A 72089-nucleotide genomic window follows, 5' to 3' on the forward strand; every position below is an offset into this window, starting at 1 on the left:
ATTGTCACCTACTCCATGACTGTACAAGCAATTATCAATTTCACTCCTTTTAAAGTTTAACTTTGTCAAATACTCATCCGGACATTCGTACCAAGCTCTTGGACTTTCACGTAGTCCATACAGTGCTTTAATCAGTTTACATATTATTTTTGAACCATCTTCATAACCTCTAGGTTGACGTACATATATCTCTGAGCTTACTAAGCCGTTAAGGAAAGCAGTAGTTTCATCTAATTGTCTAATTATTAATCCATATTGGCAACAAAAGGAAAATAGAATCTTCATAGTTTGAGCTTTCGCTACAGGTGCATATATATCGTCAATTACATTTGTTTGTTGACATCCTAATACAACCAATCTTGCTTTATACGAACCATTAGATTTCCTCGTATAAACCCATTTTACATCTAAAATTTTCATATTCTTTTTTTCATTTACCAGGACCCATGTTTCATTTTCATCTAGACTTTCTATCTCTCTGTTCATAGCTTCAACCCACGACTCCTTTTCTTTACTATTAATTGCCTCCTCAAATGTGTGAGGTATATCGACTCTACAAGAATTTACTTGAATGCTATGTGCACTATTTAAAGGATATCTTGCCGGAATCTTTCTTTCACGTGCAGGTCTAAGTGGAAGTTGTAATTCTAGCAAATTATCCTTTTCTGGGCTTTCAACTATAGTTTTATTCAACTCATTTTCATCCTTCAACATGTCATCATCTGAGTTCTCATCTTCATTAGTATCATACTTATTATTCAGATCATTATCATCATAGTCAATTCCTATACATTTTACATCCTTTTCAATTATATCGACATTTCTGGCAACTATTATTCTGTTATTGAGTAGGACTCTATAGCCAACATCACTATAACCTAATAATACACCCATTTCGGCCTTCTTATCAAATTTTGAATCCCTACATTGTTCAGGCCTTTTCACAAAAACTTTACTCTCGTATACCCTCAAGTTCTCTATATTTGGTTTTTTCTTAAAGAATATCTCACACGGTGTTTTTCTTTCGACTGTGTTTGTCAAGGTACGATTTTTTAAGTACGTTGCTGCCATAATGATCTCAGGCCAAAATCTTTTATGTACATTTGCTTCTGTTAACAGACAACGTACCATATTCATTATTGTCTTGTTAAATCTCTCAGCCGTACCATTTAGTTCATGCACGTACGGTGGGCAATTATTTAGTGTTATTGCTTTTTCTCTTACATAGCTATAAAATCTGTTATTTAGGTATTCTTTGCCATTATCGCATCTCAAAATTTTTACTCTCTTTTCCGTTATGTTCTCGACTTCATTAATGTATTGAACTAGACAATCAAACACTTCACGCTTGGTTTTAATGCAATACACTTTAGCTACTTTACTGTAGTCATCAATGAAGGAAACAAAATATTTTTCTCCGTTCAAACCCGCTGTTTTGAAGCTACCACAAACATCAGTGTGGATAATTTCTGATACGTCTTTAGCCTTAGTTCTATTGTTATTAAAAGGTAAACAGTACATTTTACTCTCAATACAGGTTTTGCATTTCATGTATTCGGATTCCAACTCACAAGAGATACCTGCTACCAATTGCTCTTTACTTAATGTGTTCAGATACCTAAAATTAACATGGCCAAACCTCCTGTGCCATTTCTCTTTTAAACTCATTTTATATGTATTATTCCATTCGATATTGTTAACATTACCCATTTTATTTTTGAATGTACTTTTTAGTTTTAGAACTTTATTCTCTTTGAACCCTACTGCAATTGCTTTATTATTACCATCAATAATCTCCGACGTATTACCCTTTGAGACAATTAAGTTTTTTTCTATTATTTTTCCATAGCTAATTAAATTTCCATGCATTTTTTCCGCGAAAAATACATTTTTCATATTTACTTCATTTTTTGTTCCATACGCATTAAAATAACTCACTACGTTCCCCATCTTCGTTGCTTTTATTGATCTATTATCTCCCAACAGGATATCAATCGGTTCCTTTAGTTTTATACTCTTTTCAAAATATTTCTCATCGTTGACAATGTGATCGCTACATCCGCTATCTAGTAGCCACAAAATTTCATTGTTACTTAACTTTTCACCCTGCGCCGCATGCGCCGTCGCTACCCATGCGCTTGCGCCCGAATCGTTGCTGTGTTGTTGTTGTTGACCTATGTTGGCTCCCTGCCGATGAGAGTTTCCGCGCCCTCTGCCATAGCTTCCTCTTCCTGCTCTGCCTCAGGTCCGACCACGTAGCGAGCCTCTCCAACTGCCGTTGCTCCGTCCAGAGCTGACACCATCTTGTCCCGCATAGCAATCGCGTGCGAAATGCCCAAATTTTCCGCACTTGAAACAGCCTTCCCTTTTTTCCTTTTTGGCGGCAAATACATTCGATTTTCTTTCTCCTAGATCATTTTTATTCTTCATTTCTGCTATTTGAATTGTATTCTTCACGTAAGCTGCTGTCTAATCTTCTTCTTTCAGTGCATCGATCAAGTCACCAATGTAACTGTACTGACTTGGTAGCGTATTCAACATGTAATTCAATTTTTCCCTTTCATTTACGTTTGCGCCCGCACTTTTCAATTCGTTCACGCATTTTTCAAATTCACTAAAAAATGTCGCCGAGTCTTCATATTGCTCAAGCTTCATTTTTTCTAGTTTATTTCTATAAGCAATTTCATCGAACTCTTTTATTATTCCGTGAGCCAACGTCTCGTCGCACACGAACTCCAACTGCTTGTTTGAAATCGCACTGTAGATATAGTTGATCGCTTTTAGATCGTTTTCGTTCCATTCTGCTTCATCTGTACTTGTTTTTTTTCTTTTTATCACCTCATCACACTTTTTCATTCTTAGGAACACCATTACTCTTTTCTTCCACATGTTATAGTCTTCCCCGTCAAACACTGGTATGGTGGTCCGTTTTTCCTCCATCTTGGATCTTCTCCAACGTTCTCGAATGTTCCTTCGTGTTCGAATTTTCTGCGTTTCACATACGCGCACTTTCTCGTTTCACTTTACTTCAAGCCAAGAAGGAACCACGGTTTGCTACCATGTTAGAATGGTTGGGAGAAATGAGGCTCCAATAATTCTGTTGCTACATTTATTGTATAGAAATACATTAAGAGTTAATAATTGATTATTTAGGACAATACCAGACATTCGTGGCGCTTTGCCTGCGATCTTGTTTTCGACTGAACTCGACTCTGTACAGAAAAACACTCTTGGTTCTCACACACTCACTCGGTATTAGGATACATACGTGTAGGTTGAATTCTGTTTCGTCAATGTCAGTATACAATACACAGTATAGATATATGTGTGTAAAATATAAATGTATAGTACATACATCAACATGAATGTAAGTATATTTTGGGCTAATTGTAAACTAAGGGTATAAGATCGTGATTACAATCATTTTAATGCGATAGTGTACACAAGCATATATTTTACTTATGTCTGTGTGGTAGCGCAACAGCATATCTTGGTAGGAATATGGTAGTTGCCTATTTGTAATGAGGTTTTCGTAAGGTTTTAAGTACTGGTGGGTTTGAAGGAAGTGGAGGAATTGCAATTGAGGATAAATTTGTGGTTTCATTGTGGTAGGTTTTTTCTACACTGGCCCTGTAATAATAGACATATTCTACTGAGTTTGCTATTGAAGAGGTAAGTGTGGGATTTTACAATGTATGTGCCATTTTCAGTTGATTGAGATGGACTATTTTAGTTTTGTTTAGCGTGAGGTATATTTCGGCGTTAACGTCATCTATTATGCGTTTGATTACATACTGGCCTTTCTGATGATCTCGGAATTTTCACCTTGTTTCGTTCAATAGGTAGACAGTTTGTCCTACTTCAAACCGTTGTGGGTTAATCGTTGTGTCGTAGTGTTCTTTACTTGTCTGTTTAGCTTATTTCAGGTTCAACGCGGCGCATTTACGAACGTCTGTGAGATTTGCTATTAGATCGAGGAAAAACGTATCGTATGTATGCGTGGATGTGTTGCCTAGTATCGTATCTGTCGGTAGTTAAGCTTCCGAGCCGTAGATTAACTGGTGAGGTGAATAATGCGTACTGTCGTGTTTCGCTGTATAATAGCAGAAAATGGTGAAACGTATGAATTTATCCCAATCTTTACCTGCGTTGGTATAATGTTTGATGTATTCGGTAATTACAAGGTGACTTCTTTTTAATGAGCCGTATGATTGCGGTCTATCGGCGGTTGTTCGTAGTTGTTTAATTTTGAAGAACCTGCATATTTTTTGATCCTGACTAGTTTTTTCCTCTGGCAACTGCCGCGAGATCTCATGATATTTTGAATTTGCTTTTTCATATTTGGATAAAAATATTTTTCTCTTATTTTATTGAAAATTTTTGTAACGCCTTGGTGTCCTACAATCAGTGACTCGTGGTACTCTTTGATCATATCTTTGCGTAATCGTTCGTCTGGTATAATTGTAGTATTTCTACAAAGTGTTACTCGAATGTCTGAATCCGCAAAAATGTCATGAATAAGTTGTTTGAAGATAGATCATAGAATATCATCTACACCTGGTCCTGACATGGGGAAAGAAATGGATGGAATGTCTAGTCCGGACAAGATAATCCTCAAGTTAACTAACGTGTAGAAAATGTCGGCAAGTCTGCCCGGGTCTGATTGGCGTGGTTTCACTACGAGGGTAAATATGTATTTGTTGTTTTTCAACCGAGTTTTAATTACGTCGGATATTTCTGGATTCTGGTTTTGAAAGGATTCCATGCTTATCAGATTTCCGTCTATTAACTGTTTTTATAGTCCTTCTGTCTAACGACAATTAGCTGATACGAAATGAGAGTAATGTCGCACAAGATGAAAAGTCCGTCATTAGTTTCGGTTACGTTAGGTGTTGGTAATATGTCATTTTGATTTTGTATGAAGTAATCTAAGCAACAAAAGTTATCATTGTCAATATGGGGGCGGTCCGGATTTCGCTCTTCGGGATTGTCGCGACGTTGTGAGCATGAGGGTGGTAGCGTTGCCATAGGTACAATGGAGGCATCGCTTTCCGTGTCTTCAACAGCTAACTCCGGATCATGTGTCACAGAGTCACTCTCCGAGATATCAGTTAGGTAGCGCGAGGGAGCAGAAACCGAAGCATGTCTTGGAGCTGACCTAGTGCCGGTCCGACGCGTAGGCCGACGATTTAGAGGGAAAGGAGGGATTCTGGGTATTGATGCTTCTGCTTCAGATTCAGAAGATGTCGAGTCATAACTCGGGTTTTGACAATCACAAATGGTGATCGTTATGTCGGAGTCTTTAAATATGTGATGAATCATTCGATTAACAAGGTTCCAGTTCAACTTATCTAAGCCGCAGCCTAGTCTTGGAATCGAGAGCGATTCGTCTTTGTTTTGTTCTAAGCGATTCTTTAGGTTTACTAGGGCCTTGAACAGTATTCATTCATTTGTTTTTTGGTAGTGGAGTACTAAAGAGAAGTATTTTGGTTACTAGATTGTAAATGAGGCGGTTGCCATGTGGCAGTGTCAATACGTTCGTTACTTCAGGGTCTAGCTGTTGTAGTTGATCTCGGGAGATTATTTTCCTATTGACTAGTCGTCCCGCGACTCCTCGTGATCTCTTGCAGTCTGCCAAGATCCAGTGAGCTAAGTTATTTCATCTGTCGAGGAGATTAGCACGTATTTCTTGAATAAATTTACCATGCGTTTATAGTAGATGGTTAAGGTCTGTTACGAATTCCGTCGAATTGAGGGGCGTAATTCCGTCTTTTGCTGGTAGTGGCTTCGGATCTCGGCTGATTCAGTGTGTCGGAATATTTTTCACATGTTTAAATACTACGACCGTGGGGCTTACAGGAGCTTTGGTTTGATCTAGATGAGGTGAGTGGTTGAACTCGTTCAGTAGTTTGCTTGATTGTTTTATCGCTCACCATCGATGACTCCGTTGCGCTGCTATTGTCAGTCATATTGGCACTTGAGTCAGAGGTAACGGCACAAGCCGAGGTGTCTAATGATGCTTTGGTTCGTCGTCTTGGGGAAGGGCTGGTGGATTTGTGTGCAGATCCACGCGCTCGTATTGGGTGCTGGTCCAAATGTTTCATTCGCTTGTGAACGCCGGTAGATGATGATAGCGTATCCGGTTCGCGAGCACGTGTTGGGTGTTGGTAAGCTATTTTCGTGCGCTTGTGAGCACTGGCAGACGAAGGTAGCGTATCTGTTTCGCGAGCACGTGTTGAATGTTGGTGAGCTACTTTGGCGCGTTTGTGGGCATCAGGACATGAGCATTCTGTATCAGGTCGTGGCCGTTTTGAGGTAATAGGTAGAATTCGGAAAGAGTCGACAGGTGGATTTCTGGAAAGTGCGTCTGCGTTGGAGTTCGCTATCCCTTTTCTATGTTTTGTGACGTACGAATATTCTAGAATTCACCCTTACATCACTCGGTTCTGTTGAATCGTGGTTTGCGCCAGCAGTGCACGACTCGCCGTGTAGAAGAGTGTTATGAAATTTTGGGCAAAGCTTGGAATGCGATGAGTTGCACCTGCCACCATGTAAACGCAAACAGTTTTTGCACAAGTTCGAGTTTTTTACAAAATTCCATCGCTGCTGTACCGTCATTTTTCGAAACTCACGACACTGATTCATGAAATGTTTTTCTCCTTTGCATACCAAGCAATTCGAGGAGGCACCAGTCATTAGCGTACGCGCGCCGCTTTTACTCCTTCGCGTTTTTGAGCCGCCTTGCTCCTTACCGAAAAACGGTCGCTTGTCAGTAACCTCTTGCTTCGAATGCGACGTATCTTGTTCGATCGTAAAAAACCGGAACGATGTTTCTGAAATAAATTTGTATATTTGTTCTAGCATCAGCAAGATGTCCAAACTGAGGGTTTCCTTTTATTTAGTCCGAATGTTGCTGGCTAACGCGCGTTCCATAATTCGAACTAACAAATGCTCGTCCGGTTTCACGTTGATGTATGCGACCATGTTGATGTGTTGACGCATACCGTCGACGAGCCTCGACAACCCCTAGTGCGTGGCCTTTGTTTGAACCGGTGGTTCAAGAATCGTGTCAAGATGTTTAACCATCAAAATAAGAATCTTATCATACGATTCCAGGAGTAACTTCCAGGCCGTCTCGTAATTCTCTTCACTTACGTTATAAATACAGGTTTTATTTAATGCATCGCCTCCAAGGCAATTTTTCAAGTATATAAACTTCTGCATATTCGTCACGTCTTCGCGAGAGTCGATCATAGTCAAAAACGTGGTTTTAAAGGACAACTTCTCCGAGATCACCATCGAATTTCGGGAGGTCAACGACGGGTGATTTGAGATTACGCGTGCCGCCAATCAGTGGACAGGTCGTGTTTAATCCACTGACAGGTCCAGGCGTTACTGGAGGAAAGATTGTTTCAATCTTCGTTACAATTTTGTAGAATCGATCTTGTAATGTGTCGAATACGCCTAGCTGCTCGTTATCGGGTTCAACCAACAACACGAGTTCGTCGTGAAATTCTTCATACAAGCGAAATTGTTCTTTTAGGCCATCCAGACGCATTTTCACATTGGCGGGTTCTAAATTCGCATCTTCCGCAGTTTTTTCGATCTTGGTTAACTGCGCCTTCAACGTTATGCGCTTCTGATTTATATTTTTGACGCGATCGTTCATTCTTACTGAGTTCTGATCTAGCGGGTTTCGTGAAATCTTCTAATGAAGCAAGATTGTACTTCATATAATATAATGGCACTTTCGAACTATAACCGGCTGCGTGAACACGAAGCGTCAGAACGAAACTAAAACTTGGTTGATTTAGCTCTCGACACCTACGGTGTGTGACGTAAACTGCTCCCTTTAAGGGAGCTTTCCAGTGTGAAATTTTCAAAAAATCGATTTTTTTTTTTTTGCTTTATCGAATAGTATACACTCTTCCGAATATTCCCTGAAATTTTCATGCCGAAATTCAGATTATTTTGGTTACTGTACAGCATTTTTTGGAAGAAGGCAACGGAGCGCTACAGCTGCCCGTGCGACCGTTATTTCTATTGTCTCGTTCCTACCTGCACGTACATGAACTTGGCTCACCAATTGTCGAAAATGTGAATTCGGACTATTGCATAATTTGCCGTTAATTAGCCGTAAATTAGTCGCGCGACTTATTTTTTTGTCGCACTCAATTTTCAAAAAAAAAGCGGATGGCGTGCTAAATTCTTGAAAATCAATCAATCACTGTGTGTGGCAACTAGCCCCAAAGCACGTATTCTGCGGCAAGCAGATAGTAGAAATCGCTACGCAGTGTGCTGTGTGCAACTTCAATGAAGGTTACGACCCAATTTTAAAAATTTTGGAGACGATGGGATGCACTATAGGGCCAAGCGCCGCAGATTTCGCCGCTAAGTACAAGAATGCGCGCATCACCCAAGCAAACCGCCGGGCGTCCCTGTATAGCAAAGAGGCGAGGACAGCTCGTCGGACTGAACAATCCATTGAGCACGATCTTTTCGAAGAAGCAGAAGGGATATTGTATGGACCTGGTATCGCTGATTGACCGTAAGTAAACGATTTACCTCAAATTTCCTCACTTGAAACTTTGAACGCGTTTTTCTCGAAACAGCATTTTTCAAAACGGTGTCCAACTTGGAGGGCAGAGTTTTAAAGCTATCGAGTTGAATTTTTTACACAATATTCTTAACGTCATTGTTTATCGTGCTATGGAAGCTTTTTTTTTTTTTTGACATCTTCCTATTTTTTTGTAAAAAAAACTGCAAAAAAAAATGCGAAAATCGATACTTTTTGTTCAAACCGGCGCCATTTTTGCAAAAAAAAAAAAAAAGAAAAAAGCCTCCATAGCACGAAAGCCAATTATATACCGATCAATAATCTTTTTGTGTTTTTTGTTTCAGATCAAAATTGTGACCCCCAACGTGGACACCACATCCAAGTGCATTTTCTGCAACAATTGTTTCATCATTTTTATAGATATTAATTAATAAATAAATCGATCTTTAAGAAATTGTTTTGTATTCTTCAATATCCAATTAATATACAAAAAAAAAACCAGACCGATTAGATTATTTTTTCTTAAAAAAAAAAAATCGCGAAAAACAGCGATTTTTCGGGCTGTCACACTGGAAAGCTCCCTTAAACGCTCGCACAGCGAGACAGCGTATGATCTGTGTGTGTGACTGTGTGTGTTTGTTCGTATGTCACACTAGGTGCACAAGGCGGACGTTGACCCGAAAATTGGATGGAGTAAGTCGGGCGAATGTTATAAACAATCAAACAGCTTATATCGGCAGGATGTAGAAACTATCTCATAAGCCGGCTGAGCCCCCAGAATTGGATCCCACTTCTGACACCATTTTGTATGGTCAAAGCATCTTCAATTCAAAGTTACTTCGGATTTTCGTATTGGTTTCAATGATCTGGGATTGGAGTTCTAGGTCTATTATGATTTTGAACAATAACTCACAATGATTGAGCTGTCGAATCGTAATATCATCTATTAGCTCATGTGGGAAAAGCCTGAGGCATAGAAACCCATGACGTTGTAACGATCTTATTTCATATGTATTATCGTTACGTGTACATCCTATCATTACATGATATCAGATCAGCTTAATGAAACGTACGTCGCCCGTTTGACTCACACCATCGCAACCTCGCATATAGGTTACGTTGGGTTTTGCATTATTTCCGTGTATTTGTACCGGGCGATCTTGAGTCGTTGCCGTCCCCTTGGTCAGAAGTTCATTGTCAAAGGATCGGAAAATCTTGAGCTGTTGCCGTTCTCTCGATCTCTATGACAAGAAATGTTTTCGTCAACCTCGTTAGGTTGGATTTGTAATGGCCTTAGGCCTTATCGTGAATGTGTTTTCCGAAGCGAGTCGTTCTGACGACTGATACAAATTCGCGCGCGCGTCTGCTCACTTATCAGCGAAAATCAGACACCAGTGCTGCAACGAGTCGATAAAGCGCGGCGATCTCGAGAAACTATGATGGCGCAATATCCAACGACCTTCAGTCACCAAACAACACTCACAACAGTATAACACACCAAATCCTTCAGAATCGAATTTCAGGGTTGATTAGGTAACACTAGATTACTTGAACGATAATTGCGATTCAGCCGTCCACCTGGAAGTTTCATTCGAAGCAGAGCAACATCGCGAATATTCAGGCAACGCGAGCCATTTAAACGAGTTCAAGGACGGCCCAACGGACGCATCGACCTCCTCCAAACCGGAGCAGCGTCTAAACCAAACGTCAGCTCCGTACAACTCCGCGAACTAATAGAATCTGGACCTTCACAGATTTGAACACAATGCCCGCAGTCTTTGAATGGGTACGTGACACTAATGATAGATACTAGTGCTAATATTGATTTGTTAAAAATCCATAAAACCGACCCAAGAGTCCATGTCACAAAGACAGACGTTCGGCAGATTTAAGGGATAACGGAAGAATCCATCAGAACAATAGGAAGTCTTTACGTCGAGTTAGCTAATACACGCCACGAATTCTATCTTATCGATAACTCCTTCCCTATCATCGAAGACGGCATACTGAGTTCAGACTCTTCACGTTCGGAAAAGGCGACTATCTTTTTCAAAAACAACTACCTTATCTCTCGCGAAACAGGCGTTATTCCCTTTACAGGCATAAAACCAACACAAAAACACCACCGCGTATCCTCACAACATCTGTCACACGAACACCGAAGGTTCGAATAACCACCGATGAACTCACACGACAACCCAGCACATTTATAGTCGACACCAGTGGTGATGTAAACATAATTAAACTCGGAGCAATACATCCGCATGTTCCGTGTAAATTACTCGAAGATCAGATGCACGTTACCAGTGCTATACACGAGCCAATAACAGTATAAGGAACAACTAGCATTCGAATCGGTGACACCTTCATATATTCCATATAGTCGACGATCTGTTCTCGATACAAGAAGACGAAATCTCAGGATAAATGTTTTTGCGGAACGAAAATGCAACGATATCTTTCGATAGAGGAAAAATGATACCGAACAATACCATCAAACCTTTCAAACCCCCAGACGAAGACGACATATTGTTACCACCGCGAACGGCTCAGGTGATTGCTCTAGAAATTTCTAATCCCTCGGTAAAAACGGGATTCATAGAACAGTTGGAAGTAGGTGCTGATATATTTCTGGTACAGGCCCTGGCTACCAGCCAACAAGGGTTTGCTTACCTTTATGCAATAAATTCCAACGAATCAGCTGTCGAAATGAGAAGACCAGCCGTAACACTAGAAGAAGTCGATGAACTTGCGAGCACCGCCACTCTCAGCGCATAAACACACCTAACGCATAGGGGCCATTCATAAATTACCTAAGACATTTTCATCCAATTTTCGACCCCTCCCCTCCCCCCTGTAAGGAATCGTAAGATTTTTCACAACCCCTCCCCTCCCGTCTATATTACGTAATTTTTATTAAGAAGAAAATATCGCACGTTTTTCGATTGTTATTTATATGTTTATTCAAATATAAATATAAATAAAAAATACAACATAATATTAATCAATCAGTTGACCATGGATTTTTTAGCCATTCTTCCATTGATTCAATTACTGGCATAAATGAATCTGTTTTGCAAGTATCATTTCGGCGATCAACGAAATTTTGCACGTCCTCTATTCCAATCTCACTTTCTGAACACCAATCAGAATGCTTGCAACCTGTATTTTCTTCTTGAAATACGCACGAAATTTCTTCTTGACGTTGCACTTCAATGGAAACAAGTTTTCTCGTTTTTTTTTCTTTGGCACTTAATTTGTGCTTTAAAGCTTTCATGTGAGACAATGCTGCTTTCTTTGTTGCAAAATATGAACGATTGTAAGGTTAAAACTATGGGGTTTATTTTATTTGTGAGTTGATAGGGTGGGTTTGAAATAATAGATTTATTGTCAGAGATGATCGATACTTTATTAGGCGAGGTTTACAGCACGGGGCCTGTCGTCGAACTCCCTCGTCATTTCGCTCGCATTCGTCAAATTCCCTCTCTCTTGTCGTCAGTCGGAGCTAAGGCTCCGACTCATCATCATTATTCTTCCCAATAATATTTGATGCTCATAGTTTGGCCTTTCCTGACAAAAGTCCGTCTCGGACGTTTCGCTTCGATATACATGTATGTATAAAATTTTTCTTTTTGCCTATTTTACAGGTACGTCACAATTTTTACAAAGAACAATTCCATTTTTATTTGGCCTACATCCGCTCCTTAATTACATGGTCGGTTTTATACATGTATATATAAAAATTTTCTTTTAATGTGTCAAACGCTTTTAATTCATTCTCACCAAACCGAAAGGTTGCATCTTTCTTACAGAGTTCGTATAACGGCTTTGCTATCGCCGAAAATCCTTCGACAAATTTTCGAAAGTATGAGGCCATACCAAGGAAGCGTCTAACGGCCCGGACGTCGTGAGGGACAGGATAATTTCGTATTGCCGCGATTCCGTCGTTAGTTGGGCTTATTCCTTCTTGAGAAACTCGGTAGCCCAGATAAGTAATGTTAGTAAATAGGAATTTACATTTATCCACTCGAAGCTCTAATTTATTCGCAACTAGTGTGGATAGAACGGCTGACAGTACGCTCAGATTTTCTTCGATAGTTTCGGTCGCGATCATAAAGTCGTCGAGATATGCGATAACATCTCCTCGATTAATGAATTCATTCAAAACCTGATTTATCCATCTCTGGAAACTTGTCGGAGCGCCTTTCAGGCCAAACGGCATCTTTACATACTCGTATTGTCCGAAAGGTGTGACAAATGCTGTATATTTTATTGAATCTTCAGCCATAGTTATGTGATGAAATCCGTCTTTCAGATCGGGCATGGTAAAATATAGTTTGCCCTGTAATATGTCGAGCTGGTCCTCGATCAATGGGAGGGGATAATTGTCTCGAGCGGTCATTTTGTTCAGTGTGCGATAATCCACGCACATACGTATTTCGCCGTTCTTCTTTTTCACTAATACTATGGGTGACGCGAACTCCGACTCGCTCGGTCTAATTATTCCCTTTTCGAGTAGTCTGTTTACGATTTCTTAAACGTGTTCCTTTTCAACGTACGAGAGCCTTCGAGGAGCGAAGCGGAACTGTTGTGTCCCAGTTAAAGTTAGTTTGAATTCCGCTTTTACGTTTGGTTCTCCTGGACGTTCAGGGATTAAATATTTTTCCCGAAATAATTGTCTAACTTCTTTTTGCACTTCGATTGGTATAGTCGGATTAATTTCCAACAGATCCGCTTCGTCCTCTACTGGCTAAGAAATGTCAATGTTAGCTATATTCATAATCTCCATGTCGTATTCGTTTTCCAATTCTTTTAGTCCAAGACCGAATCGTTTTATCATACCTCGACCCAAAATTACGCAGGATACCATTGTATAATCTGGGACAACCAGCAGTTTCAAAGATTTTTCTACTCTTCTATTCTATGATAATCGTTGAATGTTTCTCCGTTTTTCCACTGTCTGTTTTCAAACTGACGACGGAGTGTAACTTTGTTTGGACGGTGGTCAAACATGATTCGCATTTCTTGGAGGAATTGATCGAGGCTCATCTCTATGTGCTCAGGTTTCGAATGAAACCAATCGAGAGCTTTTCCTTTGAGTTTCGATCCAGCCAATATCCGACATAGATCGTCGTCTAAATTGTATGACGATTTTATTAAATGCAATTGTTTTTCCCAGTTTGTGAAAGTATCTTGGTTTCCATTGAAATCGCTTAATAGTTCGGTTAAAGCTCTTATGTTGCCCTTGGGCTGCACCTCGACGTTCGATGGAGAAGCGCTCGCACGCGCTACCTCTAGTTCTCTCTGTGCTAAGGCTAGTTCGCGGTGCATGAGATCTCGTTCGCGTCTTAACAGGTCTAGTTCTCTCTGCATCTCATTTTCCGCGGGGGTGGTCCGGGAGGAACCGCTCTGCGTCAATTCAACGATGTCTGATTCTTTTCTCCAGTCGCCGTTCGGATCTGCTTCGTCTAATCGTGCAATCAGTTCGCTTTTTGAACCTGCTGTCGGTAAATCCCGCTCAAGCAGTTTTGTTTTTAATTGGGTGACTGTGAATTGCTGTGGTTCTCGCATCATTGCCCTAGGGTCTCTCACTTTTCTCTTCTGTATTAACTCGAGACACTTTTGTACGTGAATATATATACGTAAACACTCCACGAATAATTTAACGTTCAAACAATACGTATCATGGAAATATCTTATAGTCAACACATAAAAACAAGTTCGACGCACGCCTGAGTGATCATATACACGGTCAACACTCTTTTCACAGTTCGCGAGGTCATCACCGATATTTCTGTTTATTCTACCTCAATATTTCTCGTTCGGAGTAATATTCTGAAATATTTGGACCTTTTCGAAATACGTTAACAGCACCACTATGGCGTCACCTAACCACGCCACAGATCACGTGATTTTGAATTCATCCGTTCTCAATACCCGATCTGGTATTATTCAAACTTTCATCCCCTTTTTTCTTACAGAGCACTCAACCGTCGACTCCGATTTTCGAAAGCTAAATCTTTCTAATTTTCACTTTCACCAGGCCACTTTACCGTCGACCCTGGACTTGCATTATACCCTGTTTTGTATCTTCCAAAAATTTCTTTACTTTTTCCGGGCCACTTTACCGTCGACCCTGAATTTTCCCGACACTCGATTGCCCGAAAATTAAAAGGTAACGTTTTCATAATTACGATAGTTCGCTCCGAAATCATATACGATCATACGACACCGTTGGGCTTGTATCGTTATGATATTCGCGAACACGCGCACACTCAACAGTAACGTAATTCTAAACGACTTTTTCAAAATTTTCGACGCCACGAGTCTAACGAGTTTCCTCCAGAATCCCGGCTGTTTTAGTGTATTTTTTCGTTGTAGGCCACTTTGGATACTATATCCCACTTCTGAGATTGTAAGGTTAAGACTATGGGGTTTATTTTATTTGTGAGTTGATAGGGTGGGCTTGAAATAATAGATTTCTTGACAGAGATGATCGATACTTTATTAGGCGAGGTTTACAGCACGGGGCCTGTCATCGAACTCCCTCGTCATTTCGCTCGCATTCGTCAAATTGCCTCTCTCTCGTCGTCAGTCGGAGCTAAGGCTCCGACTCATTATCATTATTCTTCCCAATAATATTTGATGCTCACACCACACGTTGAACAAATTCTGTTATGAAGCTGAGATTGAACAGTAGGACAAAAAAAGTCGTGGGGCATTTCTGCGAAACCTTCAAACTGAGGATTATTGGACGTTTTAAATGCCAATCGTTGAAATAATGGTAAAAATTTCGCATCTTCAGTCTTCTCTTGTGCAGCAACTAGGAAACCCGTTTCTTCATCTTGTTTCACTAAATATGGAGGTGGAAAAAAGCCTGTCGGTAGAATAGAGCGCAATTCGCTTCTGTGCTGCCCGCAACAGTCAATGTTAGTACACTTGGAAATCTGTAAGATAAATAAAAAATCTGCTTACAGAAATTTTTTTTTATGTACGAAAGAATATTAAAAACTCTGTGCAAATAATAACCTGTAAAAAATATTGCGATTCGCGCACACGAATGGAATACCACTGTTCATCAACATCTAATGTTAAATTGGCGAGTTTACTTGTAGGCTGCCTGAATTCAGCAAATACTGGATAACCATCAATTACCACCTTATTCCAAATATTAGCTAGTGCCTCTCCTGCGCCAGCAAAGTTTTTCCGCTCAAGTTCATCGTCGATTGTCTTGCCGTTAGAATCGAGATGAGTACCAGAAGTATCGTGGCGTAAAATTAAGCCCGATAGATGTTTACTTAGAGGTGCCATTCTTCTCTTAACTCTGTTAAATGTACTTCGCCCAGGTGCGTTTGTTGCAATAAATATAGCATCTAAATCGTATTCCTTAAAATGTTTTATCGCAGATGCGATTACTTTTTGATATCTAAAACAGAATCATGCAACATATTTTATATCCGGATTATGTTTACACAATAAATTAATGTATTGAAATTTATTTTATTTTTATTAATTATTTGCCTAGCTGAAATAACTTTAAATTATAATGATAGGATCATATCAGAAAAAATACTAATTTTCAATTATTGCAGAAATTATAAATTTTATTTTATATTTTAGAAAAGCAATACGCACCTGGGATTTTCATCCGGTCCACCATCAGCGCTTATAATAATTATAGGTTTAATCTGATTTCCAGTTTAAACGAAAGCTTCAAAATTTTCTAGTTCTAACAAACGTCTAAAACCATCCGCATGTGTTTCAGCTGTTGAAGAATCATGTTTTCCGCTTCTTATTGATATATAAGTAGGGCCTGAGTATGTGACCGCTTCAGGAGCTCCTAAACTCATTGGCTTGATAACTATACCGGCATATACGGAAGATATTAACTTGTGTCGCTCTGCTATAACCCAATCCTGATCAGGTAAAGTCACTTTATATTCAACGTGCATGAGCATTGGTGACTAGTAGTATAGGAAGGGGGGTTCTACACGCAGATTCCTGTTACTGACACTTACCGACCAAGCCGACCAGTCCGCCTATACATTCTCCCCAGACTCAAACCCTTTTCCGCTCCGCGCAGCCCAGACTCAAACCCTTTTTCGCGATGACGTCACAGTCTGCCGTACCGAAGGTCAAAACCGTGCAACCTTACCGACAGTTGTATCGATCGAGGGTCAAAATCGTGCTGTTTTACCGACAATCTTACCGACCGAAGGTCTGTAGTGCTCGCCTGCCAACGGTAGAGGGCGCAGCGGGGGCGAGAACTTTTTTACCGTCCCGAATTCCTTTCCCACGGTAGGACTGCTGATGTGTAACATCAACCACCCCCACATTCTTTTCCCACGTTATCAACCATGTGACATTCCAAAATTAATGGTTCCGAGAATTGTTTGGCTCAAATTCAACGTCGCACCAACACGGTAGGACTGCTGATGTGTAACATCAACCACCTCACATTCCTTTCCCACCTTATCAACCACGCGACATTCCAAAATTAATAGTTCGAAGAATTGTTTTTTATCCACTCGGATATCGCTGATGTGTAACATCAACCACCTCACATTCCTTTCCCACGTTATTAACCACGTGACATTCCAAAATTAATGGTTCCGAGAATTGTTTTTCACTTACTCGGATGTCGGTTTGATATCCAAGGTCGACCGATAGTCGCGGTACATTCAAAGCCATGGATCTGCGGTGTTGGGTTACTATCGCTCTTGGAATGCCAAAAGGTTCGCGCGCATACATAAAGATACGTATTTGATATCAGCCCCGTGACATTCCTTACCCTCCACCAAATTGTGTGGTGGGGGAACGTTATATAAGCGAAAAGTGAAAACTTCATCGCCAGTCTGAAGCTGTTCTTCTTGCAAATGAGAAGTGCTCTGGTACAACGTGAATTGAAGAAACGACTAGAACTGCACCTCAAGAATATTGGAGAAGTAAAACATCTGCTGAAAATCAGATCCGACCTCAATCAACTCACAAGAGATTTCGAGCACCTACAACTGGACAGTAACGACCATGGACTTTTCAAAATTGAACGAAGTCGCTCGCCTGGAGACATTTCTGCCCTTGAAAAAGCTTTCGGACCTCGAAGTCTACTTCGAATACCGGGTCAGTGGCATTCGTCGGGTTAAAACGAAATTTGGAGACAAAATCGTTCTGGACTTGGATGACTCTTTCACGATTTTTCTGCCCAACCGACTGACCAAGGCCCTCCACGAAAATCAAGATTTGTTCCAGAAGGTGACGACAGCCAGTAAGGAGATACGGTTGCATCGACGCTATCTTGGCGGACCGTACGGTCAACTTGAATTTGTATACGTATAATCTGAGTATCGCATTCGAATATCCAATGTTCTGTGTAAGTCTTACGTTCAATAAACAAAAAAAAGATTTAAATTATGAATATTTTTTCATTTATCCATCTTGTATACCTTTGATCCTACGTACGTTTTGTACCTTGTAATTGTATCTAGAATTAAGTCTCAAAATCTAAGAAAATGCTACTCCGAACACCACTAAGCAACAATGGAGGGTTTCGAGCTGCGTCATGTAATGTGAACTCTACGATGAGTATTTGGACGGGTTCAGACCAGAGTGCAAGGTCGGCCGATAGCTGCGGTACAGAGCCAAGGATCTGTGGTGTTAGGTTACTATCGCTCTAGGAATGCAAAACATAACTCGGTTTGAGTACAGCTCGGTCAAGGATGGAGAGCAAGGTCGAATCTTACATAAGCTTCGTATTGAAAAAAATTCTCACTTAAGAGCTAAGGTGAAGGTATAAAATTATTTCATGAATATTCTTTAAAAAACAGTTCTATTGATTGTAATTTTTAGAGTACGGTTGACAATTACTTCACAAAAATAGTACAATAATTCTATTCAACAGTATCATGACCAGGGTGATATATTCGCCAGGAATGCGGGACCGTTATTGTAGACGCTTCTGCGCAGTAACACAAATCGTACAGCCTCGCCATCCGGACAGTACGATGATTTTGTAGCCAATTCTGAAGTATGTAAACGTTTCGTGCTGCACAGATTGCGTTGGGAATTGTGTGAACGTCGCATCTCAGAGACACAGCTGAAGTTTTCTGCAGGGTTTCAAGCGACGGGCAGTCAAAGTCCAGCATATCGATGATTTGAACTTTCGGAACGATTTTGAGCAACCAATCTCGTTTTTCTTCTCCTTTTACGTACACGGTTTAAGCTTTGCACAGCCTGTCTTCGATGGTCCGCTCAACTTCCTCAAAAGGTATGGTTCCACAGCTCCAAGGTAAACCGTGAAAATCGCGTTCTAACCAAGAATTTTGGCTTTTGTATTTGACGTCCAGTAAATTCCATTTGTAAGGTGGCTTGAAGAAAAACACTGATGGAGATGCTTCCGAGTAGATTGAAATTATAGCCAATTCTTTTAATGTGAAGGTATTGTTGAAAGGTCTACGAAAGCCTTGTATGTCAACGATAAGCTCCATCTTTGAACTGTGCGAGATGGTGGGAACGGGTCAGCTTTTATACCAACTTTTTCACCCCTCCACTGAGCGGGTTGTATTCGACAATACGATCGTGAACGATCAAGCAGTACGCCGATGTTTCAGCGGGAAAGTTGGCTTTAGCTTCAAATTCAAGACGGATGTCGACAGGTCCGTACTTCAAAGATTCGTTTTGTTTTGAACAGTCGATAACGAATAAGGGGACGTCTCGAAGGAATTCACTCTTTGTCAGCAACGGCTCGGGGTTCTTGTCGTAGTAGGTAGCTTGGAAGTTTGCGTACATCTCGTACAAGAGCGCGTACAGATTACGACTCATGTTGAGGTTCAGGTTACCGTACGGATAAGATTGAGAGTTTAAAAATAGCTTGACGTCCGTGATATTGCAATGATCGAAATGACTTGCGTTCTTGCCGGTCTTGTTCTTTCTACTTGTTTGGAAACTTAAAATGACGTACCGAGGTTTTTCAAGCTGAGTGAAAGTTTTCACAGTCCAAACGTGTTTCGATGTTGTGGGAAATAAGGGATATTCGTACAATTCCCAACTGCGGAAGCTCATCGAAATAGGCGGATCTCTCTGAATGAAATTTAGTAGGTCAACTTTTTTCTGATCCGCGAGTTTCAAATACGGTATTAGCCATTCCACTGCATTGATCGTGAGTTTGAATTCCTCCCCCTGAGTCTGCATGATTGCGTTGACGTCAGTTTTTGATCTCGTCAAAATTAACTCATGTTTAGCGTTGACAACGATCTTGCGGTAGTCTTCGGCGAAACCCAATATCATGCTGAGCGGTATCAGTACGTCAAAGTTACCATCGGCATCGGTTAATTTTTTCTTCTCTTCTACATCGAGCCATCCAGCGTTCTCCATAAGCCAAGTCTGACCAGGGTGCAGGGAAGCGTAACCCTTCATGAGACTTGTCAAGCCAACGTTCTTGCTTCTATCAAACTCAACTGCGTTAATTTCGTAGCGAATTTCTTCAAACGGATGACAGATGGCGTTGTTTACGAGCTGTGTGTTCACAGTAGCTGTACCATCAGGTTTGAGGAGTCGTCCGTGGATATTTACCGAACTTTTGCTGGGTAATATGCATAAATCCTGATGCTGAACGGTGATTCGAATTTCATCGCTGTTGTTGAAAGTTGACGAGGCGTAAGGTTTGTGAGCGTGAATCTCGTAATGCGCAACGGATTCGTCAAAGACGACTGGTGTTTGAATGCTCAAGATTTCCTCCTCCATGGTACGTAGCAGATGATAAAAAAGCAAAATCGGATTTTTATTTGTCGGAAATTCCTCTTCCAAAAGGTGTCAGTTTCAGACCCAGAGTTATCAGGAACTCCACGATTCGAGGTGTCAGCGGTTCGGGAATCGATCGACGACTGACTTGATCGGGGCATGTCGACTTACTGATATACCTACTCTTGAACAGTCTGTTATATACAATTCCCATCGTTTATTGCGATTTGATGTGTAGTCTCACAGTAATAACTTCTCCACGAAAATTAACCAGGTCTCCGTCTTGATCCACTAACCGGAGCTGAACGTGATCTATGGTCTTGACGGTGATCGGAAGGTAAATGACGTGCGACGGTACTTCCACGATCTTATATCCTGGTGGGACGGTCGGGAAAAACTCGTGAATAGTGTGTACTTTGTGTCCATTGACGTAGGCGCCCGTTGTAATGCTACACTCGACTCGCAACGCGTTGACCTTGAGTATAGTTACAGGCACGTCTGATTCGTGAGTTTTATCAACCTCCAATACACGTGGTGTAAATCCCAAAAGTTGAGCAATGGAATCATTCGGCTCAAAGTTAATCGTGTGGTTGCATGTGATTTTGCTCCGTAATGTATTACTGCTGGGTCTGATGACGAGCCTGATATCTGTATTTCTTAGCACGTTTTGAAGATACTTTTCTATGTCCTGGATCTCGTAGCTGCCGGTAGGTATGGTGATCACTTTGTCAGCTACGTAAATTTTATTGTGACCGACATCAACGTTGGGAATCGAATTAAAGGTTAACAATTCTACCAAGCCAACAGCATAACTTTTATCACGAGCAAGTTCGATCGGTGGGAAATATTGTGCCTCGAGTATCGAAGAGGTTCCCGAAATCGTTAACGTTAACGAATCATCTATGACTGCGAGTGGTAGACTGACTTTGACGAATCACGCACCATGTTTATATAGCTTACCACTTCGAAATTTCGGACACAAGTGTCCGCATTCAAATGTATCATAATCCTGGTACCTTTCATGATTGTATTTGACGCTACCAACGCCGAGGTATTTTATGAGGTCAGAGGGTGGTTGAAGGTTGCCGAAACTGTCAAAGTAATCGATATTATTGTCGCGTGTCTTGTACGCAACCCAGTGTGTTCCCGGACCGTCTTTGTCGTCAAGGTTGATTATAGCTGACTCGTTTTTTCGTGGACCGTTTTCGGGCATTTCGTTTCGCATGAAAATACCGCGGAAATGCGGAACCTTAAAGATTTTTGCATATTTCAACAAGTCCTAATCAGTCAACGCTCGACGTGGTAGCATCGCATCTAGTTTTTTGAAAGATGGAGACCAAGACCCGTTTTGCACGGTTTCATATGAAGCCCTTTGCCCAACGCGATAGCTTCCATAGTTTTGTTGTGTCGTTTGCTTTCCTCCAATTCTCGTTTGGCCGCGCTCGCATCGTTCACAGCTTTTGCTATACCTGCCGCACCACCGGCTAACGCACCCGTAGCGCTGAGACCGGCAAAAATAGGTATCAGAAACGGTAGAAAACCACCGACTTTCGAAGGTACCGGTAGGACGCGGGGTGTTCGCACTTTACATTTACCACCCGCTTTTTTAACGGCGTTCTCAGCTCCCTTCAGCGCAGACTCGATAGCTACTTTTGCATCGTTGCTTGGAACCATAGAACGTTTTGCAGCATTTATAATTTTTCTCAAGGTCACATTTTTTGACTTTCGAATTTCCATTCCGAGTTTTGATTTTACTTTCATTGTGTTAGCTATTGCTCACGCGGCTGCCTTCTCACCCAAATTTGCGTCCTTTGCGAGAACCCGTTTCCAAGCTTTCTCAGCCAACACCCTATCAGCCTCGTTTCTAACCTCAAGGTTCTCACGATTTTTCGAATAAGCTATATCGTGTTCCTTACACGCTGCATCGAGAGGATTGATACCGGAATCGCCTCCCGCGAGTCTTTTCGTCAACTTGGTGCCAGGACCGCAGTACTGGTAACCGGGAACATGCAACTCGATCGGAAGTTTGTTGATGATTCTATTCACCAGACCCTTGCCACGATGTTGCCGCCTGCTGCTGCTTCGTTTACCGCTGTACGCGATCATGTTCGTGCGTTGACTGAAGAAAAGTGCTTTAAAACGGGGTATTTATAGCAAATCCGATCAGTCATGTCCGAGATGCGGTTTGAGAAACAACCTACCAAGCTTCCCGTGATGAATTTTGACAAACTTTCGGAGCAAAATGTCAAAAGGCACAAACGGCACGGTGAATTACTCCCGAACAGTGTACGTGCGATATTCTGTGGACCGTCGAATTGTGGTAAAACTAATGCGTTGCTCACACTTATAACCCATCCCAACGGACTCAGATTTGAAAATATCTACATCTACTCGAAATCTCTCAACCAACCTAAATACCAATTGTTGAAGCAATTGCTGGACCATGTTGAGAATACGGAGTATTTTGCGTTTACCGAGCGTGAGCAAGTGATTACACCGGAAGAAGCACGGCCCAACTCAATAATCATATTTGACGATGTAGCGTGCGAGAAGCAGGACAATATTAGAGCCTACTTTCGCATGGGTAGACATCACGACGTTGACTGTTTCTATCTCTGTCAAACGTACGCGCGTATTTCCAAACATCTCGTGCGTGACAACTTAAACTAACTCACGTTATTCAAAAACGACGATATGAACCTGAGACACGTATACAACGATCATGTTGACACCGATATGTCTCACACAGAGTTTAAAAGTGTGTGCTCTGCGTGCTGGAACGGTGAGAAGTACGGGTTTCTGGTGATAGACAAAGACAGTGAGCTCAACGAAGGACGATACAGGAGGGGATTCGATTCTTTTGTTAGCCTGAAAAAGAAATGAAAACCAACGTTTTTGAGCGAGAGACGCAGTAGCGTTGCAGAATCAGTTGCGTCAACATGCCGAGCTCTGAAATTTCCAAGCAAAAAGATGTCCTACATCAGATCGCTCAAGCAAGTGCTGCGACCCGTCGAAAACACAGACTGCTCAAGTCGGGCAAGGAATCTACGACTTAGAAATTGAGTGACGTTTTCAAACCAGTAGTGGCTCCGTTGCAAGAACTGGTTAATGTTACAAAAGATACTGAACCTGTAAAACAAGAGGTGGAAGAAATTAAAGAAGAAATAAAGCAGATGAAAAATGAAACGAAAAATGAAACTGTGTCGGAAATGGACGATTCCTTTCCTTCGGCAGGAGATGAAACAATCGTAAAAACACCGGTCGAGAAAATCGAAGACGAGTATTATGCACTGATGAGAGACGCGAAGACAAAAGGTGAATTGGACAACGTGTACGGTGTACGCAACCTCTCAAACGGACTAATGATTGGTGATTCAATGATATCTTCTGAGAGTGACTACATTCGTATTGGCGATACGCGTTACCCGAAAACGAAGTGTTTGCTGGAACTTTCGTTCAAAAGAAGCCTGACGGTTCTTCTGTGAGCGCTGGAAATCGGGAAAATTTTAAAAACATAATCCTCACAACGAACGCGCATAATAAGTATTACTCATCCGATGGGGCTGTTCGAAACGATAACAGTTACAAATTCAGAAATGTCATTGCCGAATTGATGGATTATTCCTCATCACCTCGCCGAAAGGGTGAAGGTCTACTTCCGCAAGCTATGATCACTCGACAAGGTGTTGAAACGGAATACGTTTTCTGGGATGATCCAAACGAGTTAGTGGAGCGTCTTCGTTGACTCCTGGCATCTTAGGCAGCGGGAAATCCGAGTCACAATAACGAAATAATCTCCATCATCGAAGAGCTATGCGAAGCAGGAATCATTTATTAAGCAGCTCCCGTCGTTTTTGCATTCATTACCGAGATGAGCGTCGACGTTTTTGGACGGCATCCGGATAAAAACACAGCCGCGAGCACTCGCGGTCCTCCGGAGCTCGGATTTCAAATAACAGCGGATGGGCATTACGATATACGGAACAAGAGACTGTCCAAAGTCGCAGATCCCGCAGAGCCGAACAATGCTGTAACTTTAAAAATCTCGAGACGAAAATTCAACGTGCTGCAAAAACAAATCGACAACCTTGCTCAAATGATCAAAGCTCAAGAGTTCACCACGGAGAAAGCCTTGGATACCTCTTACACAGACTTTAAAACAGGCAGAGACCTGTCGATTCGAAACGCTGATAACATTTCTCAATTGGACACCCGACTAAAAGCGTTGGAATACGAACGAGGAAAAGCAAGCACTGGTGACGGAATTGCATAAGCCTGCACGCCGGAATTACCCGCGTCGACGTGTAAACGTACGCAGCATCGAAGAGACCTGGCAGGCGGATCTTGTTGATATGACGTCATACGCTCGACAAAACAAAGGCTACAAGTACATGCTCACAGTCATTGATAGTTTTTCAAAGTATGCGTGGGCCGTACCAATAAAGAGCAAGTCTAGAGATGATGTTACGAAGGCAATGGAATCTGTGCTTGTTTAAGGACGGGTGCCGAAAAATTTACACGTCGACAGAGGAACGGAATTTTACAACTCGGAATTTGAATCGCTCATGACACGTTACGGAATCAAACTTTACTTCACGTCCAGTAATTTGAAGGCTTCGATCCGTGAACGTTTCAATCGTACGCTGAAAGGTAAAATGTGGAAACGGTTCAGCATGCAAGGAAGCTACAAGTGGCTCGATATCTGATCTGATATGGTTTTGGCTTACAACAACCTCAAACACCGAACCATAAGAATGAAACCGGCGGATGTCACCGTTGCAAACGAGAGGCTGTCATTACGTCAGGCGTACGGAGAGCTTCGAGCGATACCTGCTGTATCGGTGAAATTCAAATCCCTTTTTTTTGTCGTTTATTAGAGAACTATAATCTGTTACATAAAGTGACAATGAATAGTTGTGATGTTCAAAGGTATATTGTGGACAATGGTTTTGTCGTTAGCGGTTGCATCCAGTGATGCACACTGCACTAGTTTTGCTTGTTCGATTTATTTTCTTCTCGCTTATTTATCGCTTGTCGCTTGCGTTTATTCAGCCCGAAATCTTTTTCGCAGGTCTAGTGGTTTGTGTTTCCTGAGTCTTCGCGAGATCGTTCTCCGGTCAAGGAGATTTGATGCAAGCAGGTTTGGGTGGTTGGCGAGTCGAGTTCCGTAGCGTGTGCATTGTTCGTTTGCCACTTTTCTTATGGTGTCTATACCAAGTTCCTTGTGCAGCCTGGCGTTGGTGACGTACCACGGGGTATTAGTGATGGCGCGAAGAGCCTTAGCTTGGAATCGTTGTAGTATTTCAATGTTTGAATTACTTGCAGTTCCCCAAAGTTGTATCCCGTAGGTCCATATAGGTTTGAGTATCGTTTTGTAGATTAGTAGTTTGTTGTGGAGAGATAATTTCGATCTCTTGCCTATTAGCCAATACATGTTCCGTAGGTGGAGGTCGAGCTGTCTTCTTTTGTTTTTTATGTGGCTGGTCCAGGTTAGCCTTCGGTCGAGGTGCATGCCCAGGTATTTCACTTCGTTGACAACTGGGAGAGGTTGGCCATTCAGAAGTACTGTTGGACAGTCCTTTATCCTCATCGTGAATGTTATGTGGACGGATTTTGTTTCGCTGGCCTTGATCCTCCATCTCTCCAGCCATCCTTGTACTTCGTTTAGTCCTCTTTGGAGTATTTCTGATGCTGTATTGGGGTCCTCGTGGTTGGATAGAATGGCTGTGTCGTCGGCGAATGTTGCGATGGTGGTGTTGTTGTACACGGGAAGGTCAGCTGTGAAGATAGTGTAGAGGACAGGGCCTAGGACACTTCCTTGTGGAACTCCTGATCTTATTGGGAAGAATCGAGATTGTTCTGATCCGTGCTTGACCTGGAATTTCCGGTTGCTCAGATATGATTTCAACAGCAAGTAATATTGTGGTATGAGTGCTTTGATTTTGTATAGCAGGCCGGGGTGCCAAACTTTGTCGAAGGCTTGCTTTATATCCAGGAATACTGCAGAGCAGTATTTTTTTTCTTCGAGAGCGTTGGCTATGGTGTTGGAGACTCTGTTGACTAGTTCTACCGTTGAGTGGTTCGTTCTGAACCCGAATTGGTGTCCAGGGATGATCCTACCCTCGTTAATTGGTTCTTTTATTCGTACGAGAAGGAGTTTTTCGAATAGCTTGCACATTATCGGGAGTAGGCTTATGGGTCTATAGGAAGTGACGGAGTTTGGGGGTTTGCCAGGTTTTGGGATCATGATAATTTGGGCAACTTTCCATTGGCTTGGTATGCAGGTTGTGCGAATGATCCCGTTAAAGAGGTTGGTCAAGTAAACAATTCCTTTTTTTCGTAGTTTTTTAAGGATTGTGCCAGTGACTAGGTCGTAGCCGGGTGATTTTTTTGGGTTCAGTTGATTGCGGATTGCGTGCCCAACTTCTTCTGGTGAGAAGTGCCTGATCGGCAATTCCATCGGCAGTGGGGATTCAAGGAATTCGTGTATGTTCTCGTCGTTTTGTTGCGTTTCGAAGGGAGTGAATACTTGCGCGAGATGTTCGGGAAGACTTCTGATTTTTCCTTGTCACTTTGGGCCCAGTCTCCATTGGTTTTCCTGATAGGTGCGTTGTAGTTTTGTGCCCGGTTGATCCTTTTGGTTGCCTTCCATATTGAGTAATCGGTGTTGGCCCTATTGCTCAGGTTTGATATCTATTGCTCAAAGTTGTGGTTATTGTGTTCGGAAATAAGTTTTTTAAGCTGTCGGGTCGCTTTGTTTAATTCGGTCTTGTCTAGTGGGCTCCTACTCAGCTGCCATCGTCTCCCGATACGTCTTTTTACGGCGATTTGTTGTTTTATTTGGTCGGGGTAGCTGTTCGTGGGTTGCCTAGCTGTTATTTCTGGTGTGGCCTCCCATCCTACATCCTGAATTAATTGAGTAAAATATTCCGTGGCGTCGTCTATATTCATCTCGTTTTTCAGGGGAACACTTGGATTTATCTTTTCCTTGATTATATCTTGAAATACTGTCCAGTTCGTGTGTCTGTTATGGATTGACGGTCGTTTGTTTATTTCGAAAATTACGCTGCTGTACGTTATCGTTACCGGTGTGTGATCGGAGGACAAATCAAGGCTGGTTTTTATGTTCGTGTAGCGTTTTGTTATACCTTTTGTCACGTAGAAGTCCAGTACATCTGGGACTTTGTTCCTGTCTGTTGGCCAGTAGGTTGGTTGCCCTGCTGAGAGTTGGTCATAGTTTAGAGAGGTTATCGTTTTCCATAGCCCGCGTCCTCTGGTTGTTGTTAGTCTTGAGCCCCAGATTGGGTGTTTGGCGTTGTAATCACCGCCGGCGAAGAATCGATGTCTCAGTATTTGGAAGAAGTCCGTGAATTTGTCCTTTTTTATGGTGTGTCTAGGGGGGCAATACACTGCGGCAACCACGATGGGCCCAGATGTCACGTCTTCGACTACTATACTCGTTGCTTGTAGGTAGTCTTTGTCAAAAGGTCTTAATACGTAGTGTTTTATCGATGTTTTTACGAAGATTGCCGTTCCTCCATGTGCAGTACCATCGGGGTATTCGGTGCTGAAGAAGTTATAGCCAGGGATTTTAATGTGGTTTTTGTCAGTGAAATGCGTTTCAGCGATTATCATGATGTCGATTTTGTTCGTGTTCAAGAAGGCAGTTAATTCCTGGCGGTGTTGAGCCAGGCCGTTGGCGTTCCATAGTGTTATTCGATAGGAATTAACTATTTTTCTGTGAACTTTGTCAATACCGCTGTTAGGAGTTTTAGCATTGTGTTCAAGAGCTCGTTCTATTGTGTGAGTGCTATCTTGAGTTCGTTGAATGATTTCTCGATAATATTGGATATTTCTTGATTTTCGTAGTGCGTATTTTGGTGGGTATTTGTGTTTGCTCCAGCCATTTGGGCGTAGGTCTGTTTTTGTGTCCGTGTTTCAGTGGGATTGTTGTAGTTATTGTTATGCCATGGCTGAATATTTCGTTCTTCTCTGGCGTTGTTTTCTTCTCGTAGGCCCGATCTGTGCCAGTGGGGTCTTTGGACTGTAGAATTTCTCTTCTCTAAGATTTCCTGGTATATACGACAGCCTCTGTAGTTTGCTGGGTGGTTTCCTTCGCAGTGTACACATTTTGCAGGCATTTCTCTCGTTTTTTGACACGACGATGTGCTGTGGTCGCAGCCGCATTTCACACACCTGAACTGCCGGCGGCAGTAGGTCTTAGTATGGCCAAATCTTTGGCACCGAGTGCACTGCACTATTGTTGAGTTTTTTTGTGGAGGCTCCACCGTGATTTTTGCGTTTTGCAAGAGGTCAATTTTGTAGATGTCCTTGTTGTTCGGGCCGGGTTCCAAGTCCACGAAGAAAAGAGGCAGTGGTTCTTTGGTTCTGTTACTTCGCATGTTTATTACGTTACGTACCTGGTGTCCTAGTTCTTCAATGGCACTTTTTATATCCTCTGGAAGGGTTGAAGGGTGTAGTGACCTTAAGACGACCCTGTATGTACGCTGTTGCTTCAGCTGATACGTATGGAACGATGCATTTTCTGCTTCGAGAACATGTACAATTTTCCGAAATGCTTCAGCATTTTGGGCCATTATTTTTATTTGTCCGTCTATGTTGAGGGTTTTGTGTGTGTACTCGTTAGTATTGGCAGCTGTTTCAAGGCACTTCACTAGGTCAGTCATGGATTTAACGTTTGGCACGAATATCGGCGGCGGTTTCGGGATTCTTACGTTTGCTTCAGAATTGTTGTTATTGCCTTGGCTTATGTTTTGATCGATACGCTCTGGCTGGTTTTCGTTGCTGAGAGCGGTGTATCTGTTTTCGCACTGTATGTGTGAAGTCTCTCCACCAGCGTTTTCCGTGCTCGAGCGCCTACGTCTTTTCCTCGGGATCACTTGCCATTTTGGCGATGCATTGCCTCCGGTAGGTGCATCTGAGTTTCTGGATAGAACTATTCTTGGGTCGTGGTGGTTGCTTGCTCCCAGCGTTGCGCCGGGAGGATTGTGTATTTCATTCAGGAGGGGATCGGTTCCAAGAGATCGACTCATTCGTGGGTTATGCGTTGGGTTATTTAATAATCCATTCCCTGGAGGATTGTCATCGAGATCGAATTCCATTTCGCTTTCGCTGTCTCCGTCACTCATATCGTTTCCGCTCATGCGGTTACGTGGAGGTTGGAATCACTTCACTTGAGGTTGAGCTTTCCTGCTACTGGTACACTACACTAGATACTTGTATAAGAATTCTCCGATTAAATGTAAAAACTGTAGGCTTGCTCACGAATGCGTCCGTCATCGACGGTGGCTCAAGCCGAAAAAACTCAAATCCGGCGACAAAGTTCGAATCAGCAAATTCAAAAATGTCTCTGAAAAAAGATTACACTCCCAATTGGACGACTGAAATATCCACGATAAGTCGAGTGGAAAATACTCATCCTGTGACGTACAAGCTCAAAGACTACCGAGATCAACCCATCGCTGGTGGTTTCTACGAACAAGCGCTTCTCAAGGTTAAACATGCGGATATGTATCTGGTGGAGAAGGTGCTCAAAAAGCGTGGAAAAAAAATATGCGTTAAATGGTCAGGTTTTGACAATACACACAACAGTTGGATGAACGAATCGGACATGTAACATTTGAATAAATGAATTTTTTGTAAAAACGTACGTGCCTCTTTATTTTTGAGACAATCGACAGACATATGCATCTCTGTACAATTTTTCATATTTCGGAGCGTTTTTATTCACTATCCTACATAATAATATTTTATACATCATGGTACATTTATAAATTACAAAGCTGAGGTGTAGGGTTGTAGCCCCACGGAAGCGTGTCGGTTGTGTTTTGAAACACGATCCGCTTGTAGTCATTTCAGCTCACTGCCACTTTCTGCTGTTCTACGGTGTATACCTCGTGCTTTCGACTTAATATCAAATACTAATTTGTAGACAAATTTTCACGGTTCAAAACACATTCCAAATAATCGTTGAAAGTTATTTTTCTCAACGCTGATCCCTTGACACTTTTGGCACGTTTATTGTCTTTCTCATCTCCCAAGACTCAGAATGCGTACAATTGAGCTCTTGATCCTACAAATTCCAGCATTATTTTTCCTTTATTTTCATCTTTCATCGAGCCGAGAACTTTTTTGTTCGCTACAGGCATTTCATAAACGTTGTCAAGCGGATAATCAGACGTATCGAATTTGTGCAAGTCCTCCTTCATATGTTCGTATATGTCGGGGACGGTAAAATTGTAAATCAAACTGTCGGTATCCGTAAACATTAATTTTGGTCGATTGCCGAATTTCTGCTTAATATAATTATGATGAAAATCGTAGATATATGTTTTAGCCAGATCCATGATGGAGAAACCTGCACACAATGGTTTATTCAATTTGACTTCCGTCTTACTAATTTCACCGATAATTATATCATTGTCGGAAACGGTGCAGTTGTGAAAATTGGGTTTGGCTATAGTAGCCCTAGCACCGTATCTTCCATCCCATCTCGTGATCAGCCTGACATCTCTATACTTCCTAACATTTTCCATTATTTTGCCAAAAACTGCGTTGTTCATCAGTTTGTAAAAATTTTTCTCGAATTCGTTGTGAGATTTCTTGCGCAAATCGGTAATCAAATCCATGTCTTTTTTGAGCCACGGGGTTTGTCTGAATTTGAGAACTCTGTGAATTTTGAGTAATTTTAAGCCTAATTGTAAGCATTGTTTCAAAACGCTATAGTGAACAATGTAGTTTTTCTTGGAAAGTAGCGTGGCCGTCAATTTTGGTTGCTTACTATTCAAGATCGGAGGTATATAGTGCTCTGGACACAGTGGTAAATCCTTATGAATTTCATGCAGTTCCTCAGGATATTCCAAATCCACCTCTAGTATGTAACCAAACTCCGCATCGTCCGAGATGGTAAGAACGTCGCATTGTCCGAAGTCTGATAACCATTCAAAGGAACTATATGGCAGAGCAAAGCCCATAGCAGCACCGTGCAAATTATCAATGGCAAAGTACATGAGATAAGATTCTTCGACCTCAGGATCGAATTCCTCTCCCATGTACCTGTTGTTAGCCTTTGCGTATCTGTTCGAGCACTGTGACACACCACCACGAATACCCTTTTCGATAAACATAACCATGTCTATGTCGGTGAGAAGCTCGAGTTCGATGCCTGTACATTTTAACATTGCATCAAACGACAGACCGGGCGCTGTGTAGTAATGTAACGGGTCCAGTTTGTACGTCGTCCAACAGCTCTGTCGAAAGTTTTGAAAAACGTCGACCAGTAAAAACACGTCCGTCTGTAAATACAAGTCCGAATACTCTCCCAAAGTTTGAACGTTAAAAGTTTGCCAAACTTTACATGCATGTGCATAGTCGTCGTCTGATATATCCCGATCATTTAATTTTGAGTAAAATTGTTGTTTGGATGGCAACCGTGTGTTCTCGAGCTTCTCCCAACTGTCTATGTATTCGTACGGGAACACTCCTTTTCTGGTCAATAACTGAAATTTATCTGAGCTACGATAAAATTTTCGTGTGATTGATTTCTGATCATCACCGAGATACGTTGCTAATTTCTCGAGACTACTGGGCATGAAGCGGTACGAATCTACGAATCTAAACTTTATATCTGTCCCCTCGACATATTTTGTAAATGAAATGTACTTTTCTTCGTTTACGGGTAGAAGCTCAGTTGTGCCCTCGAACGATGTAGCCAGTGCTTTGATCAGAAAATGTGAATCGTAACCCGACAGATTGTGGAATATCACTGGGATAATGTGCGAATTTTGGTAATTTAGATTGCAACCTCGGTGAGCAGCACCACGGTACTTTCCCGTGAAATGGCAGTGATCACGATGTTTCACGTCTGCGAGTGTAAACGGTTTTTCACAAATGTGACACACTGTCGTTGAGTGAAATTCGTTGATTTGATTGAAATTTAGTGGTTCCATCGGTACAACAGTCTTGTAGTATCCCTCTAACGAATGTGCCAATTCCGCTAACTCGTTCACAAACCATTGAACGCAAGTCTCTCCACGATTAATTTTGAATTTTGAAAGCGAATCGTCAAACGCGCAATGCAGATAGTAAGCTTTACTATACGGAAGATGCTTCTGATAAATTGTTCTTGTACCCATCTTTTTGAGCGTAGGTTCCAGTAAACATTCGAGATCCGCGTAAATGCAGTATGGAACGGTTTCTTTGTGCTTGAAATTTTTGAATTTGAGTATTTTTTGCTCATCTGTAGGTAGAATAACTTTGGTTTTGTTTAAATTCATGCAATCAGCTCGGTGCTTCAACAAACATCTTTCGAAATTAAAATGAGACAGACACCTATCGCACAACCAAGTACGACATTTATGCTTGGAAATTTGGGAACTCGTTAATCGAGACAGATTTCGAATCCATGCAAAATGAAAGATTCTAGTCTTCTCATAATTTTCCATATCTACATCGTCATTGTCGTTTTCAGACTCTATTACTAAAAGATGGATTGTAGGTTTATCAGACTTGTTTCGGCTTAAATAAATGGGTACAATTTCACTGCGCTTTTTTTCTTCCGCACTATCTATACGATAAACGTTAATTGAAAGGCCGTTAAGCTTCTCAAATTTTGAAATGGTGTTTTTGTCTAGAGACATAGGAAACTTTATACCATCATACCGTAGCACTGAGCTGAAATGTGGGTACGAGCTGGTCGCGTTAGGATGGTTGTTGTCGGCTGGGAACAGAGCTGCGGTGACCGACCAGAGGAAGCAATACGAGTCGCTGTTACGGATGTTGACGACAGCCTTCTTATCACTGATATGCTTAGGTAACGGGGTGTATGTGAAGACACCACCTCGTAGTGGTACGTACTTGTTGATATTCACAGTCAAATTGATTATTTCAGTCAGCGACCAGCCTGAATCCTTTTCCTGGAAATCTTTCACCTTTTTCAACAAACGCTCCGTCGCGTTTTCGATGAACCATTCGTTGATATCCGTTGTCTGGAGGATGATTTCATTTCTCGTATTAAAAAATTTGATCTCTTCCACCGTGCGATCAACTTTTCTAAGTTCAAATTTACAAGCCAGGATAACGTTGGCTTTCAAGCTCCTGTCTTTCTTCAGAGCGTTTTTCAGCTTCGTCACAGCTAGTACCTTTGCGTCTTCTAGAAATCTCTCCACATCTTTATGCTTCAAATTGACGATGGATCCAGTTCGAATTCTACTCTCGAAAGCTGATTCCAAATTTTCCCACCGTACTCGATCGCTTCTTCGTCGGCTTCGTAATCCGTCACCCACTTTCTGCAATTGTTGAAATTTGACTGTCAACGATTTCAGAATTCCAATTGTAGTCAAAATTCTTGTCTTCTCCCCGATCGTTGAGGCGTTGTTGCGTAAGATTCTATTCAAAAGCCTGATATTTTGGGTTCCGAGTCGAATCCATTTTGCAATCTCTGCCGGTGACGATTTTTCCGATAAAATCTTGAACGCCGATTCCATAACATCGATCAATCTCAAACACTTCGCGGATTCCATCTTGAGCTTTTTCCTCACGTATACTTGACAGCTTGTGACGTAATGATCGTTTGCTGTGATGAGCGTCCTTTTTATAGGGCAGCTGTACGGATGCGCGCGCACCTTTTGGCATTCCAAGAGCGATAGTAACCCAACACCGCAGATCCATGGTTTTGAATGTACCGCGACTATCGGTCGACCTTGGATATCAAACCGACATCCGAGTAAGTGAAAAACAATTCTCGGAACCATTAATTTTGGAATGTCACGTGGTTGATAACGTGGGAAAGGAATGTGAGGTGGTTGATGTTACACATCAGCGATATCCGAGTGGATAAAAAACAATTCTCGGCACTATTAATTTCGGAATGTCACGTGGTTGATAACGTGGGAAAGGAATGTGGGGGTGGTTGATGTTACACATCAACAGTCCTACCGTGCGAAAGGAATTTGGAGTGGTTAATGTTACACATCAGCAGTCCCATCGTGGGAAACGAATGCGGGACGGTAAAAAAGTTCTCGCCCCCGCTGCGCCCTCTACCGTTGGCAGGCGAGCACTACAGACCTTCGGTCGGTAAGATTGTCGGTAAAACAGCACGATTTTGACCCTCGATCGATACAACTGTCGGTAAGGTTGCACGGTTTTGACCTTCGGTACGGCAGACTGTGACGTCATCGCGAAAAAGGGTTTGAGTCTGGGCTGCGCGGAGCGGAAAAGGGTTTGAGTCTGGGGAGAATGTATAGGCGGACTGGTCGGCTTGGTCGGTAAGTGTCGGTAACAGGAATCTGCGTGTAGAACCCCCCTTCCTATACTACTGTGACTGCTTTTGCGCTGCTTTCAATCCAATAGGAACTCGAGCTTCATCATCTTGAAATAAAAAACACACCTGTTTTGGACCTAATAATGATGCCAAGGATTCTAAATAACGGATTGAAGCTGTACAAAAGCGACCATCTGCATGATCTTTATGGCTATCATTTTGAGCTATACACAGTCTCACTGGTACGGTAGACACGTGTCGTTTTCCTTCTGATGAAATAGAATTTTTAGGTATAAGACGTAAATACGTGGCACTTCTCGAAATTTCGAATCCCATTTCTAGAAGTCTGTTGTGAAGATCGTCAAGAGTTTTACAAGAACGAATTTCTTCTGTGCCACGGCGATCATGCGCAGCTCCTCCAAAAGTCGCGATGTCGACTATAGCTTTACAAAGCTCCGATTGATCTTCTATACGCGGTCTACCAACCGTTTTGCGGACTCGTAAAATTGACGCGGCACCTTCATTCGCTGAGCAGATGGATTTAATTTTTCTCTTATGAGATGCTCGAAACTTTTTTTGGTATTCGGCGTTGGACTCTTTCGATTTAAGTAAACGTTTCGTAGTATCTAACTCCTTTTTTGTTTTGTCTACATCTTTCTTAGATATGGTACCCAAATTACAATTTCTTAAAAGGAGCTGAGTATTGAATTGACTTTCCAAAGCTTGAATTTTATTTTTTACTGCTTGTTGAGCTGGCGTAGGAGAAGGACGTTTCAAAGATTGCGAAGCTGTCGCTGTAGTAAACGAATTCTGGCTACTAGTTGAAGCGTCTGATTTTTCAGTTTGTGAAAGATTAACAGATATGGAAGTGCCGCTACTTGATGTTTCATCAGAGTCATCTTCAAGTATATTTGTGTTATTGTCGGAATTACTTGTAACCTAATCAATAAATTGTTATCAAATTAGATTATTCATTGAGTAAAAATAGGCTGGACACTAAATAAAACTGATGAAATCTTACTAGAGTCATACTTACTTTGTTAGCATTTGCAAAGTAACTCATCAAAGTTACTTCCTTCTTTGCAGTTTTGAGATTATAAACATTGATTCGTTGTTGTATTTAATTATCAAACTCTTTTTTATCTTCAAAACGAGACTTCGATTCTTTCTATTCTGCATTAGCGTTTTTTTGTAGCACTTGCGCGCTAATACTTGGAAACGCATTTTTGTACGATTTGTAAAACCGCTGATACAAATCGATATTGTCACTCATCACAATTTTTAATCATAGAACAGAAAGGTAAAATAAATGCAGAGCAAGTATTTCAATACGCGGACAAACGATCTGCACTTGACGAAACTCAGCGAAGTACTAACCACTCCACAACGATTTTTAAAAACAAAAACTGAATGTTTACATCAAGTTCAACTTACCTCCGCGATCCCCCTGAAAATCATTTTCTTAGAAATGTATGCCAATATAAAACATGCTGGGCTATATCAGTGCACTTGTTTTATACATTGTATACATACTTCTTTATACTTCAGACGCTATATCTTATATTGACAAAATAATTCTCTTTTTTCTTTTCATCTCACCGACGGTGAATATAACTAAATTTTTATTTCATTATCGCGTCAATACAAATGTTTGATTTCTAGAACATGAAATATGAGAAAAAAAACCTTACGTCATACAACATTTGACCACCCCCTCCCCCTTAATAAGAATGTGTAAGAAAACATCAAACCCCTCCCCCCCCCCCCTAAGATGTCTTACGTAATTTATGGATGACCCCATACAAGTACTGCAAGCAGCGGACAGATCTTACTAGCACGGGTCTTACATAAAAAAAAAGGATCAAAAATCGCGTTTTTCCCACATCCCTGAATTACGATTCGAGACGCCTTGACATTTTGGAAGGAAAATTGCGAATGGACCATTTGAATGACGAAGGAAAACAATTAATAGTTAATCTTGCTTTCGAATTCAATCATTCATTTTTTGTCCCAGGTGACACCCTGAGACATACAAACTCAGTTAGCCATACGATCCCTACTACTAATGACGCACCGATGCATACCAAACAATACAGACACCCAAGAATACACAAAGGCGAAATACAAAAACAAGTGACAAAACTCCTCGATTAAAACATTATCACACATTCTTTATCTCCTTACAATTTTCCGGTCTGGATCATCCCGAAGAAATCAGACGCTCGCGGCGAAAAGAAGTGGCGAATGTTCATTGACTTCCGGGAACTGAACGAAAAAACCATTGGCGATGCTTACCCGCTACCAAATATCGTCGATATCCTAGACCAGCTAGGCTCCGCAAAATATTTCTCAACGTTCGACCTGACTTCCGGGTTCCACCAAATTCCAATGCATCCGTATCACAGCGCAAAGACCGCTTTTTCGACTCCTCACGGCCATTTCGATTATACTAAAATGCGATTTGGCTTAAAAAATGCCCTAAGCACCTTTTAACGTCTAATAAATCAGGTTCTATCGCGATTACAGGGTACTGATATATTTGTCGATTTGGATGACATAGTCATTCACTCCCGATCCGTGGAGAAGTACGATACCGAATTTCGGAAACTCATGAAGAGATTGTCTGATGCGGGACTTACCCTTCAGCCAGATAAGTGTGAATTTCTGCGTAAAGAAGTAGCGCACCTAGGTCATATCATCACTCAAAATAGATCGAAACCTCATCCAGAGAAGATATCAGCAATAAAAAACTACCCAGTTCCGAAGAATCCTAAACAGATTGAACAATTTTTAGGCTTGATAGGCTACTACCGAAGATTCATTCCTAACCTTTTAGAAATTGCTGGACCTACTAATAATTTGCTAAAGAAGAATAGCCCTTTCATCTGGACAGCAGAACATCAATTTGCATTTGAAACTCTACGCGATAGTCTGTGTCGGGAACCTATACTGCAGTATTCCGACTCCGGAAAAACTTTCGTCCTAACTACCGACGCTTCAAAATATGCAATAGGAGCAATACTTGGTCAATACAAAGGTGGCGAAGATTTACCAATCGCGTATGCATCGAGGGTGTGACAAATGGCTGAAATCAATTACTCGGTGTCCGAAAAAGGATTCTTAGCGGTCGTTTATGCCGTCAAACATTTTCGCTCCTACATTGACGGTAGAACCTTCACCAAGGTTACAGACTACGAACCATTACAGTGGATCAAAAACGTACAAGACCCGACTTCTCGTTCAATGCACAGGCGACTGAAGTTGGAAGAAGACTAGATGAAGCTGCACATGGCTTTACGTCGCGAGCTTTGCAATCGCAGCTAATGCTCAGTGCTCAGATACGCATCAAGGATTCGAACGGTCAATTTGAAAAATGTCGCGCTCTGTTAGATACCTGTGCAACAGGACATTTTATTACGGAGGATTTTGTCAAAGAATTGAAATTACCGGTACACGCGTGTTCGTTCTCTGTAGGAGTGATCGACAATAAAAGTACGATATCGAAGGGTGCAATCGATTGTATGTTCTATTCGATCGACAACAACTTCAACAAGACTCTAACTTTTTTGATCATCCCGAAGATCGCTGATAACGTATCGAACGAGATATTCCCTCGCGAGCTGATCAACATACTGAGCAATCTAAAATTAGCCGATCCACGATTTCATTTGCCCCAAAAAATTGATGTTCTCCTCGGTTCAGGGGCCACACTATCATTGTTATCGATCGTACAGTGCGATCTATCTCGCAATGGTTACGACCTGTTCCTTCAAAAGACTCAGCTCAGATGTAAAGGTCAAAAGTCGAGTATCGTGTCCGCTGGTCGAATTGAGATAACAAATCGCAAAATTTTGGTTGCTGGACGATGCAAACGCGAATCAAATCAAGCTATCGGAAAATACTGATTGCGAGACTCATTTTAATCGAAACGTTATTCGCGAACCTTCGGGGCGCATCACCGTTCGGCTGCCATTTCGCAGTACTAATTGAGATCTCGGCGATTCACGATCGGGAGCTTCACGACGATTCATGGGACTTCAAAAAAGATTGAACGCGGATCCGACCCTTAAACGGGAATATTACCACGTTATGAACGAATATTTCGATCTAGCTCATATGTCGCTGGTTACCGACGAATCGCAACCCGGGTATTATCTTCCACATCACGCGGTTGTAAAATCAACGAGCATGACGACTAAAACGCGAGTAGTCTTCGACGCATCAGCCAAAACGAGCAAGGAAATATCGTTAAATGATACCTTGATGGTCGGCCCGACCATTCAACTGAAATTGTTTGAACACCTTCTTCGATTCCGTAGTTACAAATACGTGTTTACTGCCGACATAGCGAAAATGTACCGACAGGTTTGGATTCATGCCGATGATCGTCGCTATCAACGGGTGTTTTGGCTTCATAACGACAAAATCCAAATGTTTGAACTAAACGCAGTGACGTTTGGCATGTCATCGGCCCCATTTCGCGCTATACGAACCGTGCAGAGACTCGCGAGCAACGGAAGCGCGCATTTATCAGTCGGTGCTCAGGCCTTGATGCGCGATTCATACAGACACCGTCGAAAAAATCGTACAAATTCGGGACGAGGTAATTGGAATATTGAAACGCAGCGGATTCGAAATACGCCTATGGGCGTCAAATCACCCGTGAGCTCTGAATGATCTGGCCGAGATGACCGAAGATGTAGAATTTATTACGGACGAGAATCCTGTGCACAGAACATTGGGCATTTCATGGGACCCGCGACAAGACAATTTGCTGTATGACGTTAAGCCCATTCAGCCTTCCAAAAGAGTTACCAAGCGATACATTTTATCAGAAATCGCCAAAATTTTCGATCTCCTTGGTTCACTCAGTCCGGTCATTCTCACATCAAAGGTGCTTATTCAAAAATGTTGGAAGGCAAAAACCACTTGGGACTAATCTGTGCCTAGCGCATTATATTCCGCATGGCAATCGTTCGCGGAACAAATTTTGTTAATTGATGATTCGAAGATCGACCGATACGTATTGATAAATTACCCAGTCAATATCCAAACACACGGATTCTGCGACGCGAGCAAAACTGATTATGAAGCTTGTTCACACGTTCGCTCTTGTAATAAAGAGGGCAAAATTTGTGTTAAACTGTTTTGTTAAAAGGGGTGTGTCGCTCCACTAAAGGAACAAACCATTCCGCGACTTGAACTTTGCGGTGCGTTGATACTCGCGCGTCTGTATCACGAGGTTTTCAAGGTAGTGACCTTTCGTGTTTGCAAGACCGTTTTTTGGTCTGACTTAACAATAGTTTTACAGTGGTTGAGGACACATCCGAGCGTGTTGAAGGTATTCAAAGCGAATCGCGTCCCGGAGATACAAGCGGCCAGTAAAGACGTAGAGTGGAGGCACGTTCGATCTGACCAAAGCCCAGCCGACGGGTTGTCGAGAGGTCAGCTTCCTCAAGAATTTTTGAACAATGAATCGTGGTTTCGAGGCCCATCATGGTTGGCCCGGCCGGAATCTGCTTGGCCTCAGTTTGCCGAGACAACGCAGGACCATTTGCCTGGTATCAAGAAAGTATTTTGTATTGCTTTGCTGTCACGACCAGAGGGAATTTTTAAAAGGTTTTCGTCGTACACGAGATTAATTCGCGTCATCGCGTATTGTTTACGCTTTTCGAACGCAAAGAAGGTCAAGGGCGCTTTGACCATAAAGGAAATCGACGAAGCTGAACAGCGTATTGTTCGCCTGATACAACAATCGCATTTTCAACACAAAATCGATCGGCTTTTGACCAGGGGAAAGGTGAAATGCGCGAAACTCGGGTCTCTGAATCCACTGATTGACGATAGAGGTTTGCTTCGCGTCGGGGGTCGAATAAATAAAGCCGACGTACCATCCGATCCGAAAAACCCAATACTGCTTCCTTCTCGTCATCACGTGATGGACCTTCTGATTCGATACATACACAAAAGATTTTATTATACCGGGATTCAATCGACTTTGTACAACATCCGACAGCGATTTTGGATATTGGACTGCAGAAACCAAGTGCGAAAAATCACACGACGCTGTGTGAAATGCATACGTTGTCGACCTGTGCTAGCGGCGTATAAAATGGCTGACCTACCTAAATCAAGAGTTGATAAAGCGGCAATATTTTATCATACGGGCTACGATTATTTCGGTCCTATGCTCGTTAAAGAAAGAAAACACTGGAATCGGAGTAGCCTCAAGGTTTACGGTTGCGTATTCATCTGCATGTCGACTAAGGCCATCCGTATTGAAATCATGAGCGACCTATCCACGGATGCGTTTCTAGCGGCGTTACGACGGTTCGTAAGTCCTCGAGGCATTCCGGCTCATGTCTACTCTGACAACGGGACCAATTTTGTTGGAGCAAACAGTCGCCTCCGCGAATTTTACGTGTTAAGGGAATCTAGCGAGTTTCAGGCGCGTTTATACGAATTTACTTCCAGCAAAAAAATCGAGTGGCATTTTAACCCGCCTCTATCGCCTCATTTCGGTGGTCGTTGGGAAGTGGCTCTGAAGTCGTGCAAACATCATCTTAAATGCGTCATGCAAGATCTTTTATTCACGTACGAGGAGTTGAGTACATTAGCCATCGAGATTGAGGCAATCCTGAATTCTCGCCCGATGTGTCCTATTACCACAGATCCGAACGATACAATCGCCTTAACACCTGCGCATTTTCTCACCGGCAGGCCCCTCATTATGCTGCGTGACGAGGATTTTTCTCATGTGCCAGATAATCGCCTGAATGCGTGGCAATTAATAACCAAAACGCGTCAAGAATTTTGGCATAGATGTCAACTCGAGTATTTGAGCGAGTTGCAAAAACGGCAGAAATAGATCGAGCCCACCGCCAATATTCAACAAGACGCCGTCGCGGCGTCATCCTATTGATCGATAGAAACCAACCTTGCATGCAGTGGCGTATTGGACAAGTAGTCGACTTATATCCTGGCGACGATGGCGTGGTCAGAGAAGTCACCGTAAAAACACCGCAAGGATTATATAGAAGAAACACAAAATCGATCTGCCTATTGCCTACAAATATTTAAAAAATGTCTGTTAATCAATTCTTAGGCGCTACAAACTCGTGGAATTCGGTTCGATCCGATTATAATTACTGTATTTTTTTTTTTTTTTTATTATCAATTTGAGTGTTACATAATAACCGTTCATTTCAATTATATAAAGGGAATTCAAAAACGATCTGCCTGTTGGCTGCAAATATTTAGAATGTCTATCATTCAATTATCAAGCGCTATAAGCTCGGGGAATTTGGTTCGATCCAACTACAACTATTGTGTTTTATTGATCAATTAATTTGATATATTACATAACGAACATTTATTTCATTTGAATTTGCAACTACACATAAAACCGACTGATCTGGTGCAATAGTGGGTCGCGACAATTTCGAAGGAAGGATGTCGAGGCGGCAGAGGAGGAGTTAACGGAGATCCCTGCGGCGCGGGAATCCAAAGCGAATGCAATTCCCACTGGTGATCGGCAAGCCGCAGCCTCTCATCTGTTTTCCCGTCAACAGCCGACTACCGAATTTGCGAAGGATCGACCATATCAAACTATATAATACATTCAGTGATGTATACCGCTGTTTCGGATCACTTTGCTCGTGAACACTCCCAACGGGGGGAGAATGTTTGGTGACTGAAGGTCGTTGGATATCGTGTCATCATAGTTTCTCGAGATCGCCGCGCTCTATCGACTCGTGGCAGCACTGGTGTCTGATTTTCGCTGATAAGTGAGCAGACGCGCGCGCGAATTTGTATCAGTCGTCAGAACGACTCGCTTCGGAAAACACATTCACGATAAGGCCTAAGGCCAATACAAATCCAACCTAACGAGGTTGACGAAAACAGTTTTTGTCATTGAGATCGAGAGAACGGCAACAGCTCAAGATTCTCCGATCCTTTGACAATGAAAATCTGACCGAGGGGACGACAACGGCTCAAGATCCCCCGCTACAAATACACGGAAATAACGCAAAACCCAACGTAACCTACACGCGAGATTGCGATGGTGTGAATCAAACGGGCGACGTACGTTTCATTAAGCCGATCTCATATCATGTGATGATAGGATGTACACGTAACGATAATACATGTGAAATAAGATCGTTACAACGTCATGGGTTTCTATGCCTCAGACTTCTCCCATATGAGCTAATAAATGATATTACGATTTGACAGCTCAATCATTGTGAGTTATCATTCAAAGTCATAAAAGACCTAGAACTCCCATACCAGATCATTGAAACCAATACGAAAATCCGATGTAACTTCGAATTGAAGAAGCTTCGACCATACAAGCGTTGACTGTCATTTCGCGTCTGGTCTAAAAGTTGGTTTGTCAGGTCTCTTGCTCGATATTGGGTGTTGGGATTGTTCTGTTGTTGACGATTAATGTTATTTTGGAAAATTCTTGAATCTTGGCAGATATCCGAATTCTGGGGATATCGGGACCGATTTGAGCGGCACTGATCCCTTGAGTGGACATTGCGACCACACTGCATGCAAGTTGTGTTGGTACGCTGCCTTGTTCTGCACTCTTCTGTACTATGACCTGCCTTCTTGCAGTATCTACGTACTACTAACACGGAGGGTCGTTCAGGACAATATTCATAGATGTGATCGGTTAATTTACATGTACTACATTTTATATGGTTTTGTGCTTCGTAGTTAGTATCACGGTACGAGGTGAGTGCAAGTCTTTCCGATAATAGATTTTCAGTCTCGGTGGCCGTGTCCATAGTCATGTGTAGGGTTTGTGGATTCTCACGAGCCACTCTTATTTCTAATCCGTCTAGTAAACCTTCCATTAATCTAAGTCTTGCGGTTTCATTGATATTTTCTTCTAGCACTGGAGCATCACTGATAAATTCTGGGGCATCTATTGATTCGCACGCTAGTCTCAACAGATGTTTTATTCTAGCACCGTAATCTAATCCACTCTCATTTAGCCTCTGTGCTGATTGTGCGAGGTGTAGCTGGATACATGGGAAGTGTTGTTTAGATGCGTAGGTCTGTCTTAGGCAGTCTAGCAAATCTCCAAGAGAATCCGGGTTATCTGACTCAACATTTTCACTCGCGTCGCCTTCGATTTTAGTGCGGATGAGCGTGAAAAATAAATTCAGTTCTTTGGCTGAGACAGCTTGTCTTGCGCATTCTACTTTAATTATGAATTCGGATGCGAGCATATTAGTGCGATCAAACGTGGGAATCAGAGCCAATGCATCTTTAAGTGGCAGATGCGGAAAAGTACAAAGAAGATGAAGAGAAGGAATGGAAGAAAATGTTGCATTCTTCCTTGAGGATGTCGGTATAGCGATTTCGTGTCTGTAGGCGGTGATGACGTCAGTGTGCGTTGTGTTGTACTAGAAGTCGTAAAGAATGAAGATGTCCTCGTAGTTGCAGCCGAAAATAGTTTTGCAGCAATATCGATTTGGAGATTCGGATTTGTTTGTGACGTTCGTGTGAATCAGAGATCGTTGATTAAGTTAAATGAAGAATATGACTTTCAGAGTGTCTTCAACACTATCACACAGTGGTATTACTTTTGTGTTAACATCACCGAGCTTGTACACTTTGGAATCGGTCTGTCAGATAGCACTTCATGCGTAGCACACACGTAAAATTGTATCACTGAATTTCCGGAAAGCGAAGGTCACCGCTGCCACCAATGTTACATCCGTAAATCGAGTTTACTCATGAGCGGTAGGAGTAAACTGGTTGGCTTCGCTTTCACGTACTAGGTCAACCGGAAATCAGGATGAGGATTGAATAACGTAGGTTCTGTTAGAGATATTACTTATAAATTTATTTCAAAGAAGCTGAGATCGCGGTAAAGACGAAGTGTACTGTTTGAAACTATGTAAGAAGTCTAGATGTGACGTTGTTGAGAGTTAGAATAGTAGTGTCGCTAGAGACTGAAATGTTCGGGATGCAGAAAAAGTGTGAAGATGCCGAAGGAAGGGAATGGAATTAGACGAGTAAGCGCGATAGTGAATAGCGCGAGACTACGTGGAGATAAGAGGACAGGACAGAGATCATGAGATTCATATAAGAACCGTGGGAAAGTTAGCGAGTAGGAAAAATTAGAAAGAAGTGGTATGCTGGACGTAACACCTTGAACAAAACTCTAGGCAGGATATGCAACTTCTACTTTTGGCCGCGTTGCCCAACTGACGTTGAAGATTGGTGTCGACGATGTCGAATCTGCATGGCAATGAAAGGGCTTTGAGCTAAATGACATAGCTCTCTTCAAATTCACAACGTGGGAGCTCCTTTCGGGAGAATAGTAATGGACATCCTCGGACCTCTCCCTACAGACTATTCTGGAAATAAATATGCTTTGGTCATTGCCAATTATTTTACCAAGTGGCCCGAAGTGGTCCCACTAGCTAATCAAGAAGCCTCTCCTGTAGCTAAAGCGTTCGTTGGAGACTTTATCTGTAGTTACGGAGTTCCTCTAGAATTTCATACCGATCAGGGCCGAAATTTTGAGTCAACCTCAATGAAAGAGGTCACTCAGATTTTAGGGGTTAACAAGACCCGTACGACTCCTTCGCATACTCAATCTGACGGCATGATAGAGCGTCTGAATTGAACCTCACTCCAATACTTGTCGTCCTTTGTAGAACAGAATCAAAGAGACTGGGTCTCCTAGATACATTTCTTCCTCTTATCCTACAAGTCTGCGATTCATGAGACGACAAAACAGATGCCAGCCATCATGCTTACAGGAAGAAATCTCTGACTTCCGTCAGATTCAGAAGAAGGTCCGGTTCCTGTGCAAAAACAGCAGCAAATAGATTATGCCTCTCTTTCACAACGACGATTAGAAGCAATTCATCGTTTGGCTAGAAATAGAATTTATATGATTTTGGATAAATTAAAAACTCGTCATGATATTTAAGCCAGGGTTTTAAAGTTCAATCCCGGAGATTCTGTATTGCTCTTTCAACCTCGAAGACAGAAAGGATCATGTCCGAAATTACAAAGAAACTGGGAAGGCTCTTAGTTAGTAATCAACCAGATAAATGATGTTGTTTACAGAATCCGAAGATCTCCTTATTTACGACAAAAAGTCGTACATCTGGACCGACTGGCTCCATTTGAAGCTTAAGAAGAGAATGGAATTTAGCACATCGTTTTAGGTCAGGTTGTTTAGTGAGACTCCGTGTATACACGTTAAAACTTTTTGAACAAAACTGAAACATCATCGGAATTAACCTCTTTCGTTGAAATATTTTGGTTATGTGTCACGGGCATTCCCAACCTATTTTTTTGCCTGTCAAAGAAATGAAGACGTCGATGATTAGCTTTTGTTTCTGTCGATATCTGTTTTCTTCTTAGTTTCCTTATAGCAGTTTTCTTCTTCTGAATTGGATTTTGTGTCGGATAGGCTTTGGCTTCTTTTATGATGTGAATAAAGCCACGATGATTTTTCGAGCTCGACGAGCACTCACATTTATCCTCCCAAACTCTAGGGTGTGCTGATTCTGGAAGAACTCTTGGATCCAATCACCCATTCTTTTTCCTGTTTCCTGATGCCAATTCCCAGAAGATATCAGCCTTTCCCTTCTGGTTTACCTTGTATAGTCCCAGAGTTTTCCCGATTACGGTTTCCCGCTTCGTCGTACTCGTCCGTGTCTGTTTTGACCGGTCTATCTTCCCTAAAGAGGATTGGATTTCTAAACGGCGTCAATCCAGATGGTCTTTGATTTATTCAAATTCATGAAGATACATAACACAAACAACACTTACCTTTATAAAACAAGGCACATAAAATTTTTTAAATTCAATTTGATGCTTAACTGTCTGCTCAAGGTTTTCTGTAGTTCACCTTGCGACAGTGGGCAAATGCCAGATAGCAAAAAGAGAGTATTTAAATTTTTAGAGTCACAGCTCCAACTCACCTTCGAGCATCGACTGCTAGATCACTTCCACAATTGTTTTATCTTTCCCGAGTCGGGACCACTCTTTTCCTCCGGAGAGAATAGTTTTACAAAGGGTGAAATCCCCCGTCTTACCCGCTTTTAATCATCTAGTAGTCATTATAGATAAAAGAAGTTTATAAACCTCTTATGTCTTCAAAAGAATGAGGTTGCTGCGTCAACCAACATTATTGTAAAAACAGTCTTGTTTTAGACTTTGAACTAGAAAGACGTTCTCTTATACTGAAGCTTTTCCATAACATTTTATTTGCGCCTTTAATTGACCTACTAAATGAGCTCGCGAATCTATATTTATTTCGCAACGTTTTAAAACGTTACAATATAGTACAAAAAGATTTGACCACCTCAACATTGTTATCAAACATTCTTAAACTTGATAAAAATTTGAAAATAGTATTCGATAATTGTAATAATTTCACTTTCGATATGAATAATAATAATAATAAATAAAATTGAAAAATGATTGCGTCCGTACATATAGATTTTGATCATTATTATAACGCTTATACTTGATTTTTTTAAATTATTGATAGTGTTACGCCCAGCATACCACTTCTCTCGATTTTTCCTACTCGCTAACTCTCCCACAGTTCTTACACGAATCTCATGGTCTCTGTCCTGTCCTCTTATCTCTACGTAGTCTCACGCTGTTCACTATCGCGCTTACTCATCAAATTCTATTCCCTACCTTTAGCATCTTCACACCTTTTCTGCACCCATACGTTTCAAGTCTCTAGCGACATTGCTATTCTAACTCTCGACAACTCCACACCTGGACTTCTCATATATCTTTCGCACAGCACAATTCATTCCTACCGGTATCTCAACTTCTACGCAATAAACATATAATCGATTTATCAAACATACTCCAGTTTATTCAATCCTCATCCTGACTTCCGGTTGACCTAGAACTTAAAAGCGAAGCCAACCAGTTTACTCCTACCGCTCATGAGTAAACTCGATTTACGGACGTAACATTCGTGGCAGCGGTGACCTTCGCTTTCCGGAAATTCAGTGATACAATTTTACGTGTGTGCTACGCATGAAGTGCTATCTGATAGACCGGTTCCAAGGTATGCAAGCTCAGTAATTTTGATACAAACGTAATACCACTATGTGATAGTGTTGAAGACACTCTGAAAGTCATATTCTACGTTGAACGCAATCATTGATCTCTGATTCACACGAATGTCACAAACAAATCCGTATCTCCAAATCGATATTGCTGCAAAACTATTTTCTGCTGCTACTACGAGGACATCTTCATTAGACTGGGCCAAAAAAATTGACTATTTTTTTTTCGAAAAATATATAGAGAATATCATTCAGTAATTAAGCTTAATAACTTGATATAATTTCTAAATGATATTCTGAATATATTTTTCAAAAAAAAAAATAGTCAATTTTTTTGGCCCAGTCTAATCTTCATTCTTTACAACTTCTAGCACAACACAACGCATACCGACGTCATCGCCGCCTACAGACACGAAATCGCTATACCATCATCCTCACGGAAGAATGCAACATTTTCGTCCATTCCTTCTCTTCATCTTCACTTTGTACGTCGACAGATCCTAGATTGCAATTCACAACATGGCTACCGAAAGCACTTTTCCGCACCTGCCTCTTGAAGATGCATTGGCTTTGATTCCTACGTTTAATGGCACTAATATGCCCGTATCCGAATTCATAACTAAAGTAGAATGCGCGAAACAAGCTGTCTTAGCCAGAGAACTGAATTTATCCTCCACACTAATTCGCACGAAAATCGAAGGCGACGCAAGTAAATATGTAGAGTCAGATAACCCGGATTGTGTCCGAGATTTGCTAGACTGCCTAAGACAGGCCTACGCATCTAAACAACATCTCCCAGACATCCAGCTAGACCTCCTCCAATCGGCACAGAGGCAAGACGAGAGTGTCCTAGATTATGGTGCTAGAATAAAACATCTGTTAAGACAAGCGTGCAAATCAATAAATGCCTTAGAATCTATTAGTGATGCTCAAGTGCTAAAGAAAAATATCAAAGAGACCGCAAGACTAAGATTCATGAATGGTTTACTAGACAAATTAGAAATAAAAGTGGCTCGTGAGAATCCACAAACCCTACAAACGGCTATAGACACAGCCACCAAAATTGAAAAACTATCATCGGATAGACTTAAACTAACCTCGTACCGTGATACTAACTACGAAACACAAAACCATATGAAATTTAGTATATGTAAAATAACTAATCACATCGATAAATATTGACCGGAACGACCTTCCGTATCAGTAGTATGTAGATACTGCAAGAAGGCAGGTCATAGTATAGAAGAGTGCAGAACAAGGCAGCGCAACAACACAACTTGCACGCAATGTGGTCACAATACCACTTAAGCGATAAGTGCCGCTCAAATCAGTCCCAATATCCCCAGAATCCGAATATCCACCAAGATTTAAGAGTTTTCCAAAATAATACTAATCGTCAACAACAGTAAAACACACCAAATCCTTCAGAATCGAATCTTAGGGTTAATTATGTAACACAAGATTACTTGAACGATAATTGTAATGCAGGCGTCCACCCGGAAGTTTCATTCGAAGCAGTGCAACACCGCGAATATTCAGGCAACGCGAGCCATTTGAACGAGTTCGGGGAAGGCCGCGCGGACGCATCGACCTCCCGCAAACCGGAGCAGCGTCCAAACCAAACGTCAGCTTCGTACAACTCCGCGAACTAATAGAATCTGGTCCTCCACAGATTCGAACACAATGCCTGCAGTCTTTGAATGGGTACGTAAGTAGTATAACAAGGCCGGTTCTGGATGGAAACACCTTCTTCGCCGACCAAGCTGACCAATTCGTCTTTCTGTGCATCCCAGACGCAAACCCTTGAAGGTTACCCCCACTCTCGTGAGATGGAATGTGCTCTGCCGACCGCTCGTCGGTAAGAAAATCTCCCGAATGACCATGATCGTCGGTAAAAAATCCTCCAAATGACCATGATTGTCGGTAAGAAATCCTCCAATTGACCATGATCGTTGGTAAAAAATGCCTGAAATTGCAGTGGTATTACCCCTTGTGGGATAAATTATGCTCTTTGTCGGTGAAGAAAATCATGCCATCGAGCGGGATCGATAACTGTATTACCGAGCGCACTCCGTGAATCCTCAGGCGTTCAAGTGAACCCCATAGATCCTCGAACGTTCGACCGAGAATCCTGGCATGTGTCTGGTTTTGAGAGCTTTCAGAAGGTTCGAGCAGATTCTCACGGCCTTGAACGAATCTAGACTGACAAACAATTCGTCCGACATGTTTCGACTCGACGGTGAGCGGCATGTGATCAAAGGATTTCGGTGCGACGTTGAATTCTGGAAGGTTCTGAAATTTGTATGCGGATGCTTCGACCCTGAACGAATGTAGGCTGACAAACAATGCGTTCGACAAGTTTCGACTCGACGGCGAGCGGTCCGGGACCGTGAGAAAGAGCTTCTTGGACCCTGAAAGATTCTCGGAATCGTCCGACGAGTTTCGACTTGACGGCGAGCGACCTGCGGACGACGGATTGCGGTGCGACGTTGAGTTCGTGAGCCCTATGAAGAAGCCGCCTCGATGTGTGAGTCACGTCGGTGTTTACCCATAAAAGTGACTGTGACAGCGGAGAGCGGTCATTATAGAGCAAGCTTTGCAACTCTATCTTTGTCAAGTGCGTGATCAAAAGAAGAAGAAACATGGATTCCAAAAAGTGTTCGAAATTAATACAAATCATGGAAACGGCGTTCAAGATTTTATCTGAAAAATCGTCACCGGCAGAGATTGCAAAACGGATTAGATTTGGAACCCAAAATACCAGGCTTTTTAATGAAATCTTACGCAACAACGGCTTGACGATTGGGGAGAAGACCAGTATTTTGACTACAATTAGAATTCTGAAATCGTTGACAGTCAAATTTCAACAATTTGAAAAAGTGGGTGACGGATTACGAAGCCGACAAAGAAGCGATCGAGTACGGTGGGAAGATTTGGAAACAGCTTTCGAGAGCCGAATTCAAATGGGAGCCATTATCAATCTCCGGCATAAAGATTTAAACAGGTTTTTGGAAAATGCGAAACACCTCGTCGTTGCAAGACTTAAGAAAATGCTACAAAAAGTGGAAAGTTAAAAAGCAAACTGTGTCTTGTGTTGTAAATTCAATATAACGAAAAACGCCGAACTTGTTGAAGAAATGAAATATTTTAACACCAAAAACCAGATCATCCCCCAGCCAGCTGACATACACGGGTGGTTCGAAAAGAACGTAAAGCAAAAAGTGTTGACCAAGGTGGAAGATTTTCAAGAGAGAGACTCTGGTTGGTCGCTGACTGGAATAATCAATTTGACTGTGAATATCAACAAGTACGTACCACTACGAGGCGTTCGGTTCACATACACACCACTACCCAAAGATATTCAAGATGAGAAGGCTGTCGTCAAACATCCGTAATAGCGACTCGTATTGCTTTCTATGGTCGGTCACCGCAGCCCTCTTTCCAGCCAACAACAATCCTAGCGAAATCACTTCATATCCACATTTCAGCTCAGTGCTACAATACGACGGTTTGCATTTTCCAATGTCTTCAGACCAGATTCCAAGATTTGAGAAACTTAACAAACTTTCAATTAACGTCTATGGTATAGATAGTACGGAAAAACAATAGCGCAGTGAAATTGTACCCATTTATTTGAGCCGAAACAAGTCTGATAAACCTACAATCCATCTATTAGTAATAGAGTCTGAAAACGACAATGACGATGATGATGATGGTATGGAAAATATTGAAGAGAATGTAACACATCATTTTGCATAGATTCGGAATTTATCGCGGTTGACAAGTTCTCAAATTCCTAAACATAAACATCGTACTTGGTTGTGCGATAGATGTTTGACTCACTTTCAATCTCAAAGGTGTTTATTCAAGCACAATGTAGATTGCATGAATTTAAACAAAACCAAAGTTATCTCACCAGCAGGAGAGGACAGGATTCGCAAATTTGAAAATGTCCAACACAAGGAAACCGATCCGTTCTGCGTTCACGCAGATCTAGAATGTTTACTGCAGCCCACACATGGAGGTTTTGGGGAAAATAGAGCAATTTATCAGAAGCATCTTCCGTATAGTATAGCTTACTATATACATTGTGCGTTTGACGATTCGTTTTCAAAATTTAAAATTAATCGCGGAGAAACTTGCATCCAATGGTTTGTGAATGAGTTAAAGGAATTGGCACATTCGTTAGAGGGATATTACAAGACTGTTGTACCGATGGAACCACTAAATATCAATCAGATCAACGGATTTGATTTATCGGCGGTCTTTCATATTTGTGAAAAACCGTTCACACCCGCAGACGTGAAACATCGGGATCACTGTCATTTCAGGGGAAAATACCGTGGTGCTGCCCACCGCAGCTATCATCTAAATTACCAAAATTCGCACACCATCCCAGTGATATTCTACAATCTGTTGGGTGACGATTCACATTTTCTGATCAAAGCCCTGGCTGCGTCATTCGAAAGTACTGTCAAACTATTACCTCTCAATAAAGGAAAATACACTTCCTTTACTAAATTCGTTAAGGAAACGGATGTAAAGTTCCGTTTCATGGATTCGTACCGTTTCAAGCCTAACAGGCTTTATAAATTATTATAGTATCTGGACGATTGTCAAAAAACCATAACACGTAAATGCTGCAGTAGCTTGAACAAATTTCGGTTATTGACTAGGAAAGGTGTCTTCCCGTACGAATACATAGACAGTTGGGAGAAGCTCGAGGAGAAACATTTACCAGCCAAAGAACAGTTTTATTCAAAATTGAATGACTGGAATATATCAGACGACGATTACGCACACGCGTGTGACGTATGGCAAACTTTTAACGTCCAAACTTTGGGAGAGTATTCGGACTTGTATTTACAGACGGACGTGTTTTTACTGGCTGACGTTTTTCAAAATTTTCGACAGAATTGTTGGACGACGTACAAACTGGACCCATTACATTACTACACAGCGCCCGGTCTGTCGTTTTATGCAATGTTAAAATGTTCAGGCATCGAACTCGAGCTTCTCACCGGCATAGAAATAGTTATGTTTATCGAAAAAGGTATTCGAGGTGGTGTGTCACAGTGTTCGAACAGATATGCAAAGGCCAACAATAGATATATGGGAGAGGAATTCGATCCTGAGGTCGAAGAATCTTATCTCATGTACTTTGACGTTAATAATTTGTACGGTGCTGCTATGAGCTTTGCTCTGCCGTGTAATTTCTTCGAATGGGTATCAGACTTCAGACAATGCGACGTTCTTACCATCTCGGACGATGCGGAGTTTGGTTACATGCTGGAGGTAGATTTGGAATATCCTGCGGAACTGCATGAAACTCATCAAGATTCACCATTGTGTCCGGAGCACTATGTACCTCCGATTTCGAACAATAAACAGCCAAAATTGACGCCCACGCTATTTTCCAAGAAAAACAACGTTGTTCACTATAGCGTTTTGAAACAATGCGTACAATTGCGCTTGAAATTACTCAAAATTCACAGAGTTCTCAAATTCAGGCAAACCCCGTGGCTCAAAAAATATATAGATTTTAATACCAATCTCACAACGAATTCGAGAAAAATTTTTACAAACTGATGAACAACGCAGTTTTTGGCAAAACATTGGAAAACGTGCAAAAGTACAGAGATGTTCAATTAATCACCGGATGGCATGGACGGTACGCTGCTAGAGCTACCATAGCCAAGTCTAATTTTCACAGCTGCACCGTTTTCGCAAAAGAGATGATTATCGTCGAAATAAGTAAGACGAAAGTCAAGTTGAATAAACCATTGTATGCAGGTTTCTCCATCCTGGATCTGTCTAAAACATATATCTATGATTTTCATTATAATTATATTCAGCAGAAATTTGGCAACCGAGCAAAATTAATGGATACGGATACCAACAGTTTGATTTACAATTTTACCGTCTCCGACATATACGAACATATGAAGGAGAACTTGCACAAATTCGATACGTCTGATTATCCGCTTGATAACGCTTATGGAATTCCTCGAGCGAACAAAAAAGTTCTCGACTTAATGAAAGACGAGAAAAACGGCAAAATATGTATAAATGTTGGAATTTGTAGGATCAAGAGCAAAATATAATGCATTCCGAATCTTCGGAGATGAGAAAGACAATAAACGTGCCACAGGTGTTAGAGGATCAGCGTTGAAAAAAATAACTTTCAACAATTATTTGGAATGTGCGTTGAAACGTGAAAATTTGTCCTTAAATCAGCATTTGATATTAAGTCGAAAGCACAAGGTATACACTGTAGAACAGCAGAAAGTGGCACTGAGCTGGAATGACGACAAGCGGATCGTGTTTCAAAACACAACCGACACGCTTCCGTGGGGTTACAAGCCTGCACCTTAGCTTCGTAATTAGCGTATCGATATCTATGTAGGACTTAATTCATCACTGTGTCATGATGTATAGAATATTATAATGTAGGATGGGGACTGAGAACGCTCCAAAATATAAAAAATTGAACAACGATGCATATGTCTGTCGATTGTCTCAAAAATAAAGATGCATACTTGTTATGTGTCGGGTGAAAGATGAAGAGACACATACGTTTTTTACAAAAAAAATTCATCTATTCAAATGTTACATGTCTGATTCGTTTATCCAACTGTTGTGTGTATTGTCAAAACTCACCATTTAACTTATATTTTTCTTCCACGCTGCTTGAGCATCTTCTCCACCAGATAGATATCCGGATGTTCAACCTTGAGGAGCTCTTGTTCGTAGAAACCACCAGCGATGGGTTGATCTCGGTAGTCTTTGAGCTTGTACGTCACAGGATGGTTATTTTCCACTCGACTTATCGTGAATATTTCAGTCGTCCAATTGGGAGTGTAAGTTTTCTCGAAGACATTTTTGAATTTGCTGATTCGAACTTTGTTGCCAGATTTGAACTCTGCAGATATGGTAGGTATCGCTCAAAGCCCTCCGTACGCCTGACGTAATAACAGCCTTTCGTTTGAAACGGTGACATCCGACGGTTTCATTCTTATGGTTCGGTGTTTGGCGTTGTTGTAAGCCGAAACCAAATCAGATAAGATGTCAAGCGACTTGTAGCTTCCTTGCATGCTGAACCGTGTCCACATTCTACCTTTCAGCGTCCGATTAAAACGTTCACAGATCGAAGCCTTTAAATTACTGTACGTGGAGTAAAGTTTGATTCCGTAACGTGTCATAAGCGATTCAAATTTCGAGTTGTGAAATTCCGTTCCTCTGTCGACGTGTAAATTTTTCGGTACCCGTGCTTGGACAATCACAGATTCCATTGCCTTCGTAACATTATCTCCAGACTTCCTCTTTATTGGTATAGCCCACGCATACTTCGAAAAGATGTCAATGACTGTGAGCATGTACCTGTAGCCTTTGTTTTGTCCAGCGTACGACGTCATACTAACAAGATGCGCCTGCCAGGTCTCGTCGATGCCGCGCACGTCTACACGTCGACGCGGGTAATTCCGGCGTGCAGGCTTATGCAGTTCCGTCACCAGTGCTTGCTTTTTCTCGTTCATATTCCAACGCTCTTAGTCTGGTGTCCAATTTGGAAATGATTTCAGCGTTTCGAATCAACAGGTCTCTGCCTGTTTTAAAGTCTGTGTAGAAGGTATCCAAGGCTCTCTCCGTGGTGATCTGCAAAGCTTTGATCATTTGATCAAGGTTGTCGATTTGTTTTTGCCACACGCTGAATTTTTGTCTCAAGGTTTTCAAAGTTACAGCATTGTTCGGCTCTGCGGGATCTGCGACATTGCACAGTCTCTTGTTCCGTATATCGTAATGCCCGTCCGCTGTTATTTGAAACCCGACACCCGGAGGACCGCGAGTGTTCGCGGCGGTGTTTTTATCCAATCGGTAATTTATTACCATTCGTGTGACTGGCACACCTTCTCGGATTATACAATTTTCACCGTTAGATATTAACAACGTGTCAGCCAGAACCATTGACAGAGTTATGACATCTATGTCTTTCGGTAAAATTTATATAATCCGAGAAGGTGTGCCTGTCACACGAATGGTAATAAATTACCGAATGCCGTCCAAACACGTCAACGCTCATTTCGGTAATGAATGCAAAAACGATGGAAGCTGCTCAATAAATGATTCCTGCTTCGCGTAGTTTTCCGATGATGGAGATTATTTCGTTATTGTGACTCGGATTTCCCGCTGCCTGAGATGCCAGGAGTGAACGAAGACGCTCCACTATCTCGTTTGGATCATCCCAGAAAACGTATTCCGTTTCAACACCTGTTCGAGTGATCATAGCTTGCGGAAGTAGACCTTTACCCTTTCGTCGAGGTGATTGGGAATATTCCATCAATTCGGCAATAGCATTTTTCAATTTGTAACTGTTCTCGTTTTGAACAGCCCCATCGGATGAGTAATACTTTTTATGCGCGTTCGTTGCGAGGATTATGTTTTTCAAATTTTTCCGATCTCCGGCGCTCACAGAAGAACCGTCAGGCTTCTTTTTGAACAAAAGTTGCGGCAAACCCTTCGTTTTCGGATAAACCGTATCGCCGGTACGAATGTAGTCACTCTCAAAAGGTATCAACGAATCACCAATCATAAGTCCGTTTGAGAGGTTGCGTACACCGTACGCGTTGTCCAATTCACCTTTCGTCTTTGCATCTCTCATCAGTGCACAATACTCATCCTCGATTTTCTCGACCGGTATTTCTACGATTGTTTCATCTCCTGCCGAAGCGAAAGAATCGTCCATTTCCGAGACAGTTTCATTTTTGGTTTATTTTTCATGTGCTTTATTTCTTCTTCAATTTCTTCCACCTCTTGTTTCACAGGTTTAGTATCTTTTGTAAGATGCACCAGTTCTTGCAACGGAGTCACCACTGGTTTGAAAACGTCACTTAATTTCAGAGTCGTAGACTCCTTACCCGACTTGAGCAATCTGTGTTTTCGACAGATCGCAGCACTTGCTTCAGCGATCTGATGTAAGACATCTGTTTGCTTGGAAATTTCAGAGCTCTGCATGTTGACGCAACTGAGTCTGCAACGCTAGGGGTCATCTAGCACTAGCTAATATTTGGAATAAGGTGGTAATTGATGGTTATCCAGTATTTGCTGAATTCAGGCAGCCTACAAGTAAACTCGCCAATTTAACATTAGATGTTGATGAACAGTGGTATTCCATTCGTGTGCGCGAATCGCAATATTTTTTACAGGTTATTATTTGCACAGAGTTTTTAATATTCTTTCGTACATAAAAAAAAATTTCTGTAAGCAGATTTTTTATTTATCTTACAGATTTCCAAGTGTACTAACATTGACTGTTGCGGGCAGCACAGAAGCGAATTGCGCTCTATTCTACCGACAGGCTTTTTTCCACCTCCATATTTAGTGAAACAAGATGAAGAAACGGGTTTCCTAGTTGCTGCACAAGAGAAGACTGAAGATGCGAAATTTTTACCATTATTTCAACGATTGGCATTTAAAACGTCCAATAATCCTCAGTTTGAAGGTTTCGCAGAAATGCCCCACGACTTTTTTTGTCCTACTGTTCAATCTCAGCTTCATAACAGAATTTGTTCAACGTGTGGTGTGAGCATCAAATATTATTGGGAAGAATAATGATAATGAGTCGGAGCCTTAGCTCCGACTGACGACGAGAGAGAGGCAATTTGACGAATGCGAGCGAAATGACGAGGGAGTTCGATGACAGGCCCCGTGCTGTAAACCTCGCCTAATAAAGTATCGATCATCTCTGTCAAGAAATCTATTATTTCAAGCCCACCCTATCAACTCACAAATAAAATAAACCCCATAGTCTTAACCTTACAATCTCAGAAGTGGGATATAGTATCCAAAGTGGCCTACAACGAAAAAATACACTAAAACAGCCGGGATTCTGGAGGAAACTCGTTAGACTCGTGGCGTCGAAAATTTTGAAAAAGTCGTTTAGAATTACGTTACTGTTGAGTGTGCGCGTGTTCGCGAATATCATAACGATACAAGCCCAACGGTGTCGTATGATCGTATATGATTTCGGAGCGAACTATCGTAATTATGAAAACGTTACCTTTTAATTTTCGGGCAATCGAGTGTCGGGAAAATTCAGGGTCGACGGTAAAGTGGCCCGGAAAAAGTAAAGAAATTTTTGGAAGATACAAAACAGGGTATAATGCGAGTCCAGGGTCGACGGTAAAGTGGCCTGGTGAAAGTGAAAATTAGAAAGATTTAGCTTTCGAAAATCGGAGTCGACGGTTGAGTGCTCTGTAAGAAAAAAGGGGATGAAAGTTTGAATAATACCAGATCGGGTATTGAGAACGGATGAATTCAAAATCACGTGATCTGTGGCGTGGTTAGGTGACGCCATAGTGGTGCTGTTAACGTATTTCGAAAAGGTCCAAATATTTCAGAATATTACTCCGAACGAGAAATATTGAGGTAGAATAAACAGAAATATCGGTGATGACCTCGCGAACTGTGAAAAGAGTGTTGACCGTGTATATGATCACTCAGGCGTGCGTCGAACTTGTTTTTATGTGTTGACTATAAGATATTTCCATGATACGTATTGTTTGAACGTTAAATTATTCGTGGAGTGTTTACGTATATATATTCACGTACAAAAGTGTCTCGAGTTAATACAGAAGAGAAAAGTGAGAGACCCTAGGGCAATGATGCGAGAACCACAGCAATTCACAGTCACCCAATTAAAAACAAAACTGCTTGAGCGGGATTTACCGACAGCAGGTTCAAAAAGCGAACTGATTGCACGATTAGACGAAGCAGATCCGAACGGCGACTGGAGAAAAGAATCAGACATCGTTGAATTGACGCAGAGCGGTTCCTCCCGGACCACCCCCGCGGAAAATGAGATGCAGAGAGAACTAGACCTGTTAAGACGCGAACGAGATCTCATGCAACGCGAACTAGCCTTAGCACAGAGAGAACTAGAGGTAGCGCGTGCGAGCGCTTCTCCATCGAACGTCGAGGTGCAGCCCAAGGGCAACATAAGAGCTTTAACCGAACTATTAAGCGATTTCAATGGAAACCAAGATACTTTCACAAACTGGGAAAAACAATTGCATTTAATAAAATCGTCATACAATTTAGACGACGATCTATGTCGGATATTGGCTGGATCGAAACTCAAAGGAAAAGCTCTCGATTGGTTTCATTCGAAACCTGAGCACATAGAGATGAGCCTCGATCAATTCCTCCAAGAAATGCGAATCATGTTTGACCACCGTCCAAACAAAGTTACACTCCGTCGTCAGTTTGAAAACAGACAGTGGAAAAACGGAGAAACATTCAACGATTATCATAGAATAGAAGAGTAGAAAAATCTTTGAAACTGCTGGTTGTCCCAGATTATACAATGGTATCCTGCGTAATTTTGGGTCGAGGTATGATAAAACGATTCGGTCTTGGACTAAAAGAATTGGAAAACGAATACGACATGGAGATTATGAATATAGCTAACATTGACATTTCTTAGCCAGTAGAGGACGAAGCGGATCTGTTGGAAATTAATCCGACTATACCAATCGAAGTGCAAAAAGAAGTTAGACAATTATTTCGGGAAAAATATTTAATCCCTGAACGTCCAGGAGAACCAAACGTAAAAGCGGAATTCAAACTAACTTTAACTGGGACACAACAGTTCCGCTTCGCTCCTCGAAGGCTCTCGTACGTTGAAAAGGAACACGTTTAAGAAATCGTAAACAGACTACTCGAAAAGGGAATAATTAGACCGAGCGAGTCGGAGTTCGCGTCACCCATAGTATTAGTGAAAAAGAAGAACGGCGAAATACGTATGTGCGTGGATTATCGCACACTGAACAAAATGACCGCTCGAGACAATTATCCCCTCCCATTGATCGAGGACCAGCTCGACATATTACAGGGCAAACTATATTTTACCATGCCCGATCTGAAAGACGGATTTCATCACATAACTATGGCTGAAGATTCAATAAAATATACAGCATTTGTCACACCTTTCGGACAATACGAGTATGTAAAGATGCCGTTTGGCCTGAAAGGCGCTCCGACAAGTTTCCAGAGATGGATAAATCAGGTTTTGAATGAATTCATTAATCGAGGAGATGTTATCGCATATCTCGACGACTTTATGATCGCGACCGAAACTATCGAAGAAAATCTGAGCGTACTGTCAGCCGTTCTATCCACACTAGTTGCGAATAAATTAGAGCTTCGAGTGGATAAATGTAAATTCCTATTTACTAACATTACTTATCTGGGCTACCGAGTTTCTCAAGAAGGAATAAGCCCAACTAACGACGGAATCGCGGCAATACGAAATTATCCTGTCCCTCACGACGTCCGGGCCGTTAGACGCTTCCTTGGTATGGCCTCATACTTTCGAAAATTTGTCGAAGGATTTTCGGCGATAGCAAAGCCGTTATACGAACTCTGTAAGAAAGATGCAACCTTTCGGTTTGGTGAGAATGAATTAAAAGCGTTTGACACATTAAAAGAAAATTTTTATATATACATGTATAAAACCGACCATGTAATTAAGGAGCGGATGTAGGCCAAATAAAAATGGAATTGTTCTTTGTAAAAATTGTGACGTACCTGTAAAATAGGCAAAAAGAAAAATTTTATACATACATGTATATCGAAGCGAAACGTCCGAGACGGACTTTTGTCAGGAAAGGCCAAACTATGAGCATCAAATATTATTGGGAAGAATAATGATGATGAGTCGGAGCCTTAGCTCCGACTGACGACAAGAGAGAGGGAATTTGACGAATGCGAGCGAAATGACGAGGGAGTTCGACGACAGGCCCCGTGCTGTAAACCTCGCCTAATAAAGTATCGATCATCTCTGACAATAAATCTATTATTTCAAACCCACCCTATCAACTCACAAATAAAATAAACCCCATAGTTTTAACCTTACAATCGTTCATATTTTGCAACAAAGAAAGCAGCATTGTCTCACATGAAAGCTTTAAAGCACAAATTAAGTGCCAAAGAAAAAAAAACGAGAAAACTTGTTTCCATTGAAGTGCAACGTCAAGAAGAAATTTCGTGCGTATTTCAAGAAGAAAATACAGGTTGCAAGCATTCTGATTGGTGTTCAGAAAGTGAGATTGGAATAGAGGACGTGCAAAATTTCGTTGATCGCCGAAATGATACTTGCAAAACAGATTCATTTATGCCAGTAATTGAATCAATGGAAGAATGGCTAAAAAATCCATGGTCAACTGATTGATTAATATTATGTTGTATTTTTTATTTATATTTATATTTGAATAAACATATAAATAACAATCGAAAAACGTGCGATATTTTCTTCTTAATAAAAATTACGTAATATAGACGGGAGGGGAGGGGTTGTGAAAAATCTTACGATTCCTTACAGGGGGGAGGGGAGGGGTCGAAAATTGGATGAAAATGTCTTAGGTAATTTATGAATGGCTCCCTACTGCATCTCTCGCTCGAAAACGGTAGATTTTATTTTTTTTTCCAGGCTCACAGAAGAATCGAATCCCCTCCTGTATCGTCCTTCGTTGAGCTTACTATCTTTGTTGATCACCAGAAACCCGTACTTCTCACCGTTCCAGCATGCAGAGCACACACTTTCAAACTCTGTCAAAGACACATCGGTGTTAAAATGGTGGTTGTATACGTGTCTCAGGTTCATATCGTCTTGTTTGAATAACACGAGTAAGTTCACATTGTCGCGCACGAGATGCTTGGAGATAGGCGCGTACGTCTGACAGAGATAGAAACAGTCAACGTCGTGATATCTACCCATGCAAAAGTAGGCCCTAATATTGTCCTGCTTCTCGCAAGCTACATCGTCAAATATGATTATTGAGTTGGACCGTGCTTCTTTCGGTGGAATCACTTGCTCACGCTCAGTAAACGAAAATACTCCACTTTCTCGAAATTGTCCAACAATTGCTCCAACAATTGGTATTTTGGTTGGTTGAGAGATTTTGAGTAGGTGTAGATATTTTCAAACTGAGTCCGTTGAGATGGGTGATAAGTGTGAGCAACGCATTAGTTTTACCACAATTCGACGGTACACAGAATATTGCACGTACACTATTCGGGAGTAATTCGTCGTGCCGTTTGTGCCTTTTGACATTTTGCTCCGAAAGTTTGTCAAAATTCATCACGGGAAGCGTGATTAGTTGTTTTTCAGACCGCATCTCGGACATGACTAATGGGATTTGCTATAAATATCCCGTTTCAAAGCACTTTTCCAATCAACGCACGAACATGATCGCGTACAGAGTTGAGCGAAGCAGCAGGCGGCAACATCGTGGCAAGGGTCTGGTGAATAAAATCATCAACAGTCTTTCAGTCGAATTGCACGTACCTGGTTATCAGTACTGTGGGCCTAGTACAAAGTTAACAAAGAGACTTGCGCGGGGTGATCCGGGAATCAATCCTCTCGACGGAGCCTGCAAGGACCACGAGATTGCTTACTCGCAGAATCGTGAAAATCTTGAAGTTAGAGATGAGGCTGATAGGGTGTTGGCTGAGAAAGCTTGGAAACGGGTTCTTGCAAAGGACAGAAATTTGGGTGAGAAGGCAGCCGCTTGGGCCATAGCTGATACAATGAAAGTGAAATCAAAACTCGGAATGGGAATTAGAAAATCAAAAAATGTGACCTTGAGAAGAATTATAAATGCTTCAAAACGTTCTATGGTTCCAAGCAACAATGCAAAAGTAACTATCTAATCTGCGCTGAAGGGAGCTGAAAACGCCGTTAAAAAGAGGGTGGTAAATGTAACTTGCGAACACCTAGCGTCCTGGCAGTACCTTCAAGAGTCGGTGGTTTTCTACCTTGTCTCATTACTATTTTTGCAGGTCTCAGCGCTACGGGTGCGTTAGACGGTAGTGCGGCAGGTATAGCAAAGGCTGTGCACGATGCCAGTGCTGCTGAACGAGAGCTGGGAGATATCAAACGACACAACAAAACTATGGAAGCTATCGCGTTGGGCAAAGGGCTTCATATAAAACCGTACAAAACAGGTCTTAGTCTCCATCTTTCGAAAAACTAGATGGGATGCTACCACGTCGAGCGTTGACTGATTGGAACTTGTTGAAATATGCAAGAATCTTTAAGGTTCCGCATTTCCGCGGTGTTTTCATGCGGAACGAAATGCCCAAAAACGGCCCAGGAAAAAACGAGTCAGCTATAATCAACCTCGACGACAAAGACGGTCCGGGAACACACTGGGTTGCATACAAGAAACGCGACAATAATATCGATTACTTTGACAGTTTCGGCAACCTTCAACCACCCTCAGACCTCATAAAATACCTCGGCATTGGTAGCGTCAAATACAATCATGAAAGGTACCAGGATTATGATACATTTGAATGCGGACACTTGTGTCTGAAATTTCTTAGTGGTGAGCTATATAAACTATGAAAGCTATATGGTGCGTGATTCATCAAAGTGAGTCTCCTACTTGCAGTCATGGATGATTCGTTGACGTTAATGATTTCGGGAACCTTTTCGATTGTTGAGGCACAATATTTCCTATCGATCGAACTTGCTCGTGATAAAAGTTATGCTCTTGGCTAGGCAAAATTGTTAACCTTTAATTCTATTCTCAACGTTGATGTTGGTCACAATAAAATTTACGTAGCTGATAAAGTGATCACCATACCTACCGGCAGCTACGAGATCCAGGACATAGAGAAGTATGTTCAAAACGTGCTAAGAAATACAGATATCAGGCTCGTCATCAGACCCAGCAGTAATACATTACGGAGCGAAATCACATGCAACCACACGATCAACTTTGAGCCGAATGATTCCATTGCTCAACTTTTGGGATACACACCACGTGTATAGGAGTTTGATAAAACTCACGAATCAGACGTGCCTGTAACTATACTCAAGGTCAACGCGTTGCAAGTCGAGTGCAGCATCACAACGGGCGCCTACGTCAACAGACACAAAGTACACACTATTCACGAGTTTTTTCCGAGTGTTTCACCAGGATATAAGATCATGGAGGTACCGTCGCACGTCATTTACCTTCCGATCACCGTCAGGACGATAGATCACGTTCAGCTCCGGTTAGTGAATCACGACGGAGACCTGGTTGATTTTCGTGGGGAAGTTATTACTGTAAGACTACATATCAAATCGCTATAAACAATGGGTATTGTATATAACAGACTGTCAACAAGTAGGTATATCAGTCAGTCAGCATGTCCCGATCAAGCCAGTTATCGATCAATTCCCGAACCGCAAACACGTCGAAACGTGGAGTTCCTGATAGCTCTGGGTCTGAAACTGAGACCTTTTGGAAGAGGAATTTCCGACAACTAAGACTCCGATTTAGCTGTTTTATCATCTGCTTCGTACCATGGATGAAGAAATCTCAAACATTCAGACACCAGTCGTCTTTGACGAATCAATCGCCCACCAAGAAATACACGCTCACAAACCTTACGCCTCGTCAACTTTCGACAACAGCGATGAAATTCGAATCACCGTTCGGCATCAGGATTCATGCATATTATCCAGCAAAAGTTCGGTACATATCCATGGACGACTCCTCAAACCTGATGGTACAGCTACTGTGAACACATAGCTCGTAAATAACGCGATCTGTCATCCGTTTGAAGAAATTCGCTACGAAATTAATGCAGTTGAGATTGAAAGAAGGAAGAACGTCGGCTTGACAAGTCTCATGAATGGTTACGCTTCCCTGCACCCTGTTCAAACTTGGCTGATGGAGAACGCTGGATGGCTTGATGTAGAAGAGAAGAAAAAATTAACCGATGCTGAGGGTAATTTTGACGTACTGATACCGCTCAGCATGATATTGCGTTTCGCTGAAGACTACCGCAAGATCGTTGTCAACGCTAAACATGAGTTAATTTGGCGAGATCAAAAACTGACGTCAACGCTATCATGCAGACGCAAGAGGAGGAATTTAAAATCACGATCAATGCAGTGGAATGGCTAATACCGTATTTGAAACTCGCGGATCAGAAAAAAGTTGACCTGCTTAATTTCATTCAGAGAGATCTGCCTATTTCGATGAGCTTCCGAAGTTGGGAAGTGTACGAATATCCCCTACTTACCACAACATCGGAACACGTTTGGACTGTGAAAACTTCCACTCAGCTTGAAAAACCTCGTTACGTCATTTTGGGTTCCCAAACAAGTCGAACGAACAAGACCGGCAAGAACCCAAGTCATTTTGATCATCGCAATATCACGGACGTCAAGCTATCTTCAAACTCTCAATCTTATCCGTACGGTAACCTGAACCTCAACATGAGTCGTAATCTGTACGCGCTCCTGTACGAGAAGTACGCAAACTTCCAAGCTACCTAGTACGACAAGAACCCCGAGCCGTTGCTGACAAAGAGTGAATTCCTTCGAGACGTCCCCTCATTCGTTATCGAGTGTTCAAAACAAAACGAATCTTTGAAGTACGGACCTATCGACATCCGTCTTAAATTTGAAGCTAAAGCCAACTTTTCCGCTGAAACATCGGCGTACTGCTTGATTGTTCACGATCGTATTGTCGAATACAAACCGCTCAGTGGTGGGGTGAAAAAGTTGGTAAAAAAGCTGACCCGTTCCCCACCATCTCGCACAGTTCAAAGATGAAGCTTATCGTTGACATACACGGCTTCCGTAGACCTTTCAATAATACCTTCCCATTGAAAGAATTGGCTATAATTTCAATCCACTCGGAAGCATCTCCATCAATGTCTTTATTCAAGCCACCTCACGAATGGGATTGTCTGGTCATCAAATACAAAAGCCAAAATTCTTGGATAGAACGCGATTTTTACGGTTTACCTTGGCGCTGTGGAACCATACCGTTTGAGGAAGTTGAGTGGACCATTGAAGACAGGCTGTGCAAAGCTGAAACCGTGTACGTAAAAGGAGAAGAAAACCGAGATCGGTTGCTCATAATTGTCCCCAAAGTTTAAATCATCGATATGTTGGACTTTGACTGTCCATCGCTTCAAACCTTGCAAAAAACTGCAGCTGTATCTCTAAGATATGACGTGCATACAATACCCAACGCATTCTGTGCAGCACAAAACGTTTTGATAATTCAAAATTTGCTTCAAAATCGTCATACTGTTCGAATGGCGAGGGTGTACGATTTGTGTTACTGCGCAGGAGCGTCTACAAGAACGGTCCCCCATTCCTGGCGAATATATCATCCTGGTTATGATACTGTTGAATAGAATTATTGTACTATCGCTGTGAAGTAATTGTCAACTGTACCCTAAAAATTGTACTCAATAAAACTGTTTCTTAAAGAATATTCATGAATTAATTTCACACCTTCACCTTAGCTCGTAAGAGAGAATTTTTTCCAATACAAAAGCTTATGTAACATTCAACCTTGCTCTCCAGAAAATTCAACGTCGCACCGAAATCCTTCGACCGCATGCCGCTCACCGTCGGATCGAAACACGTCCGATGAATTGTTTTTCAGTCTAGACTCGTTCAAGGCCGTGAGAATCTTCTCGAAACTTCTGGAAGCTCTCAAAACCTGACACATGCCAGGATTCTCGGTGGAACGTTCGAGGATCCACGCAGTGCGCTCGGTAACGCAGTTATCGATCCCGCTCGATAGCATGATTTATTTTATCGACAAAGAGCACAGTTTATCCCACAAGGAGTGATACCACTGCAATTTCAGGCATTTTTTACTGACGATCGTGGTTATTTGGAGGATTTCTTACCGACAATCATGGTCATTTGAAGGATCTTTTACTGACGTTCATGGTCATTTGGGAGATTTTCTTACCGACAAGCGGTCAGCAGAGCACATTTCATCTCACGAGAGCGGGGGTAACCTTTAAGGGTTTGCGTCTAGGATGCACGAAGAGACGGATTGGTCGGCTTGGTCGGTAAAGAAGGTGTTTTCATTCAGAATCGGCCTTGTTATACTACTGACGTGACACTCATGATAGATACTAGCGCTAATACTAATTTGTTGAAAATCGATAAAATCGACATAAGATTCCACGTCACAAAGACAGGCATTAGGCAGATTCCAAGGATAACGGAAGAATCCATCAAAACAATAGGAAGTCTTCACGTCGAGTTAGCTAATACACGCCACGAATTCCATCTTGTCGATAACTCCTTTCCAATCATCGAAGACGGTATACTGAGTTCAGACTTTTTACGTTCGAAAGAGGCGACTATCTGTTTGAAAAACAACTACCTCATCTCTCGCGAAACCGGCGTCATTCCCTTCAACAGGCATAGAACCAACACCGCAGCACCACTTCGCATCCTCATAACATCTGTCACACTAACACCGAAGGTTCGAATAACCACCAGTGAACTCACACGACAACCCAGCACATTTATAGTTGACACCGGTGCTGGTGTAAACATAATTAAACTTGGAGCAATACATCCGCATGATCCGTGTAAATTACTCGAAGGTCAAATCCACGTTAACAGTGCTATACACGAGCAAATGAAAGTATTAGGAACAACTAGCATTCGAATTGGTGACACGTTCATATATTCCATATAGTCGACGATCTGTTCCCGATACAAGAAGACGAAATCTCAGGATCAATGTTTTTACGGAACGAAAATGCAACGATATCTTTCGACACAGGAAAAATAATACCGAACAATACTAGCGAACCATTCAAACTCCTAAACGAAGACTACATATTGATACCACCACGAACGGCTCAGTTGATTGCACTAAAAATTTCGAATCCCTTGATAAAAACGGGATTCATAGAACAGTTAGAAGTAGGCGCTAACATATTCCTGGGACAGGCCCTGGTTACCAACCAACAAGGGTTTGCTTACGTTTATGCAATAAATTCCAACGAATCAGCTGTGGAAATAAGAAGACCAGTCGTAACACTAGAAAAAGTCGATGAACTCGCGAGCACCGCCACGCTCAGCGCAAAGACACACCTAACGCATACAAGTACTGCAAGCAGCGGACAGGTCTTACTAGCACAGGTCTTACATAAAAGAAAAAGGATCGTAAATAGCGTTTTTTCCACATCCCCAAATTACGATTAGAGACGCCTTGACATTTTTAAAGAAAAATTGCGATTGGACCATTTGAATGACGAAGAAAAACAATTAATAGTTAATCTCGCTATCAAATTCAATCATTTTTTTTTCCCCCCAGGTGACACCCTGTGACATACAAACCTAGTCAGCTGTACGATTCCTACTACTGATGACGCACCAATTCATACCACACAATACAGACACCCAAGAGTACACAAAGATGAAATACAAAAACCAGTGACAAAACTCCTCGATCAAAACATTATCACACATTCTTCATCTCCTTGAAATTTTCCGGTCTGGATCATCCCCAAGAAATCAGATACTAGCGGCGAAAAGAAGTGGCGAATGGCCATTGACTTCCGGAAACTTAACGAAAAAACCATTGGCGTCGCTTACCCGCTACCAAATATCGTCGACATCCTAGACCAGCTAGGCTCCGCAAAATATTTCTCAACGTTCGACCTGGCTTCCGGGTTCCACCAAATTCCAATGCATCCCGATCACAGCGCAGACAGCTTTTTTGACTCCTCACGGCCATTTCGAGTATACTACGATGCCATTCGGCTTAAAAAATGCCCCATCCACCTTTCAACGTCTCATAGACCAGGTTCTATCGGGATTATAGGGTACTGTTATGTGTGTCCACTTGGATGACATAGGCATTCACTCCCGATCCTTGAAGAAGCATGAAACCAAATTTCGGAAACTCGTGAAGAGATTGTCTGATGCGGGAATAACCCTGCAGCCAGATGAATGTGAATTTCTGCGTAAAGAAGTGGCATTCCTAGGTCACATCATCACTCAAAATGGATCGAAACCTAATCCGGAGAAGATATCAGCAATAAAAAACTACACAGTTCCGAAGGATCCTAAACAGATTGAACAATTTTTAGGTTTGATAGGCTACTACCGAAGATTCATTCCTAACCTTTCAAAAATTGCTAGACCTATTAATAATTTGCTACAAAAGAATAGCCCTTTTCTATGGACAGCAGAACATCAATTTGCATTTGAAACTCCACGCGATAGTTTGTGTCGAGAACCGATACTGCAGTATCCCGACTCCAAAAAACCCTCCGTCCCAACAACCGACGCTTCAAATTATGCTGTAGGAGCGATGCTTACAAGGAAACGTTTTTAGGTGTCCCCCTCCGATTTCGATGAAACTCTGGTATGTTTTAGAGGGTCAAAATCGATGACATGCGTTTTTTTTATCGGCCCAAACTCATTTTAAACGGGTGAAACACCCCTCCAAAGTTGACCACCTCCCAAGATGATTTTTCTGTTCTGCTTACAAGCAGGGGATTTTGATAACTAATGATGATAGTAATAAATACCTTGTCAAAAGTGATGAAAAACACACTTTGAATTTTCTCAAGAAATCTTTATTTTAGGGGTTAACTTGTATATACAAAGTTCATTTTTTACATTAGAAACAAGATGTTCATCAGAGCTCAATGAATCCAACAGCACTGTGAAGAGCATGCAAGAATACAGAATACGTGCTTTCGATTTTTTCCCAAACACTGAATTCTTATCGACTTTTTTCCCAATATTGCGGATTATGTCTAGTATTTAGCCATGAATCATTGAATAACATTGTTTGAGGCTCGCATTCATTCTGGCATCGCTCTCTTATAATTTTACTGTTTTATCATTTTTTTTCAAGAAACGTCAATATTTTTCATTTCAAGCAGACTATCAACTACTCGAAAATTCGATGTGTGTCATATGTAAACAAGTCATATCTCTACTTGAATTAATTCTATGGCACAGATGTTTTTTCTTAACGATTACACGTATCGTTCGGATATTTTCAATATGAAAAGTCGTGAGACCGTTCAGTGCTTGTTAATACGTTAATAACAGAACTTCGAGCAGTTATTGAATTTCTTCTCACGTTTACAATGAAAGTGAATCCAATAAACGCTATCAAACTTCTGTGGGCAGCATTTGAAGTAATGAATATACCCGGGTCCCCGTTAACAAATGATGAACGTTAAATAGTATCGAACTTCGAAAACATTTTATTACAAAGCATGACAGAATATGATAGTGTGGAAATGATTAAGGAAAATTCTCTTGACTTTGAAGAGCTCTACAAAAATCTTGAAACGTTCGCAGTGGAAGATGCAGATTTTTAGGTGCCTTCCGAAGGACCTGAAGATAGCTGTTCCGAAGATGACAAACCTTCAAGTATCGATTATAAAAGAAGAGCTCTTGAATATTGGAAAAGTGCAAAGACGAAAAAAAATTGCTTAATTGATACGGTTCGTCATAGGTATAAAAAAGTCAAATCAGTACGACAATTGCGTCGTTGGGCACACCAAATCAACCAGGGAGGGAAATACATGGAAAAATTGGCTCGCATATCAGAGTATACATTGCAGAATATGAAAAATGCCATTGACGCAGGCTTGATTGTTCATGATACAGATCTGCGAAGATGGGCTTTACAGGCCCAAGGACTTATCAGTCATAAGGATTTTCGATTTAGAGCATCGCCAACGTGGTTACTTCACTTCAAGGAGATCCATCGCATTACTAGCAGAAAAATCAATAAATTCGTCACGCGAAAATCAGTGGAAAATAGTGAATATTTACACAAGAGTGCTGAAGAATTTTTGAAAAGAGTTGAACCTTATATTTCCGAATACGGATTACAAAATATGTATAATTCTGATCAGAGTGGTTTCCAAATAGAGATTCATGCTGGACGAATGTTTACGGAAGAAGGAACTAAACAAGTGTCGTGCATAGTACAATCAGTAACTTCAACAACGCACAGTTATACTATACAGCCTACAATTCCAGCGGACGGAAAATTATTATCTCCTTTATTTATTGTTTTAGAAGAACCATCCGGAACGTTCAGACCTATAGTTGAACAAAATTTATTCAGACCGCCAAATGTTTCCATCAGAGCTTCCAAATCAGGAAAAATTACTTTAGGTATGATAATTCTTGTTTCGCGCTGCATATATTCAAACGGTATTAATCACAATGATGCATTACAGAGCATTTCAAGATGTGGTTAGAAGAAGTGTTTATCCCGAAAGTGGGACTGGAGAGTCTACTTCTAATTGATTCTTGGAGTGGGCATTGTTCTAGAGTTGTGCAAGAGACAACACCCCCAGACAAAAAGTTGACGACTTTATTGATACCGAAAGGAACCACTGGAAAAATTCAACCTCTCGATGTTTTCGGCTTCCGTATATGGAAAAATTATATTCGTCATTTTTCAGATACTGTAGTTCTTCTTGATTATGATTTAAATTTACATTTAAGGAATAATATAATAAAATTACAGTCTTTAGTTTACAACCAACTGTCATCTCCGCGATATCATAATTTGTTTCGTTATGCGTGGCATAAGAGCGGGTTCATTGCAAAGAAACCTGATGAATTTGTTAACCCCGTCGATTTTGCATTTGGACAGTCATCTCATCCGAATTGTGAAATCGAAGGTTGCACCAATGTCGCAGTAATCAGATGTTCTTGCTGTAAAAAATCACTTAGCCTACAGCATTTTTTTGATGAATATCATTATTGTACCGACTATCATCCATAAAGCGATTTATAGATAAACTTGGAACTTGTTTTTGTTTAAAAGGTGTGGCCACGGTAGACGAAGTAGAATCATGTGCATATTCAACAATTTTGTATTATATAAAAACGTAATTTATTTACAAAACTATTCACAGGTGTATTTAGTGTATGAATCAGAGTAACAAAAAAAAATTCCTCATTCACTTTTTCAAGATAAAATGGCTATTAATCACTACTTTTTTTTTGTTTATCTTTTTCCCAGCCCTTACCCCTTGATTATCTGTGCCATAGAATTAATTCAAGTAGAGATATGACTTGTTTACATATGACACACATCGAATTTTCGAGTAGTTGATAGTCTGCTTGAAATGAAAAATATTGACGTTTCTTGAAAAAAAATGATAAAACAGTAAAATTATAAGAGAGCGATGCCAGAATGAATGCGAGCCTCAAACAATGTTATTCAATGATTCATGGCTAAATACTAGACATAATCCGCAATATTGGGAAAAAAGTCGATAAGAATTCAGTGTTTGGGAAAAAATCGAAAGCACGTATTCTGTATTCTTGCATGCTCTTCACAGTGCTGTTGGATTCATTGAGCTCTGATGAACATCTTGTTTCTAATGTAAAAAATGAACTTTGTATATACAAGTTAACCCCTAAAATATTGAGTTCTTGAGAAAATTCGAAGTGTGTTTTTCATCACTTTTGACAAGGTATTTATTACTATTATTATTAGTTATCAAAATCCCCTCCTTGTATGCCAAACAGAAAAATCATCTTGGAAGGTGGTCAACTTTGGAGGGGTGTTTCACCCGTTTAAAATGAGTTTGGGCCGATAAAAAAAAATACGTATGTCAT

Source organism: Neodiprion lecontei, chromosome 4, assembly GCF_021901455.1.
Source record: "Neodiprion lecontei isolate iyNeoLeco1 chromosome 4, iyNeoLeco1.1, whole genome shotgun sequence".
Taxonomy (NCBI): Eukaryota; Metazoa; Arthropoda; class Insecta; order Hymenoptera; family Diprionidae; genus Neodiprion; species Neodiprion lecontei.